This window comes from Phaseolus vulgaris, chromosome 4 (genome assembly GCF_051622355.1).
Source record: "Phaseolus vulgaris cultivar YP4 chromosome 4, ASM5162235v1, whole genome shotgun sequence".
Taxonomy (NCBI): domain Eukaryota; kingdom Viridiplantae; phylum Streptophyta; class Magnoliopsida; order Fabales; family Fabaceae; genus Phaseolus; species Phaseolus vulgaris.
In genome coordinates this window covers 7,997,209-8,061,165 of record NC_143501.1, presented here as the reverse complement: position 1 = coordinate 8,061,165, position 63,957 = coordinate 7,997,209, and the positions used below count along the sequence as shown (strand labels likewise).

Here is a 63,957-nt window from a genome sequence, read left to right as displayed (position 1 = left end):
TTGTATAATATAAGATATAATGGGATATCCAATTTTGTATACACGTCTCATGTTATTATTTTTATCTTTTAATTATATTTTAAAATTTCAATACTTTTAAACTCAAAACTACTGTCATGTTAAATATATAATAATAAAAAAAATTAGTAGAGAAAAACTATTCACTCAGTAAAAATAAAATCATACACCATTACTCAACAATACAATTACACTTTTTTTTCTATTCCTCTTTCATGAAAATATGCAATTTATATTGTTTCTCTAAAATTATTCAAATGAAACACATCAAATATAGAAAATAATAACACAGATATTTATATTTAAATATATATATATAATATATAATAAAAATACTCACATTTTGTTACACATTATGTTATTATTTTCTTCACTAATGGTATTTTAATATTTTTAACCTCTAAATTATTATAATATTATGTATTGTTTTTATAGAAATAATGTTGTATTTTCCATGTGGAAAGAATAATACCTTTAGGGTATCGAATTGATCTTTTAGATGAACGAAGGTCGAGTTTGTTTGAAATATCGAGTAGAAATTTAGATGGAGAAGATGTTATAATGTTCATGTTAATGAGAATTTTATGAAAATATCAATTTATCAATGTATTGAATTAAAAAAAGTTAAGAGAGTATTTTTTTGTGTGTATTATATATTTATAAACTTTTGGATCCCTAAAATAAAAACCTAATGATCAAAAGATATAAATAGTTGGATAAATATTTTATATCAATCCAGTACTCATTTGTTTGTTAATTATGAATAAACAATCACATATAGTTATTAGTTGTTTATTTAAGCTAGTTGGACATAGTTAAATATTTTGTCAACCATATTATGTGAAGATTATATCTCTAAATATCTCGAGTATGAGTACATTAGTCCTTCAAACTCGAAATTCGTAAATGTAATTATGCAGATGAGTCAATTTGTAGAATGAACGAGTTTTATTGTATCTACCAATTATAGGTTGACCTAATGTACTTAATTGCAAGGCTAAATTCTTTTTTATTTTGTCTAACATTTTTGTTCAACCTTTAGTTGACGACTTTTAATCAATTTATTTCTAATCATTTACCTATGCCAAATATCTTTTATCCAATGTTTAATCGATTATTTTGAATAACTTTAGTTTTTCATCGAATATCTTTGATCCAATGTTTAACTATTTACTTTTGAATGACTCAATTAAACTCATTGAATATCTTTGATCCAATGTTTTGGCAATTTAGTTTTGAATGACTTAATTATTCACACCGAATAAATTTGATCAAATATTTTATTCGTTTACTTTAAACTAAATGGCTTAATTATATACACCAAATAATTTTGATTCGATATTTTTAATACTTTGAATGACCTAATTAAATTCATCAAATATCTTTTGATTCAAAGTTAGGACACTTACTTTAAATGATAGGATTGCACTTGTTGGATATCATTCATTCACTCTGATAACTTGAGATTTCTAAAAAATTGTAGTTTATTTCAAGAATGTGTCTCATTAAAACCTTGTTAGGAAAATCTATCTTAGGAATAAAAAGCATGCTGAGAAAAACACAATAGATCATTCCATTACAACAATTTGAATAAACTATAACATATCTTTAAGTTGTATTATATCTTATTGAGTGATAAAAAAAACTTCGGAGTTTGATGTAGAGCACAACATGGTTATGGTGCATATTGGCATCAATATATACCCCTTGGGGTTTGAAGTAGACCAAAACAAGGTAGACTATGTCAATCATGTTACTAACAACCTTGAGTTACTACCTCTCAATCCTTAAAAGTTTGAGACTTTTGATGAATATCGCATCATGGAGAAAAAAGATGTATGTGGAAGAACAATAGAATATTGTGAAAAACAATAAAAACACAAGAAGGAATGGTTGAATTTTATTTTAATTAAATTTGTAAAAAAAATTGTAAATATCGTTTGATGGGAGACATCTAGACAATAGTTTTGTATGTTAAAGTGATCCTATTGTATATCTTGCATCTGATGAAGTTTAACAAATGCAACTATGTAATTCAACCAATCACTTGGCTAATGCATTTTCTAATTTATTTCATCAAGTGATCAGACTATAGTTCTTGTGTCTGTTAGATTACTACAAACTCAGTGTAAGGACTTAATCAAAATAGTTGAATAAAATGTTTTTTATTTTTAACTTCACAATAATTCTCTTTCCTAGGTTAGTGCAGATGATAATACCAAAAATGTAAATGAGATAGGGAAGAAAGAAAATCACACAAAATTTTATATTGGTTCATTTATCACAACAAACTACATCAAGTTCTAAAAAACTTATTAAGTTTCACTAGGCACACTAATGCTACGAAGTACACTTTGAGTATTCTTTTGGCTTGTAGACACTCCTAACTAATTTCTTCAATATTATTTCCACAAGTTATTCCTAACTTAACGGGTATTCCTTCAAATTGCAACCACTCTTGGTTGGCCTCGTTGAATATTCTTTCCAAAGTCACTTTTGGCTCAACGAGTATTCTGCCGGACTACATAAACTCTTTGTTGACCTCAATAAAGAATATTCTTTTCCAAGCCACTTTTTGCTCGACTAAGTATTATTTCTCAAACCACTATTGACTTTAACGAGTATTGTTTGTCAAACAACCACTCTTGGAGAAGGTAGAAAGGTTAAGTGTTTGCATGATCAACAGATAATTAGGTATGCGTATTAGGAAGTGTTGCATCTTATGATGAGTACAAGGTTTGAAGTTTTCTCTCCTAGTTCAGATCATTAAGTAACATTTTTAGGGAGGGATTGCGTCTTTTGACAAAATATAAGGCTTAAACGTTCTCTCTTATCTAGCTAGATAAACACTTATATCGTTCTCTGATGTGATTTGAAAATAGAAATAAATGTGTATTTTCCTTTTGTTTTTCGTGTAGTAAGAATAAACTAGTTATCCCTAGTTTTATATATTTTGTGTTTTGTTTGGACATAAGGCTAGGGAATGAAAGTGTTTTTCTAATCCCCTTCCAACCACACTCTTTTATATAAGGAGATTTATTGTACTCATTTTGATAATTTTGGATCAATAAAAATATATGAGTTTTTATCTTAAGTGTGTCATATCTCAAGTGGCAAACCACTCCCTCCTTTACTTATCCTAGAGTGGTTCTTTCTGGCTTATCTCTTGTGTGACGTATTGGGAGTTCATCCAAGTTTGAGAAGTAAAAAGTATCCGTGAAGTGTCCAATTTAAAAAATATTTGTGAAATTTTTAACACAATTTTAAAAATGAGAAATACATTAATTTTCTAAAAATTCAAATTTATTATATAATTTTTTATTATGATTATAAAAAAAAAGGAACAAATCATTCCGAATCAGTCATGAGAAATAACTTTATGTTACAAAAAAAATTAAAACATATTTATGCACATAAATCTTTATTTTCAATATATAATATATATATTCGTGGTGTCCTATATTTTAGAGATTATACATATCTCCACATCCATATCTATATCATATTAGTGCTCGTTTCAATATACCTGCTACATAGGACATAATACACACATCTTTTCACCTCAAAGGAAAAAGACTTTTTAAAGAAAATATTATTTGAATTTTTGATATTATAACTATACAAATCCTTAAAAAAAAAACTATACAAATCCAAATGAATAATAATAACAAAATAACCAATCTAGTTATAATCTAGATTGTCACCCTCTCAATAAATATGACTATATTAGTTTATTCTAAATGAAACTAAAATTAAATTAATAACTTTAAAGATATTGAGATTAAAATTTAAATAAGAAACCAAAAGTTGTTTACAAGAATGAATTGGAAAATCAACACGTGTATTTATTCCGCCACATGAGATGTGTGCACTGATAAGCTTCCAAAATCCACAGAACGAAACCCAAACGACCAAATTTCACAGTTAGGTGACTTCATTTCCAATTTCACCTACCAACGTGCACTACTCTTCCTTCTCAGAAGCCATTTGAGAGAAGAGTTCAGAAATGGGTTTCTACACGAGCTTGATGGAAGAGATAACGTTCTACACGGGGCTGTCTCCCACCGCGTTTTTCACCGTTTTGGCTATGATGGTCGTCGTTTACAGAACCGTGAGCTCCATGTTTGTGTCCCCCGAAGACTACAACAAACCGCCCGTTGTTTCGGCCAGAGCTCACCCGCAGTTCGACCACCCCGAACCACCTCGCCAACCGGTCCAGTTGGGTCAAGTAACGGACAGGGAATTGCGAGCCTACGATGGTTCCGACCCCAATAAACCCCTTTTGATGGCCATCAAAGGCCAGATCTATGACGTGTCCACCGGCAGGTACAGCTTTATGAGAAAGTCACTTTTGTTTTTTGATTAGAAATAACTTATATTGAAATTAAAAAATGTATTTCCATAAATTTAAGATATTGTTTAAGAGATTTAGGATTAAAAAAGTGAAAAAAATGGAGTTTGAGAATTAAGGGAGGAATAACTTTGACTGCTACTTGGAAAAGGGAATAAGAAAGAAAAGAAATAAAATGGTTTAGAAAGTAGAATGTGAAAAAAAAAATTCTATAATTATGGAAATCTGTTTATGTATTGGTTATTGATTATAGAAATCTCTTAATATACATTTATTATGGATTATAGATGATGTGAATGTTCTATATGGTCATTGCTCGAGAATAACTCGTCATATGCTCATATATCTGAGCAGTGGATTGTTCTTATTCTAGGAATATCTTGTTAAATTTTAGAAAACTGTAAATCCTATCTTGTTAAGTCATGGGATTGATGGCTACTAGTTACCGTATTAAGATCAAAATTTGAGTTCTTATAACTCAAAACTCTATAAAGTTCTCACAAAGAGACAAAATTAATTTTCTTTCAAAATTTTATACACCCCTCATTGCATGTCTATAATTGAAATAATGCCCGTGCTCTCAACTCTTTAACCTGCTGAATCATCTCCTTCCTAATTAACCCCATTCGGTAAAACCAAATCAGTACTTAAGCAGATAAGATAGACAAATTTATTGTGATCAAAGAAACATTACCAATATAAACCTTCAGTCTATAACTTGAAATTCTAGCTTAAGGATAGAGGGATTTCAAATATTATATCCAATCTTTCCAACTTCTCAGAGATTTTGAATTTCGTCTCATCCAAGTACTCAACCTTTTTATACTAGGCTTGTGTTCAAGGATTTTGTGTCCAATACAAGAGAAAGCCTTTTAACAAATTGGGATTATTATACACGGGGGCTTAAATTTTGAGAAACTTCTCTTATTTTCTTTATATTGGTCTCCCTAATAATATCTGGCCTAGCCCAAGAATATAAAGTATAATAGTCCATTCCACAACAGTGGAAAAGAAAGAACAGAAAAATGAAGGGAAGAAAATGGAGAAACTATTTACCTTGAAGGGACGTTGGAAGTGATTGTGAAAAAGCTAGACTCTAAAAATGAGAAGAAAGAGGATGAAGTGAATAAAGTGCGGTAAGGAGTCATAAAGAAAACAAAACAAGCAGTTTTTTTATATGTGTAACCACCAATGTTTGAAACTTGCATATCAGAGAAAGACGTGGCATGTGAGGGTTACAGGGTAGACGATGGCATAAAAGTGGAAAAAAAAGTGAGGACAAACAATTTAATGCTTGAGTTAAACAAAGAGAAACGTCTAGAACAAGCTAACAAGTGGTTACTTGGATTGTGACGAGTTAAAACACTGACCTAGCCTTGAGACTCTATGCTTGCCTTCGAGCCTTACTGAAAAAATGATTTGTTACTTGTCATATGTCATCTTGTGATACATTTCACTCACCTCTTGAAACATTGAGTGTGTGCTTACTTGGTTTGAGTGACGACACTGACAGACTTTACTTGATTATGAACATGCAGGAATTTTTATGGTCCCGGAGGACCTTATGCAATGTTTGCAGGAAAAGAGTGTAGTAGAGCCCTTTCACTTCTGTCTTTTAAACCTGAAGACATTAATGGGGACCTTGAAGGTTTAGGTGAGTCAGAGCTTACAATTTTAGAGGACTGGGAATTTAAATTCATAGAAAAGTATCCAAAGGTTGGTGTGCTCATTCCAGAACAAAGAACACAGCAAAATGAGCTCACAGAACAAGTTCAAGACAATTTGGAGAATCCTAATGAATACAAGGATGAGACAAAATAGAAACCGTTATATTGTATAGGTTGGTTTGTAACCAAGGGATTTCTATAGGACTCCTGAATCACTGATAGTTCCAAAGTACTGCTTGGTAAGTAGTAAGAACACATTGCAATGCATATTTGTCCAGTGGATGGTGGTCATTATTTCAACATAAACCTCTTGCAATGGATCAAATACATGTTGCATTTGGCCATATTTACACATCTCCCAAACTCATAAATGTAACTGGATATCGAAAAGGAAATCTAGTTATATTATGGCTTGTTGTACTCACTATTCTGCCTTTGTAATTACCACTTTTTGGTCGTTTTTGTAAAACTTGGTCCCAAATTTGCGTGTAAGACTGAGTTTGTTTAATAGTTGGCTGCACTCTTCATATTTTGGTGTTTATTGCTGTCCCATCTTCTTAGCAAAGAGTAAGGCACATCCCTTTTCCCCTCTTTACATTATTATTCTATTTTCTAGAATTATTTTCTTTAGAATATTATTTCTGGATAGATTTAAAGTATGTTTAGTTAAAATTTAATATTTGTTTCCAAATTTTAAATGTTTAATAGTGAAAAAATAAGAACAGAAATATAATAAATGAAATATAAAACGACTTAACATATATACTTGTAAAACTAACGGAACCTGATCCTCTCATGCTAGCTTTTTCTCTAACCCTCTTTTGTGTATCTATAAGGTTGGATCAAATCTAAAACACAAGTAACATATTCCCTATGACTATAACAATGGAGAATATGTAGGAATATAACCTTTTAATAATATTTTTTTTATTAATTAATAGGAGAAATGACTAGACATTGTCTTTCACTTTTATTTATGAATTTAATAAATTATAAATATTATGAAAAATATATGTTAATAGTAATTTTCACTTAATATAAAAACATAAGAATGCCACTTTGTTTAGAAGTGAATATTGTGTCATGATATACACGGCAAATATAGAAGTGTTAACTTTTTAAGTTTGGAATATTCCAATTACTTTGCAAGTTTTAACTCAAAGATGTCAATTTTTTTTTCTCCCAATGTGATTTAACATCAAATTAATCCACAAAGATTAGTGTTCTAGATTTTTTAAAATTCGTAATTTTTTTTAATATAAATCCTTTAGTTTTTCTAAAATATTTGATACGTAAATATAAACTTTTTTCTTCTATTTAATATAGATGGACTTATATATAAGGCGTTGAATTTTTCAAACACTAACCGAGATAAAAAAAATGTAATCAAGTACATATGGAACAACACAGTCATATTTTCATTCATTTTGTTTAAAAATATGAATAATAAAACTAATTTGACATTTATTTTCTAAAAAAAACGATTCCAATTTTATTCAAATACTTTTTATTAAAAAAATAATATTCACTCCCAATAATTTGATTATTCTCGTTTATTAATTTTATAATAATTTAAATTTTAAGAAAAGCATTTAAACTTATACCTATAAAAGAAAGCAGCGGGCACAGCACTGCCACGATTGCGATGAATAACCAAATTGTGAATGTGCGGAAGAACTTGTTCCTTTACTTCTTCTTCTTCTTCCTCATTTTGCCGAGAAGATTTTCTGAAGAAAGGGTTGGAAAATTCCACAAAGCGTAGCAATCAACGAAACCAAAACAAATTCAATTCCAATCCGGTCCAGCGAAATGGATCATTACAAGGTTCTCGGCTTGCACCGAACCGCGAGCAAAGAGGAAATCAAAACCGCTTTCAAAACACTAGCGTTTCAGTTCCATCCGGACAAGCATTCCCAATCTCCGAGGGCGATTAGGGAAAACGCCACAATTCGATTCAAACAGGTATCGGAGGCCTACGAGGTCCTCATGGACGACCAAAAGCGCGCCGACTACAATTTCCGGCGGAGCTCGGGCGCCCGCGGCGGAAACAACCACTATTCTCAGTATAGCTACGGATACAGTAGGAGCGGGAGCGGGAACGAGTACAAACCTAGGTCTGGTGGCGGCGGCGGCTTAGCTTCCAATTTCGAAATGGCTCTTCGGATTTTGACGGCGCGGTCTTCACTGCTCTATCTCGGCTTCGCAGCGTAATGCACTTTCCTTTCCTTGTGATTTTGGTTGTGAATTGCTGTTCGTTCGAGTTAAAATTTGATGCTAGGAAGATCTACGAGATGGAGGAGATTGTGCTTGTTAATTGATTCAGAATTTGATTGTTAAATATACTACCGTGGCTTCTTACATGCGTAGGTTTTATGTACTTTTTTGTGTTTATTTTATCTAAAATGGTTATCGGCTGAATAAGTTTAATATGCATGCGTGTCCATGTAAAATCTTTTACATTGCATACCAATTGGACATAATTTTTCTTATGACTTTTAATAGTTTTTTTGAGTCAACAAACTTGTTATAAGCATGGAAGTAAGTAATTGGATATCAGTATAACTTTTACACTTTCGGGGTATTTACTATTTTCTCTTACTGAATTCATGAGGAACAACATTCTCTGCACATTCTAACACTTTATATTATTGATTAAAGTTTATTGAAAACTCTTATGGACAAAAGTACCTCAGTATGATTCCTACGGTTTCTAGCTAGAGCTTTCAGAATCAAGTTTGTTTATTTATAGAGAGATGTATTTTATAAGCCCTAGTTAGTTGTTCTGTTATTTTTTCAAATTTTAACTAATATGTAATCCTGGAAGTTTGTATTTTCATCAACCGATCTCGAGTACCACCAACAAATATTTCCTTGATTTTTACCTAAGATTCTAGGCAGTTTTATTGAATCTCTTACATTCCCTTTTAATAACATTAGACTAATTAACGGTATACAACCCCTCAGGCTCAAGCCTTTTAAGGCAAAGAGCCTAATTATACTCGGGTTTTTAACGAATTAAGGGTTAAAAGTTAAAAGTTTGTTAAGTCAAACAATATCGGGTCATAGCTGACTAGTTTATTTTAAACAAGGAATAGATAGATAACAACCATTCTAAAATGACTTGATGTTTCAAAACAACGTGTTTTAGAAAACTAAACGTCACTCCTTTATGTACATGACACATAAGTTTCTCGAAGAACACCTAGGCTCGTAGTCACATAGGTTTATGGAAGAGTCACCTTTCTCGGAGTATGTTCGAAAAAGTGTATTTGAGGATCTGCTACTTGTATTTTTTTCTTTGGATATAGTTACACCTATTGTATTTTGTGACTTCTTCATGGTTGTTCCAATTCTACCTATTCCGTATTGTTTATAGGCTTATATAAATATGATTTTCGAATTTAATTGTTACTATAATTGAGTGATAGTGGTTTTGAGTGACTCTCTTGCTTATCCAACCTTGTATGATGATTTATAGTCCATTGAGAGTGAGTTGATTTCCTTACAAACTATTTCTTCATCAAACACATGACATCTTGGTTGAAAACAACCTATCTTTTATTTATTTTTATTTTCTTTATGTATGCATTTCATTATTTCTTGGCTTCTCTATTTCATCTCTTCATCAATTACAAATAAAATTTGCTTAGAAAATTCCAAGATTTGCTTGATCACATTCCCTATTTATCTGCAAATTCACGAGTAAGATTCTGCACACACACACACACACACACATATATATATATATATATATAATGGTTGTTTCAAGTTTAGATATTTCATGCATTTCATCTTTAAATAATAAATCAAGGTACATCTTATTGAAAGTAACTTAATCTCTTGATCTACACTCCCTAAAATTTTAATTATTTTGAATATATTATGCTTATCTTTCATTACTTTAACTATTTTTTTTGTGATATATAGTTGCCTATACCTGGATATTGGATATTTGAATGAGATACATGATGACAGAACACCTAAATAATGTTGATGTGATACTTTGGCACCTCATGATACTCAAGTTCCTATTAGTCTGAACATAAATGAGCTGTATCTAGATATATGCATGATTGAGGATAGATAATTCAAAAAGGATATTTTAAGGGATGTGACATAAGTGCTAAATCAAATTTGCTTAAATCTCTACATGTTATCGTCTTTTTTTTATTTGTGAATAACTATCAAGTGTTAAGATTCATTTAGTATAAAAATATCTTTCCAAGAACCTAATGTTAGTTTTTTCCTAGGGCTATATTAGGTGGGATAGTTGTCATTGATTCAAGCGGAGAATCCTTGTGGAGAATGCAAAATTCTGGGGTAAGATTTTAATTTTCTTAGCCATCCAATTTTGCTATACAATATCACAGCTTAACCATGGCCTTTGTTTCATTTTTCTATCCTGGTTTGTTATGTAAGTTCTTATTGAAGCAATCACCTCAAGCTTGGTTTGGTAAATTTAGTCATATTGTACTAACTTTTGGATTGAAACTGAACGAGACAGATCATTCAGTGTTTTATTGTCATTCTTCTTCTAGGAAGTGTGTTTATCTTATGGTCTATATTAATTATATTGTTATTATAGTAAATGATATCCCTATAATTGCTCCGTTAAAAAAACATTTATTTAGCCACTTTCAGACAGAAGATCTGGGTCATCTAAAATATTTTCTTGGTTTTGAAGTCACACAATCAAAAGGTGTCATCATTTCACAAAGAAAATATACTTTTGATATTTTGGAAGAGTCAGACGTGACAAATTGCAAGCCCTTTGATAGTCATACTCATATGGACTCAAACTAGAAGTATATGAGAGACCAAGGTGACTTTTTTCAAACCCACACAGATATAGAAGGTTGGTGATAAGACCTGATCTTTCTTATCTAGAAGGAGTTGAGTCAATTTGTGTAGAACCCTCACATTGATCATTGGAATGTTGTGATTCACATTCTTAGATATGTAAAAGGGAACTTAGGACATGGATGGTTGTATGAGAACAAGGGAGATACTTAAGTCTTTGGGCATTGTGAGGCAGATAGGGCTGGTTGTCCCATTGACAAAAGATCTACCACATTATATTGTGTATTACTTGGAAGGAACCTTGTATCTTGGAAAAACAAGAAACAAAGTGTTGTTGCTTGATTTAGTGCAGAAGTTGAGTATAGATGTATGGCCCTATCTACATGTGAAGTTGTGTGGATTAAACAAGTCCTTCCAAGAGTTGAAATTTTGTAAAAATGAGTAGATGAAGTTGTATTGTGATAACCTGACAGCTCTTCAAATTACCTTCAATCTGGTGTTCCACAAGAGAACTAAACATATAAATATTGATTGTTATTTTGTTAAATAGAAGCTGTTAAAGGATCTTATTAGAGTTTGTAAGCTCTAATGAACAACTCAAACATTCTGGCTAAATCTCTAAGAGGATCTAAGATTCAGTTTATATGTTCCAAGCTTAGTGCGTATGACCTATATGCTCAAGTTTGAGGGCAAGAGTGTTAAATTTATATGTACCCAGCTTTAGGATTAGAGTTTTAGACAAAATGTCTTGCTTCTTTCTGTATCTTATATATTTACATTAATAAGAAATACAGCAGCGTAAGAATATACACTGTTTTTCTATACATCTTATTTGTTCAAGTGGTCCTTTGCACTAAAATTTATTTTGTACTCAGAAATCTTTTGAAGATGCCATGAAGTCCGTTGAGAAAGCGAAAGCGTATAGAGAAGATAACATGAAGGAACGTCCTTGATTGAATCTGTTTCTCATTTCATTTGTCACCTGAAAGCTTCTTCATGTTTAATGAATGATTGTTGCAAAGAGTATTTTAGTGCTATTTTTAATGTGACTGTTCCATTTGTTGACTCCAGCTACATTTCATATTTATTGCTCAGGAATTTACTATGTAATTACTTGTTTAGCATATGCCTGATACTTTGTAACGTACGAAATTCTTGTAAATAGAGCATTACACCAGTATATACATAGGGCTTGATAGTGACTGGGAGATCATTGGCACTTTAGCATGTTTATCATTTTTTTTAATCTAAAATACGTCATTTTTTTCTATTGTTTACAAAATATTTATGCATTTTACATATTTTTGTTAGGTAAATTGTCATTTTATATTATATTATAATCAAAAAAGTAAATGCTCAATTATGACGTTGTAAGTGTTGGTTAGTTATGGGTATGTTTAGAAAATAGTAGTAGTAAACTGAACAGTATATAAAATAGACTAAAAGTCACTTATTTAGAAATTAAAAATGGGATGGGACTGGGACATTTTTCATTATTGATGTAATATAAAAAGAAATCGAAATTTCATTACTGTCAATTAAATTTCATTATAGATCATTAAATTTTAAACCTTTCAATCACCATTTTGATTTTAAAGTCACTGCTAACTACTTGTGCTTATAATTTTAATGATTAAAACGAAAAGCTTTTCTACGTTACAAAATCTACCGTTCAATATAATGAATTTTTTACAGAGCAATATAACACATAATATCCCTAATAGCTCAGAGTAGAAACGATTTATAAAACGGAAAAATATGTTTGATAGAAAATTGTTCTAAACACTCTACCGAGTTAGCATGTATCTTATTCAATTTACCCTGCCCTTAGATATACTTAAGTGACTTAAGATCTGTATGATAAACACTTTAGTTAGTAAGTAATGTTCTTAAGTGGGACACAAATGAGAGAGCATAATGTCCTTTATCATAAATGGAATATTTTAAGGTGGTTTTGAGCTTTTAACTAAAATATGAAATAAGATTACCATCTTGAACCAATCCTAAAGGCATCACACACTAGTTTGGAAGATTTCGAAAAATTTGAAAGAACTAAAATAGAGACATATGTTAACTTATCTTTTAGGGTTTAAAAATATTTTTCTTGTTATAAAAATTACTTAGCCTATGGAAGCTATGGAGTTCTCCTACATTTTTGATGGTGAACCATTCTTGATTGTCTCTATGTTTTTATTTTCTCAAGGTCTACATGGACACTATCTTTATCTAAAATAGTACGAGTTGTTTTAACAAGATATTTATTTCCGTGCTCAACTACCATTTTTTGTTGAGGTGTATAAGCACATGAAGTTTGATGAAGAATATCATGAGAAGACATAATTTTTTAAGAAAATGAGAAAGATGCTCATGTCCATTATCACTGCGCAAAATTCAAAGAGAAATTCCAAATTGATCCTTAATTTCATTCTAAAAGATTTGAAATATAGAAAATAATACACTGCTAGGAAAAGAAATATGAACGTGTTTCTCTAACTCACATTACTCACACGATAAACTTGATAAACTAGACAAACATAAAATAAATTGTTGCATTTTGGTAAGACTAGGATGATCCAACCGAGCATGAATGAGAGATGGAGAATTCATAATCGAGCCAACATGTGCAGAGATCTATAGGTGATAAAGACCATGAGACTTACATCCAGTGCTAATTATCTATCCCAGACTCTGGTCATGTAAACAAACAAAATCTTTGGTGAAGAAATAACACAACCAAGGGAACAAGTTAGACGACTAACAGATAATAACTTGAAGGAAGACCCAAAAACATAAAGAACATTATCAATAGATAAAGAATGAAGGAGATGAAAAATACCAACACCTTGGATGAGAGACCCTTGAGCCATTGACCATGACAACAGATAGTAAATAACTGGAGGTAGACAGAGAAGAGAACAAAATTTATTACCAACAATGTGATTTGTGGCACGAGTTGAGAATCCAATGACCAATAGAATAAGAGTGAGTGAGGTTGGAAAAAGATGTACTTGAATGTGAGAGTTCTGACAATCATATCATTTAAGAAATTCATGAAAAATAGCAGGTTGGGTTAGGGTATCTGATGAAGTAGGATCCACAGTAAAAGGTTGCACAGGAACTGTTTGGGTAACCACAACAAATCTAGGAGGACAACTGATGGAGGATCATCCAAGGCACCATACACAAGAATAAAGACAGAAGAATTGTTTGTATAAATAGTACAACACTCATATATATGACTTTTATTTTGAATTACTTTTAAAAATATTTTGTAGATGAATCAAAGACACTATAGAAATCATCACTTGTCACACAAACAAGGGTCTCTAGAATATATTTAGAGGATATACACGACCCTCCTTAAGTCACCAAACCTCACCATATTTAAGCTTGCTTAACTAGGGTTATGGTAGCTTAAAGAGCAAGCTACCTTCACTCTCTTCATCTATAAATAGCTCAAATAAACCTCATGTATTCAATTGCATTAATTGAATGAAGTATTTAGAATTGAAACTCATTCTCTCCCAAATCTTCTTTCTTAGAGAGCCTTCCAGGCCTAGTGAAACCTTAAGAAAGTTGGCCACACCTCTTTCTTCTTCATAGCACCTCAAACGCTCTCAAAACCTCACCATTTCCTCTCCTTTTCGATGCAAACTTCCAACCAATTTTGTTGCCACTCCATGACTTCATCCAACCACAAGCTTGTATTGTATCAATAACCATGTAAGGCATGCCACGTTACACCTGTCAATTTTATGGTCATGTTTGTCACAATGGTCACACTTCTGACGCCCTTTGCATTGATGATAATTGACATAATTAATATAAATAGATAGATCATGCATAATGGTACTGGAAGAAGCCATAGATGACAATGACAAATCTAGTCACCGGCCAATTGGCGACAATAATGACGATTACTCCAACGAGGCTCCGACAACGACTTCGACGAGGCTCAAACAAGGTGGTGGGGCGACGACTAAAAAACACCAATAAACAATGAGTTCACAACATATTGAACCCTAACACTATATTAAAATATAAAAAAAATATATAGAATAAATCGCCTTATGTACAGTAAATAATTATATTTATATATAAAAAACATAGAGAAAATATAAACTAGGCTAGATAGATACACAGGTAAAAATATCTAATAAATTTGAACATTAAATTTGAATTTTTTTAATTGGATCTTTCCATTTAATAATTTCTAAAAGTAATTGTTGCTTATTCATACATCATCTCATTTTCTCATGGAACCACACATAGCTTTTGTGACACTCTCTCCAACCGGTCTTCTTCCACAACTCGTCCTCTCTCTCTACCACCAATATTTCAGAATTCAGAATACAAACACCTCCTGCAACACAAAATACTATTACTACAATGCAGGTTAGTTACTTTCTACTGAATTTCAATCGCCTTCAAGTTCTTACTTTTTTTTTTTTTTTTTTTTCATTTTTGCTATTCACATTTTGATCCTTATTCTGTTTTCCTCTTCCGGGTCTCTCTCATTTGGGACTTTTCTTCCTTATTCCAGACAAGAACGGTAAAAGTGAAGCAACTTTCAGATCTCGCCGGTGAAAGGGAAATTCACGAGTTCTTCTCCTTTTCTGGAGAAATCGAGCACATTGAGATTCGAAGGTGGTTTTCTTTTTTACATGTCCAAATTTCTTAATTTCTAATTTTTATTTTTCAATTTATGAAACTCAATATATGTTAGTTCTAATGTAATTATTGGTAGCTAAAAGAGGGCAAATTAAGGGGTCCTCTTGGTTTTGATTCTCTGTGTGGCAGTGTGAGAAATGTAATTTTTTTATTTATACACACACTATGCACTAAAGTAAAAAAAAAAAGTAGAAAAGGATAGGTTTAACTATTATTGTACTGTAATGTATGTGCTTTGCTACAGTTCAGTCATCGAAATTGCTTTTTATATCTTATCGTTCTTGGTGATTCTAGCTTAGCAAATGTGACTACAGATGAAGTGAATGCTTGCGGTAGGAAACGGCTATGTTTCATTGCTTTGGATTTAGATGTCGCAAGTCTTTAACTTCATTTCTTGATGCTTGCTGTTAGCAATCAAGTTTCTTATGGTTGGATGCTTGTGTCTGTTTGTTGCAGTGTATTGGGGAAATCAAAGACAGCTTTTGTCACATTTAAAGACCCAAAAGCGCTTGAAATAGCATTACTGTTATCGGTATGTCTCTTATCTTTGTTGGTGTGTTAAATTTGATTTGTAATAATTTCATCTTGACTGAGAGAAAGGAGGGAAATTGGTTTTCTCAGCTTCTGTTGGTGTTTAATTCATTTGTGTGTCAAGTTTTGAAAGATGTTTTTTACAATTTTGGGAAGGATAATTAGACACTGAACTGAGTTCTTTGAACTTTTAACTTTTGAGTTTGGATTTAAGTTATAGGTACAACAACAACATTTTTTCCACTAGATGGGGTTGGCTATCTGGATCAAATAATGACATAATGTTCTATTGTAATTCATGTCTGCATAGTTAAATTGAATCTTACTGTAAATAATGTCCGTAGTGGCTTTTCCTATTTTTTTATTTGTGCCCTTTGCCTGTAAATATTGGACTACCCTTTATCTGAACTACTCCCCTTATTGGGTGCTTTCCTGCAGGTCTTCTAAACACATGTCCAAACCACCCAATGCTGTATTTTATCATCTTTTCCTCAATAGGTGCTGTGCTACCCAATTCTCCATCCAAACTTTACATTTTACGATGTCTTGCATGTCCACTTGTTCATAGTAATGTTCTCATCTTTTCGAGATCATTCTTAAGTTGTTGCTGGCTGTATGTCACCCAATCAGTCCCATATGACATCACAGTTCTTATGGTTATACCTCCCTTTACTTTCTTGACATCTTGTATGATGGATCTAAGTGACTGAAATCATGTTAGTTTCAGTATGGCATGGCATCAATTTTCACCTCTAAGCTAGAATTAACATACCTCTTGCTAATCTGACCTTTCGTATATACTCCATTTTACTTGTGCTAAATGAATGGTGGTTGTATTTGTCAAGTGAAATTGTTAAGGATTTCTTGTAAATGGCATGTGCTTAATTGAGGTTCCAGTTGGATGAGATTGAAATCCTCAAGATGTCATTTTATGGCTTCTGTTACGTAGAGAGTAAGCATAAAATTTGTCTGATTTTGTACATAAAACTGGATCAAAATAAAAGTTATATGATGTTTATAGAACCGTAAGCTTTGTGCTCGTTTTATCATTTGCAGTGCAGTGACAAATTTCTTGCAACTGCCATTCAGGAAGTATGATGTCACTTTAGAAGAGCAGGGCTTATTTTCTTAATACTTAACAATGTATATTTTATTGCATTTTTTATTTAATATTTTGGTTTCAATGCCTTTCCTCTGTGGGTATTTTTTTTGTCTTTTTGTCGCGATCATATTTTAGTTTGTGTTGAGTTGGGAACTTACTTTACTTAGATAAACTTTTGCGCTTGGTGATGTGTAAGAGTAAAATTTCTGTTGTCTGTCAGGGAGCAACAATAGTGGACCAGATTGTGAGTATAACTCCAGTTGAGAACTACATACCAATACATGAGAATGAGATGCAGGTCAATATGTGAAGAACTCCTGTATCATGTATCAGTATTGCTAAGAAATTCAGAACTGATTGATTGCAATTTATGCAGGAAGTAAGGATGCTAGAAAATACTATAAATGTAGCTCCTGACAATGTTTCCCCAAATATTGAGGTAAAATTAAGATCTAATGTTTTGCATGATGTATTTTTCCCGATGTGATGTTCTTCATGGAATTTAAGGTTAGATAAAAAGGTGTGGAAACATATTATTAGTGTTATAATCTAAGGGCTTTCCATATGCATCTTCCTGTACTTTAATATACCATAATACTTTGACATTGCCATTATTAATTTTAAAGTAATTTATATTTATACCAGTATCAAAAATATTTTGGGTTTCTCATATTGTGTTAGGGAAATATTACAGGCACCCTGTTTACTTAATGCTAATAATTTTTTCTTTTATAAATTGATCTTATGATTTGATGTACTACATCTCTCAGGAGGACAAAGCTAGCCCCACCAATGGAAGAATATACATTAATAGAGCACAAGATGTAGTTTCTAGTATGCTGGCAAAAGGTTCAGCAATAAGACAAGATGCTTTGAACAAAGCTAAAGCATTTGATGAAAAGCATCAGTTAACTGCAAACGCATCTGCAAAGGTCATTTCTTTTGACAAAAGAGTTGGACTGACTGATAAATTAACAGTTGGCATCTCTGTCATGAATGAGAAAGTGAGATCTGTTGATGAGAGGCTTCATGTTTCAGATAAAACTATGGCAGCAATATTTGCTGCTGAGAGAAAACTGAATGATACTGGATCAGCTGTCAAAACAAGCAGGTTAGTCAGGTCTTTTATAATAAATACAATGTCATGTAATTTATACATATAGGGTGGTGGATGTTTACTTTTTACGATGAGTCTTATCTACTCCTATAAAATAATTTTCTTATGAAAGTTGAGATCCATTAACACAGGTGCATGCTCGGTTCAAAGAAAATAATCTCGTGTTTTTACCAATTTTTATGTGAGAGCTTTTGAAAAATAAGCCATTATTTCTCTTGAAAAAAGCTTTACATGGCACATGAAAGTTTTCAATAAGATCAAGTTCATAAAATATAAAACTTAGGTGATTCTTAATGAAACTACTTTACTTACCTATGACATGAGTTGAAAAGAGTTTAGATATATGAGAAAAAATATTTGTTTCTATTAATTTGATTGTAAGCCAGCGTAAGAGGGTTTATATAGAGCTCTACATCCCTAGAATAATGATTACAATATCCCTTTTAGTATCCTACACTATCTTAGATGTAGTGATCACAAAGATTGATAATATCTCCTTGTAACTCAACAATAAGTTTTCAAAATTCAACACTCTCCTTCAAGCTGGTGAAGGAATATCTATCATTCCTAACATGCATGTAAGATCATGAAACCGTTATGTGGGAAGACCCTATCACGATGTGTTTTCTTATCATATTGAACTCGAATACTAATACCTAATTTATTATCACAATAAAGGGTCATTCATTTTTCACACTTCACTTTAAGATCATTCAAAATAATGTTTAACCATAACAATTCACACAGACCTTGTTCTATATCACAAAATTCAGTCGCCTAGACCTTGAAACTACATTTTTTTTACTTCTCCTAGTCACCAACTTTCCACCCAAGAACATGCAATATTTTGAGGTGGACCTCCTATTAGTAATAGAACCTGTATAATTTGCATCAGTATATATTTCCATATTTAATTTTCCATCTTTCTTGAACAACAATATCTTTTTTGGACTTGTCTTCATATATTTAAGGATTCTATTCATAGTCTATAAGTGGTGCTTTCTAAGCTCGTGCATGAACTGATTGATCACACTAACAACATAAGCTATGTTTGGTATGGTGTAGGCTAAGTATACAAGCTTCCTTACAAGCTTCTAATATTGGCCATTATTTACTGCAAAGTTATCTTCATCGCTTCCAATTCTATGGTTGTGTTCTATAGGAACTCTAGTGTCCTTACAATCAATTTTCCATGTTTCTTTGAGAAGATCTATAACATATTTTCTTTGAGAGATAAAGATGCCTTTTCACGAGTAGGAAACTTCCATTCCAAGGAAGTACTTTAATCTTTCGATCCTTCATCTCGACTAAGAAGGAAGCTTCCCTTTCAAGATCAGTTTTTCATGTTCATCATATCTTGCAACAATCATGTCATCTACATAGACTAAGAGAAGAGTAAGTTTCCCTTCTAAGGAATGCTTGATGAATAGGGTATTACCTTGACTCTGTCAATACCCTAAGGAAATCATAGCTTGAATTAGTATCCCAAACCAAGCATGGGGCACTGTTTGAGTCCATACAAGGCTTTCCTCAACCTATATAGTGTATTCTTTTCCTCAATAGACCCAAAACCATGAAGAATCTCCATGTAGACTCCTCTCTAGATGCCCATGCAAAACGACATTTTTCACATCGAACTGTTGTGACTCCCAACCAAAAGGTGTTGCTAATGAGAGAATGATTTTGATAGTATTCATCTTTGCTACTAGAGTGAATTTCTCCTCATGATCAACACCGTCAAACCAATATTTCATTGTGTAATTCCACTTGCATCTCACTACCTTTTTATCTTCTGGCTTGCTGACAACCTCCCAAGTATGATTTTGTCCTATTAGAATAGGTATTAAATAAGGGTATAAAGTAGTTGTATTGGAAAACTACTATATGCTATACGTATGAGCTGTATTTAGGACTATAGTTTTGATCTTTGATCTTCCATGTAATTGTATCAGACGTCTACCAATATAAATATGAGCACAATATAAATATGAGCACATATGAGAGGAGTGATCAAGCTCTCTAAAATATAGTCTCTTTTATTTATCCCACTCTATTGGTCTTAGTCTTAAGAGAAATATTCACTGTCCTCCATCACCACCACCGTCCGCCGACACAAATCTATCGGAAACCACCAAATCTGAAGCACCTCTCTAGGCGATGGCCAACCTTGTCGGTCCCCGAAGCTGAAATAACTCCACGCTCCGCCACACACTCACTTTTCTCCACTGTTGCTAGGTGCGTGACATCCACACACCGTCTTCCTCTCATCGGAGTGACGTTACACCTCCTTGTCTTTGTCTTGATCGTTGGTTGAGGTTGAAGGTCTAATCCAGGGTCCTCCTTTTGTCTCTTATTGGTTGTTTTCTCCTCTGCCAACAAAAATGGCTTCTGAACCTGCTGTCTCCTTCTTCGGAGCTCCTATCACTACCTTTTAAAAAACTAAATGGAAAAAGTTATCTCTCTTGGTTGGCCTCAATCGAACTTTGGTTCCTTGGCCAAGGTTTCCACAATCACCTTGAACAAGATGGGAGTAATGTAAGGTTTGATCAAGTTGAATATTGGAAGAGAACTGATTTTCAGTTGTTATTGTGGCAATTCGTGGAACCTAACTTATTGGGTACTCTTAGGTCGTTTAAAACGTGCCATTCCTTTTGAAAAAAGGCTCAAAATATATTTGTAAATGATATACAACGCCTTTACAATTCTGCCAATAGGCTTGCTTCCCTTAAACAAAGAGACCATGACATGATGTCTTTTGTGAGTGAAGCCCAATCTGCTGTTGAAGAATAAAAAATGTTCCTAGAGGTTGAGTCATTGGACGAGATCAAGAAGAAGCTAGATAAATTCTATATGTTGATGATTTTCCGTGCCATGCATCCAAACTTTGAACATGTTAAAGATCAAGTTTTAACGGGTCATGAAGTCTCATCCAAGGAAGACTTGACGACACGACTCCATCGGGTTCCAACTCTTCAAAGTAGGAATGTTCAAGAACCTGTAGAATCTTTTGTCATGGTTTCTGCACATGGAAGGGAAGGATGTAATGCTAGACACGAATGTAGTGGTAGGGGACGTCCTCAATGATCTTACTATAAGAGAATGGGTCTTGTTCAAGAGAATTGCTTCTCTCCGCATGACTTTTCTTACAAGACATCCAATATCTATAAAACCGAAGTTGCTGAACCCAGATTCTCTGATGAAGAATATCAAAAGTATGAGGTTGAAATCTAATAACTTGGCACAATCATCTACAAATCCTAACTTGTCAACAACTTACATCTCACAATCCATGGAAAGTCAAAGCCCATGGATAATTGACTCTTGTGCTTCTGATTACACTTTTGGTAATACCTCTTTGTTCTCTTCCCTTTCTTTTCTAGAAAACCTTATTCATAACCTTAACTAATGGATATAAAATTTCCTCCTAGGGAGTTGGTTAAAATTCCCTTTCTTCTTTCTTAAATCTAAAATTTGTTCTTTTGTTCCTGCTTGCCCTTTCAATCTTATCTCTTTAAGTCAATTAACCAAGTCTTTAAATTGTTTAGTAACCTTTGATGTCAATTCCTTTGTTATACAAGAATGTGGTACTAGGTGGTTAAGTTTCCCTTCTTCTTAAATCTAAAATTTGTTCCTTTGTTTCTGCTTTTCCCTTTCAATCTTATCCCTTTAAGTCAATTAACCAAGTATTTAAATTGTTTAGTAACCTTTGATGTAAATTCCTTTGTTATACAAGAACGTTGTACTAGGTGCCTGATTGGAGAAGGACATGAATCTAGAGGTTTATACTATTTTGGAACTAATCCACATGTGTCTTGTTTTGCATCTTCATTTGCTAAACTTTTACATGATCGTCTGGGCCATCCTCGCATGTGAAGATTTTTAAAAAAATGGTCCCTGGTCTAAGTAATTTTTAAACGTTAGAATATGAGGCATGTCAACTAGGAAGACATGCTAGATCTTTTTTTTTTTTCTAAAAAGTTTGAATCAAGATGCAATTCTGTTTTTTCTATCATCCATTTCGATATTTGGGGACCAAGTTGTGTCTCAACTTTTGGTATTTTGTTACTTTCATTGATGAATATTCCAGATGTACTTGGGTTTACATTATGAAAGATCGTTTTGAACTTTTGTCTATCTTTACATCCTTTTTTAATGAAATAAAACATCAATTTGGCCAAGTAATTAAAACTTTATGGAGTGATGATGCCAAAGAGTACTTTTCCTCTAATTTCTATGCAATTTTAAGTTCACATGGCATTTTACACCTATCTACTTATCCTAAGACACCTTAATAAAATGGTATTATAGAGAGGAAAAATAGATACTTGGTTAAGACTACTCGTATCTTATTGCTTGGTGCCAATATACCAATCCATCATTGGGACGATGCTATCTTAACTGCTTGTTTTCTTATTAATAGAATGTCGTCCTCATCTCTCAACAATAATGTTCCTTATCCCATTATTTTTCCAAATGATCATCTCTTTCATGTTTCCCCCCAATGTTTGGTTGTGTATGTTTTGTTCATGATTTATCTCCAAGGTTGAATAAACTCTACGCCCGTGCTGTTAAATGTGTCTTCTTGGGTTATTCTCGGCTTCAAAAATGGTATCGTTGTTACTCTCCCGAACCAAGTACTACATGTTTGCTAATGTCACCTTTAAACAGATTCCCTTCTCTTCGTATGTCCAAGGTGTTTCTTCCATTAGTTGAATCTAGTGTTTCTCGTACTCCTGACAATCTTGAACCTATTCAAAATCCTCCCGAACCATCGTCACCTCCTCTTATCACCTATTGATGAAGGAACCAAATGGCTAGTCCAATGCTTCAAGGTGAATCCTCTTCATCAAGTTCTCCATCGTCACTCAATACCACGACTCCTAGTAATTATGATTCAACATGACCTATTGCCCTCTTGAAAGGTACTCGTTCTACTCATAATCAATATCCAATTTATAATTTTCTTAGCTATCACAGGTTGTCTCCTTCCTATTGTTCTTTTATATCATCTGTGTCTTCTATTACTATTCCCAAAAATATGAATGAAGCAGTTGATCATACTAGATGGAGACAAATGATTGCAGAGATGTAGGCTCTTGACTAGAATAGCACATGGGAGTTGGTTCCTCTTCCACCTGGGGAGAAGACAATTGGATGTCGATGGTGAACTTGATTGTCTCAAAACACACTTACTTGCCAAAGGATACACTCAAATGTATGGCCTTAATTATAGTAATACTTTTTCTCTAGTGGCCAAAATGACTACTGTTCTTCTTTTCTTTGCCATGGCAGCTATTCTTCATTGGCCATTTCATCAATTGGATATTAAAAAAGCTTTTCTCCATGGAGATCTAGAAGAGGAGATTTATGTGGGAACAGCCCCCTGGGTTTGTTGCTCAAGGGGAGCCTAGATTAGTTTATAAGTTGTGTTGCTCCCTCTATGGTCTCAAGCAATCACAACGTGCTTGGTTTGGAATATTTAGCCACATTGTTCAAACCTTTGGGCTAAAACGAAGTGAAGCAGATCATTCAATTTTTTACTGTCATTCCTCCTTTTGCAAATGTGTCTACTTAATAATGTATGTTGATTATATGGTCATTACAGGAAATGATGTTGCTAGAATATCTCAGTGAAAAGGAACACGTGTAAAATTTTTCAAACCAAGGGTCTTGGAAGCCAAAAGTATTTCTTAGGTATTGAAGTAGCTCAATCAAAAGAGTGTGTTGTAATCTCTCAAAGAATAAAGCTCTAGATATCCTAAAAGAGACAAGTATGTAGACTAGTGGGTAGTCCAATGGAACCAAATAAGAAATTAATGTGAGCTCAAGCTGAATCTTTCTCTCAGCCGGAAAGATATAGAAGAATGGTTGGAAAACTTATTTATCTTACTATTACTAGACCTGATTTGTCTTTTGTAGTTGGTTTGTTAGTGAGTTCATGTAGGCTCCTTGTACTCCTATATGAAGATAAAGGGAACACCCAAATCTCTGGGTATTGTGATGCTGACTAGGCAGGATCCCCTACTAGGATATTGTGTTTTCCTTGGAGGAAATATTTTTCTTGGAAAACTAAAGCAAAATGTAGTTACCCGATTAACTGCTGAAGCTGAATATAGGACAATGAAATTTCTTACTTATGAACTTATATGGGTAAAAAATTCCTTCAAGAACTTAACTTTTGTGAGATTAAAAAAGGCTAGGAAGTAGTTGTATTGGAAAATTACTATATGTTGGACGTATGAGTTGTACCTAGGACTCTAGTTTTGATCTTTGATCTTCCTTGTAATTGTGTCATAATTATACCAATATAAATATGAGAACATATTAGAGGAGTGATTTAGTTCTCTTAAATAAAGTCTCTTTTACTTATCTTAACTTTTTCTAAGGCACTCATGCCTTCTTTCATGACTTGAACCCAATTTTTAACCTTTAATGCATCTTGAACTAATGTAGAGATTCTAACAGCATCAGTAGCAGAGAGAATACTTTGGTGTTGCATAGAAAGGTGTCTAGTGAACTCAAATTGAGAAATGAGATACTAGGTATAAGATTAGTTTCCTTTTCTTAAGGCAATAAGTAGGTCATCAAGGTTAGGTTCACAATTATTATTGAAGGGATTTTTTAAAGGTTCAAAAGTATTAAGAATTACCTCTAGCTCAGAAGATTGGAATTGTTTTGGACTAGGTTAGGTTTATGCGTTCTCTTTGATATTGTATACGAAGAGACTTTTGGTGTTGATCCTCACTTAGGACTAGATTTGCCCTTATTAGAAGTAGCCTAAAAAATATCCTTGCAAGTCAGGGGTAGTATCAGTGTAAGAAGATTCCTTCAACAAAGTGACAAAGGTTTACTCAGATGACACAAAGAACTTAGCTTCTACAGAAGGATTAAGTTTCACGAAAAGTGACATCCATAGAGGTATAAATTCTTCAACTTAGAAGATGGTAACAAAAGTATCCCTTTTTATCATAGGCATAAGCAATGAATATGCACTTATTAGCTCTGGGATCTAATTTCCCATGAAATTGACTAAGAACATGGACAAACACAACACACCCAAAAACATGACTTTGGGGGATAGAAAAAGACACAACAAATGGAAAAGAAAGATGATAGAGACTCAACAACACTAAGACCATCCAGAACACAAGAGGGTAATCGATTTATAAGGTAGGCAGCAGTAAGGACAACCTATGTAAGGACCCATAATTTTTAAATATTAAATTAAGTTTATGTAAATATATCTAGATAAGTTAAAATATGCTCTTGTTAGAAGTTTTCAAAATTAACCTATGCAAATTTTAATTTTAACTTATAGAGAAACATTTCAATTTTGTCTTCTTTTTCTTTCCCTATAGGTGTGTATACAAGTTTATTTGAAAGTGCCATTAATTTGACTTGGGCTGTATGTTATTAGTTGCTAATGGCCTTCCTGTCCTTGGTTCTCAGCAGATATTTGACAGCTGGAACAGCGTGGTTTAATGGTGCTTTCAGTAAGGTGGCAAAAGTTGGCCAAGTTGCTGGCACTAAAACTAGAGAAAAGTTCCATTTGGCTGTATCAAACTTGACAGCAAAGGTGGGTTGGGTGCTTGTTATGTCACCAGATCAAATAATAACAATAATAGTAAATTACAAATTTTGAGATTGCACATGACATTTCTTGGCTTTTCTAAGTCCTGAAGTAATCTCCCTTAATTTGTCTGGAATAATTTAACTTGACACCCTTGTTACCCATAAAACATGTTACATCGTGTACTCATGTAAGGGAAGTTCTAAGTGGAATTATTGTAAACATTGAAAAAAACAAAAGTATCATGTGTAATTTAAGAACATGAGGTATCAGCGTAATTTAGCCTACTAATAGTTATTTGTATTGTTCTTTTATTTCAGCATGTTTGAGTGAAACTAGTTATTCTATCAAAAGAGGAATTGGATTTGTGCTCCAGTTTTTAATCTTTAACTTCTCTTGCCAATTCTTCTTAGTTGCATCTTGTGATCCACTCATGCAGGAACCAGCAGTTGCTGCATAAACCAGAATTTTGTCATTTGTGGTCAACCTTTGATGAAGCTTTCAGCATAAATGGTTTTGAATTTGATTGTAGAAATTTGAGTTATTGAGAGACTCTTGATTTGGACAAGAGCTGCTTTCTCTGTCCTTTAACAGTGGCTTGTAGCAAATATTGTGATTCAATTTATTCATATTTTTTATATTCTTTGTTTATCCTTGTTTGACTGTGATGTATCAAGTTCTTTTATTTTCTTCTCCCCATCTGTTGAAGTATTTAGCTGTGATCAAGCTTCAAAGAATTACAGAACGAGTTATTATCTTGAAGGTTACAGTATATTATTTAAATTATTGCTTATTAGTTACTTTAAATCTAGAAGATTAGCTTCACAACTCATTCCTTCATTTTCTTGATTCCCTTGTATGCTGTTTAATGTCTCATCATCTATGACCCTTTATCCATTTTTTTAAGTCTTCATAACATTTGTCAGCATTGAAATTGGTACAAAAATAGATAATAATAATAGTAATAATAATAATAATAATAATTGTTATTATTATATTTAACTGTAAAAAAAATCATATTAACTGACTAATAATTGATATAATATAATTCTATATACTAGTTCTTTATTTTTAATTTCAAATTTTATTTAGAATTTCGTATTATTCTCAATTCTTTTGTAAATGTGGTTATACATATGTTAATTATTTAACATGATAATGAACGGATAACAAAATGATTTCAGAATCGATAATAAGAAAAGTCAATCATAAAATACTTTTGAAAAGCAAAGCAAAGCAATTTATATATACTTTTAAATAACGACAAGAAATCTTAATAATATAAAGCCACAAGCCAATTATACAGGATTTTTGCAATCAATTTTCCTAAAAAGAATTATTTGTCTTTTATGTGAATTGCTAAGTCATTATATCTAATTATTTTCTATTATTAAAGGAAAAAGAAAGAATAGGATAAATCCCTTGTGTATATTAAACATATAGGATTATGTTTATATATAAAAAAAACATATAGACTAAGTCCATTACATAAATAGAAATATCTAACAATATATCATAATATCTAATAATATCTAAGACTCCCCTCAAGCTGGTGCATATAGATCATATGCGCCCAGCTTGTTACAAATGTAATCAATCTTAGACTCTCGTAAGGGTTTAGTAAAAATATCTGCTAATTGATTATTTGAATTAACAAACTCAGTCTTGATATTTCTCGATATAATCTTTTCTCGATGAAATGACAATCAATCTCAATATGTTTGGTCCTTTCATGAAAAACTTGATTTGAGCTAATATGAAGAGCAACCTGATTATCACATATAAGTGTCATTTGAGTGACCTCTCCAAATTACAATTCTTTAAGTAACTGTTTAAGCCAAATAAGCTTACAAGTAGTCGAGACCATAACTTTATATTATGCTTATGCACTAGATCTCGCCACAACACTTTGTTTCTTGCTCTTCCAAGAGATCAAATTATCACCAATGGAGACACAATAACCAGAAGTTGATCTTCTATCAAATGGACATCCTGCCCAATCAACATCGGAATAACAAATGAATTTAGTATGGTTATTATGACCATATAACAAACCTTTTCCAGGAGAGCCTTTAATGTACTTCAGTATATGAATGATTGCATTCCAATGATCTTCACATGGAGAATTAAGAAATTGACTCACCACACTAATTGCAAAGGAAATATCAGGACGAGTAACAGTGAGATAGTTCAATTTTCCAACTAATCTCCTGTACTTCTCAGGATCTGAAAGAGGCTCCCCCTGATTGGGTAGAAGTTTGACATTGGGATCCATGGGAGTATCAACAAATTTTGAATTCATCAACCAAATTTCCTCAAAAATATCCAATGCATATTTTCTTTGATAGATAACAATACCAGTATTGGATTGTGCTACCTCAATCCCTTAGAAATATATGAGTTTGCCAAGATCTTTGGTCTGAAAGTGTTGACAAAGGTGTTGTTTCACTTGTGATATGTCATGGTGATCACGACCTGTAAGAACAATGTCATCAACATATACTACAAGATAAATACACCCAACACTTAAGTGACGATAAAAAAACTGAATGATCTGCTTCACTGCGAGTCACACTAAACTGTTGAAAAACATTGCCAAAATTTCCAAACCAGACCCTAGGAGACTGCTTGAGGCCATATAAGGATTTGCAAAGACGATATGCCAATCCAGAAGACTCCCCCTGAGCAAAAAAAGCGGGAGGTTGCTCCATATAAATTTCTTCCTGCAAATCCCCATTAAGAAAGACATTTTTGACATCCAATTGATAAAGAGGCCATTTTTGAAGAGCACCCATGGCTATGAATAAGCGAACAGAAGCCATCTTTGCCACTAGAGAAAAAGTATCATCATAGTCTAAACAAAAAATTTGGGTATATCCCTTAGCTACAAGACGAGCTTTGAGACGATCAATAGTAGCATCAGGACCAACTTTGATAGCAAAACTTGCAACCAACAACAGATTTCCTAGATGGTAAAGGAACAAGTTCCCAAGTTCTATTATTATGAAGCGCATTCATTTCATCAACCACGGCCTGACGCCAACCAGGATGAGCTAAGGCATCATCTACAGATTTTGGAATGGATATAGAAGAAATAGATGAAAGGCAGGTATAAAAGGGTTGAGATAGTCTATGATAACTCAAAGCAGTATAATGTGGAGAGGGATTACATGTAGAATGTATAACTTTACAGATAGCAATAGGAACATTAGGTTCAACTATCAGAGAGGGGGATAAGGTGTTGGCACTAGAAGAGTGAAAAAAAATAACGGTTTAGAGAAGGTGACAAACATTTATATCCTTTTTGTGATCTAGTGAACCCTAAAAAGACACATTTGGGTGACTTAGGAGATAATTTATCAAGACTAGGACTAAAATTATGAACAAAGCATGTGCACCCAAAAACTTTGGGAGGTAAAGAATGGAGAGGGTCATGTGGAAATAAAATAGAATGAAGAATTTTGTCATCTAAAATTGAAGATGACATGCAATTAATGAGATAACATGCACTAAGAACAACATGACCCCAAAAACGTTGAGGAACATCACCATAGATTAAAATAGTATGAGATGTTTTAATAAGATGTCTATTCTTGCAGCTACCACATTTTGTTGAGGTGTATAAGCACATGAAGTTTGATGAAGAATACCACGATAAACGATAAATTTTTAAAAGAATGAGAAAGATATTTACGTCCATTATCACTGCACAAAATTCGAATGGAAATTCCATAATTTTTAATTACATTGTAAAATATTTGAAATATAGAAAACAACTCAAAACGATTTTTTCATTAAAAACACTCAAGTACAGCTAGAATAATCATCAATAAAAGTAACAAAATACTGAAATCCTAAATTAGACTTAATATGATTTGGTCCCCAAATGTTAGAGTGAACTAAGGCAAAAGGAGATGAAGCACATTGTGAGACAATACTAGGAAAAGAACTACGAATGTGCTTCCCTAACTGACACGAATCACACGATAAACTAAATACATTAGACAAACTTGGAACAAGCTGTTGCATCTTGGCAAGACTAGGATGACCCAAACGAGAATGAATGAGAGATGGAGAATCCATAATCGTGCCAACATGTACAAATATTTGTAGTTGATAAAGTCCATGAGACTCACATCCGGTGCCAATCATTCGTCTCAAACTTCGGTCCTATAAAGAAACAAAATCTTTGGTAAAAGAAATAACACAATCAAGAGAATGAGTGAGACGACTAATGGATAATAAGTTAAATGGAGACCGAGGGACATAAAGAATATTATCAATAGATAAAAAAGGAAGAAAATTAATAGTACCAACACCATGTGATGGTACCTTAAATCCATTGGCCGTGGTAATCGAAGGTAAAGAACCCGTAGTAGATAGGGAAGAGAAAAAAGATTGATTACCGGTAATGTGATATGTGGCACCTAAATCTAGAACCCGGGGGCCAAGGGAAGTAAAGTGAGTGAGGCCAACAAAAGATGTACCTAAATGTGCAACATAAGTAGTGGAAGTAGGGTTCTGACGATCCTCATACCATTTAAGAAATTCATTGAAAATAGCAGGCTGGCCTGGGGTATCAAATGAAGATGAAGTATAGTCCACAATAGAAGGTTGCACAAGAGCAATGTGTGATGGCATTTTCATGAAGGTCTTCTTGAATCATGTAAGAAAATGGTGCGGAAGCTATGAAGGTGTGTGTGCAAGATCCTCCTAAGAGTGATGTTGATCTTGAAGGTGCATGATAGGTATGAACATAGGGAGGTTCGGCCAGCCCAAGGAAAGGTGAAGGATGTGAAGTTTAGAGCCTAGAGTTCTAGGGAGAAGCAAAGCTTGGCACAAAATGGCAGCATAACTTTACTCACAATAAACTTGCAAATACAAGGTGTAGGCCTTCCTATTTATAAGCTAAATGGCCGTAAGTTTTAAGCTAATGTCTAATGAAATGAAAGCCAAATTAAATGCAATTCACAAAGCACATGTGCCATGTGCTCATGACCGGCCAAACCTAGAGAGTTTCTAGAATGTTTCACTCAAATATGCTTTCTACACTACTCTAATTACTAAGCATCCCTAATGGGCCTTTATGCAACATGTACAAAGCTTTCTCTCTTCCATCCGTGGCTTCTTTCAATTGGGCTTGAATATGCTTAGCCATTGACCTTGTGATAGGCCATAGACGGTCTAGGTCTCCTCCTAGACGCTCCATGGGTAGCCTTTCCTCTTCACGTCCTAGACACTCCTTCCTTCTAGCTAGACGCTCATCATGGTCTAGACGCTCTTCATGATCTAGTGTTGGGCTTTGGCTTTCATGGCTAGATGTGCTTGGCCCTCCTCCATCAATGTGGGCAACCACAATAGATTTAGGAGGACAACCATGTAAGGCATAACATCTGTCAATTTTGTGACCAAGTTTGCCACAATGGCCACACTTGTGTTGCCCTTTGCCCGACTTGTGAGGACGAGTACGATCATTATGCTGAGAGACTAAAGCAGAAGAGTCATCAACATGAGGCGTTATATCAATGGTGTGTTTACTTGGCACACACAAAAGGGTAGAACAAGTGAAAGTAAAATTGGACACGATAGGAGATTCCAAAATTTGATCACTGAGAATAATCATCAGGAAGGTCATGTAAACCCAATAACATGAAGAACTTGGACCTTTGTTCTAGTTCTTGAGAAAGATTGTGGGCAGGAGGTAATAACTCATTAAAATCATGAAGAAGAGCATGAAGTTTACCCAGATATTCCGACATTGTACCTTCAAGACGTTTGGGAGCAACAACTATAAGGAGATTTTGGCACACACCATAATGGCGTTGAGTATCATTGGTGTATAATAATTTTGCTTGTTCCCAAACTTCTGAACATGTCTCATAGGTACGAAAAATTTGTTTTAAAGATGATTGAATGGTAAATTTGATAACAATGCATAATTGAGCATCAATTTTCAACCAATGGGAAACCTCATTTTCAACAACATTGGGACGAGTAAGATGATCAACATAACCTTGAATCTTAAGCCATAATTTAATATATGAGGTCCAAGTATCATAATTGGTTCCATTCAATTTGTTAATGGAGAGATGAACATTGTCATAATTAGTATAAAAAGGCGGATCCGACATAATGGCAGCAGAAGAAGCCACAATGGCAGTGAAAGCGGAAGAGGGAACGGAAGAAGCCATAGATGATAAGGACAAATCCAGTCACCGGTCAATTGACGGCAACAACAATGATGAAGGCTCCAATAACGATTCTAGCGAAGACTCTGGCGAGATTCTGGCGGCGGCTCCGTGCGAGGCGGTGGCTGGAAAATTCTAGTGAACAGTGGGTTCACCAATAAAAATTGAATCATAAACCTATGCTCTGACCATATTAAAGGAAAAGAAAGAATAAAGCAAATTCCCTGTGTATATTGAACACATAGGGTTATGTTTATATAGAAAAAGAAACATATGGACTAAGCCCATTATATAAATAGAAATATCTAACAATATCTATAATATCTCATAGTATCTAATAATATTGAAATATATCTAATAATATCTAACATCTATATATAAGTATTATGCTTAATTCATTGTAGAATTATATTAGGAACTAATTCTCTTATATTTTAATTGAGACACTGAAACTTTAGAGTTAATACAAGTCTCTTTCTATTTTTCCTTTTATTTTATTTGTTTTATATTTTTAACCTAAAAAGAATATAAAATTTAAGGTAATTTTTTAAATTGTAATATATATATATATATAATTTCATTGTAATTTTTTATAATTTTTCTCTAGATTTTTCAATTGTCTATTATTGATGAACCCATTTCTATTTCTTTTTGCACTTCCATATTTTTTCTTTTGTACTTTCATAAATATATATTTTTTTTACTTTGCCCTTGTAGTTTATGAAAAATAACTTTTAGAGTGCAACAAGTCATTTTTTGGTTAAAAAATGTTTTTAAATTGTACAATCTAAAAGTCATATTTTTTTTTGAATAAAATTACTTTTACTTTCGGATTGTTTAATCTAGAAGTTATTTTTTTCTTGAAAAAAATATTCTAGTTTGCACAATCTGAAACACATTTTTTTTCCTAAAAAAGCTTCTGATTTGGAGTGTTTTCCGGATTGCACAATTCGAAAGTTATTTTTTGCACAAAAAAAAGCTTATAGATTGTGGAGTTCGAAAGTCATTTCCAAATTGTACACTCCAAAAGTCATTGTTGAGGAATGAAAGAGCTTCCATCGGAATGTAGTGTAAAATGTTGACCTCTTCTAAGTGGAAAAAGTGTGAGATGTAGGAAATGTAGGACCAAAAGAAGACACAACCGAAAGGGGCAACAATGGAAGGAGACGAAGAAGGACCAATGATGACGTAGAAGAAAAAGACAAAGAGTAAAGAACCATCAAGGTGTAGGAAGAAATACCCAAATTTATGTAGATAAAGTCTACATCTTTCATTACTTTTTATTCTTTTTGCAATAAAAGTATGCACATTCCTTATTGATGATATCTATGGATATCTTCACTGCACTATTCCACATACAATCACTCCTCCACAATACACCAACCTCATCATGATGTACTAAGAGTTAGACCGAACAACATTTCCAAAATGGACCAATCTATGGCAACATAGTGCATGTTGATGGTTCAATTACCCATGTTGTTGCCTAAGATCATTATAGACCATCTCTTACCTCTATGAAAATTGTTCACATTGGCACAATTTACACAATTTTTGTAGGGATCGCACAATTTCACCAATATATAAATCAACTTGAAACATTTTGACCATGATAAATCCAAATGCAACAGTCAAGCTTGAAACCATGTTTGTAAAAAGGAACCTTCACAATTCTATCCTCCAAAATCCTTGTACAATCTTACTTGATGTATGGACATCTAATTCCTATCACTATGATAGAAGTCTCGTTGACAAGTTTTCATTATAACTCTTCAACCTCATTATAAAGAACTCTTTCAAAGCACTTTTTCCTCTATGACGCCTAACACAAATTCATCCATAATTTGATGAAAATTGATATATGTTTGTATATACAAAAAGAAGATGATTAATAATCCAATTATTAACACAAGGCTTTTAGGTGAAAAATGAAATGTGTCTACATTAACATACTATATTGTGTGATATATATATATATATATATATATATATATATATATATATATATATATAGGTGATGCAACGATGAAGTCACCCACAAATACAAAGACAAAACTGTTATGAAAGAGGGCGAAGGATACGAATCAATGCACCACTGCAAGTAGTTTTCGTGGGTTTGAATGTAGATGGTTCTGACATTGTTGTCGTAGTCATGAGTTGATTTTCAACCTATGTACAAAAACACAATGCATGTATGTAAGATGGAAGAATTGAAACAAAAACAAAAAACAAATTGAATTTGAAATCACCAAACTTAAGGAATAGTTTTTGGAGAGATTAATCAAAACATAAGAAAAGAAAGAGAAATGAGAATGAAAGAGTGTGTTTGTAGAAAAGAAAAAGTAAAAGAGTGGGAATGAGAGTCAGTGTCTTCCAAAAAGACAAAAGAATATAAAAAAAGAAAGTAAAGATTGAGATAAATTATTTAAAAAATGCATGTAACTTATAATTTTAAGGGAAGAGAAGTTATTAAAATTGGAAAAGAGAAGTTATTAATCACTAACTATTATTTTTTCTAGAATAAAATTAGAAATCAAATGTGTAAAAAAAAAAGGAAATCCCTTTATATTGTTATAGATTATAGTTAATATAATATGAAATTAAAATATATATAATTTTATAATTTTATGAATAATGAATTAAAAATAATACAATTTAAATATATATAATTTTGTAAAAATAATATTAAAAATATATAATCGTTATTTTGTAAACAAAATTATTTAGTTATTAGTTTTATTAATTAAATAAATATATATTTTTTAATTTACTAAAAGATAATTTTTTTATAAAAAAAATCACATAAAAAATTACAAAATAATATATATTCTTGGGTATAGATGAGATATGAGAAGAGAACTTTATCGTAAATAAATTGAAAATCGAGTCTCACAGGGAAATATTTTATTGAATTGAGACTATTCGACAAAAAAATTTCCTAGAAGCTGCAGATGAAATAACCGGAAAAGGAAAAACAGAATAAAAGAGGAGGTACGTGTGTAACAGACGCATTCAAGACCTAAAACTACTTACGATTTGAATAACAAAGTTGGGTGGGGAAACACCAAACAGAGATGGCTCAACCGTCGTCACCGTCGCCTCCACCACAGCAAACTCCTCGTCCAACGCCTGTACTATCTCGTTCTCTCTAATTATCTTAACGTCGCTAGTGATTCAATTTGATTCTGATTTGTGGAAACGAACAGCAGTACGTGGAGGTTAATTGCGCAAGTTCCGGAAAGAAACGGCGGTTCGCGGCGGGGACCGACGCGGGATTTGCGGTGGCGTTGATCAATCGGAAGTTGAAGGGAACGGTGGTGCCTGCGTCGCACATAGAAGCAGTGAAGGATGGAGAAGTACCCATCGCATTTGGCCCCACATCGTTTCTTTCTGACTTCGGTGATGGTTGGAAACTCCAAACGGTAACCCTCACTGATCTTTCTTCAGGCAAGTATATTAAGCTCTTTGTTTTTTAGAACCTCGCTTACCCAACTTGTCTATAAACATTGCAATATCAATATGTTAATTTTAGTTTATGAGAAATCATTTTTATTCTTATTTTTTTCTTCTAAAGTATTTTTGGGATAGTTTTTCCTCCATGTTTTATGTAGATTTTCATTAACATATTCATTATTTTTCTCCAAACTCCAGAAAATGAAAAAGGGAGATATCAAGTATCTTATGTTATTGAAATCGCTAGTGTGTAGCTTAAACTCTCGGGAAGACAAAAATATTGAGCTAATATCGAGTATTTCTCAAATATGAATGCTTTATTTATACTGAAAAAAAGAATTAATATAATAAATAACGAAGATTTGATATCTCTAGCAATAAAGATATCACATGAGAATAAATAAGAATGTTTCTAATAGTATATATAATCTAGATATTCGTGATTATACAAGATGTGTTCCTTATTTCTATAATTATAATAATACTCAAGATTATATAAGATCATTTCATTATTTCTATAGTTATAATACTCTCCTTTAAGTTGAAGTATATATAAGTTGTATGTGTCTAGCTTGTTGCAAATATAACAATAATTGGTTCTCTTAGTTGGTGAATATGTTTGATCTTTCATGAATAATAGAATTGCAGACAACATGTAATGTTTCTTCGTTGTCACATACAAGGTACCTCGTCACATACAAGGTGTATTTGGGAACTTTTTTCCAATCTAAGTTGTTTGAGAAGTTGTTTTAACCATATGAGCTCACAAGTGACTAATGTCGTTGCCTAGTTTTCTATTTACTTTGCCACAACATTTTGTTTGAATGGAGCTTTAGACTCTCTTCTCGCAGTGGATAAATTAATTAGACTGTCTAGTTAGACCGTCTAATGGATCAACTAATAAAAACATGTAGTTAGATCGTCCAATAGTAAGAATTAACACAAAACAACAAGAGTAAAGAGATATCAATACTAAATAGACACTGATACGACACATACATGGACACGAAGATATGTATAATCTTTAAAATGTAGGACACGGGGACACGAATCTATATATTATATAGTTATAATTATATAAATTGACAATAAAGATTTATGTGCACAAGTATGTTTCAAATTTTTTTTGGAATAGAAAGATGTTTTTCATGACTGGTTCAAAAGGATTTGTTCCTTATTTTTACAGTCATAATAAAAATTTATACAATAATTGAGTTTTTAGAAAATTAATGTATTTTTTATTTTTAAAATCGTGTTAGAACCGTGCTAGAATTGTCAAAATTCCAACAAATATGTTTTTAATTGGACATTTCACCGATATGTGTCATACAAGTGTCGTACAAGTGTCGGTGTCCGATATGTGTGTTCGACATAGACACGCCATTTAAGAGGAGTGTCCGAGCCTCATATATAATAAGTATTCTTACCTTTTTTGGTTACAATGAGTATCCTTACCTCTCCAGGTTACAACACTTTTTTAACCTCCCCTTTAGATGAAAAACTATCAAAAGAAACAAAGAAAACATTCTAAAAAAGAGTACATAGAAAGCTCATGGCTATAACTTCACAAAGTGAAGAATTACAATGATTTTGCACTGCACTCAAAAGACTACACGCGTTAATAGTAGGATTATACACTCACCGCAACTCTTTGTCTTTTCAGCAACATCACTGATATGTCTTTTGTTGCTCGACTTTCCTTACTTCGTTGTGCACCTTCAGTCTCTTTGTATATATTTTTGAATCTATCCTTTGTTCCTTGAATTGATTAATGTTGAATTTTGTAGTATCTTCTATCCTCATGTTTCTACTGTGATCCCTAAAAAATAACAAAAAGCTTGGATTTACAATCTTCCAATTTGTTTGAGCTTCGAATATGTTTGAAAAATATGATTCAAAAGTAATCACAATATGGGTTAGTAAAAACAAATCAATAATATTTTCATGACATTAAAATAGAGCATTAAAGATTTCAGTTTTTCAAAATATTTATGTTTAGAAAAGATTAAGATATTTTGCAAACATGATAAAAGATAATTGAAAAAGTTAATTTGATCAAATTCGTTTAAAAAAAGTTATACCTTAAAGATAGCCCAAAAACAGGGGCGAATAGCACATTGCGTGATCTCAAATCTTTTCATTTTTGGGTACAAGATCTCTTTGATTGAATGCGTGTATAAGAGATATGTATATTTAAAAGATTCTGTTGAACTGTTTGATAAAAAAACTATTACACATTCAATTTATTCATTAGACCGTCTAACATGAACAATTTCTTAGACTGTCTATCATGAACAAAGATTGTAAATGCTCAAGAGATCTTTTACATATCACAATTGTATAAAATATTGTTAGATCACTATTAACACATTCAGACCGTTTGATGAATATATGTTATAGATGCTCAAATCGTCTAATAGACTGTCTATCATGCTGTAGACGCTCAGGTCGTCTATTAGACCGTCTAATGAATAATGCAACAGTAGAAACACTACTTAGATCTTCCAATATTCAAGCAAATCATTCAAATGATTTTTGTTATCATCAAAACATAAAAGTATAAATCAGGGATCGTCTAGCGTCTCATCAAACTGTTTAGGGACAAACCATCTAAACATATCGTCTAGATAGTCCAAGTTCTCAACAAGGAGAAGTGGAGGAAAAGGTTTTTTAAGAGAGAGATTATTCCAACTCTGAAGGAAGAGGATTAGGAAAGTCAAATTTGGAGAAGACTATTCTTGAGAGACTCAAGAACAAGTTGAGGAGCTATTTGTGCATCATAACTCTACTCATTCAAAAGAGAATTTTACAATGCATCAAGGGTCCTATTTATAAGTTACATGGGCTGGTCATTGGGAGTAAGAAGAGGGAAATCCAAATTTGAATCCTGTAGAAGAGTGCTGCATGAAGTGGATCAAGTGCCACTTGTCCACCCATGCTTTCCACATTTGAGCATGTTCTGACAATGTGGTAAACATGCACCTCTCCTATACCATGACCGATCTAAGGTTTCTCTTAGGCTTGAACAAGCCCAAATATTCTAGACTACTTGGCCAAATTACAAGCTTGTTTATTCCTACTTGTTACATTTGATTACACACTAGGGTTGGCCCATGTTGAGAGTAGCTTGCGCCTACTAAGATCAAAGGAGGCCCAATCTTCTTGGATCCTTCGACCCATAGCCCTAGTTGTTGGTCCTTGGCCTGAGGTCTTCCATCACTTCTTAATACACTTTAGGATCCATACAATTGCATCCCAATGATCTGGACAAGGATAACATTTATCATTTTTATTTCTTCTAGATTGTCTAAAGCATATTTTCTTTGAGATATCACCAAACCATTATTGGATTGTGCTACTTCTAGACCAAGGAAATACCTCAAGTGTCCAATATCTTTGTTTGGAACTTTTGAGCAAGATATTGTTTTAGTTATGCAATACCCTCCTTATTGCTACCTATGATGACAATGTCATCCACATATACAATGAGATAAATAGATCATTGGGAAGAATGACAATAGAACAGAGAATGATTAGCCTCACTTCGTATCATTCCAAACAACTAGATGAGAATCTGAAAATGCTCAAACCATGCACGGGATGATTGCTTCAGTCCATATAGGGACCTGCATAGGCAACATACTATATTAGATGACTCCCCATGAACAAGAAATCCAGGATGTTGCTCCATGTAGGCTTCCCCATCAAGGTTACCATGTAGAAATTCATTTTTGATATGAAGTTTAAATAGAGTCTAGTGGTGAATAGCTGCAAAGGAAAAGAGAAGTCGAATAAATATTTTGCAATAGGAGAGAAAGTGTCAGTATAATCTTAACCATAGATTTGTGTATATCCTTTGGCAACCAGTTGAGTTTTATAGCATCAATGTTACCATTAGGTACGGTTTTAAATATACAACCATGGACAGTCAACAATTGATTTGGCAGTGTTACCATTAGGTCCGGTTTTAAATATACAACCATCGACAGTCAACAATTGATTTGGCAGCTAGAAGCAGAACCAAATCCTAAGTACCATTACTTTGAAGGGCACACATGTCATCAATCATTGATTGTCGCCACTCTAGGTGAGATGAAGCTTCAACTATAGACTTAGGAAAAGGAATAAAAGATAACAAGGACAAACAAGTATATTTTGTTAGGGGAAAACCTATGATAACTTAGGTTCGTATAGTGGTTAGAAGGCTTATGGGTATAACGTGTACTTTATGAATAACAATCGGCCAATCATTCTTTGATGAGAACGGATTCAGGACGAGAGATGATGTCGGGGAAGGCTCTAGCATGACCTCTGTTATATAATTATATGTTGAAGATGGATCCCGTACTAGAATATCAATAGGTCATGAATGATATTGATATACCTGAAGTGATGCAAGAGAAGCATCCGAAGTTATGGCAGAGTCATCTGGTAGTGATGAAAGAAGATTGATGATGGTGGGAAAGTGACTACATATGTCATTATTAGAATGACGAGTCATATAATCTAGATATTCTTGGTTATATAATATCTACTCTTGATTTTTATAATTATAACAATATTTCTAATTATATTGGATTGTTTTCTTATTTCCATAATTATAATCGAGTATTTGAGTGAGTTATTTTGAATGAAATCGATTTTGGTTTAAGTGAAGCTATTCTTGTTTGGGTCTAAAAGCAGTTAGTAGTATTTCTGATTAGTAGACATGTTAGTGTAATTTCATACAAACGAGATAAAAGATTTTGCATGTAAAACAAAATTTAACATGTTGAATGCAATTTATCATATCAGTATGTTTTACTTGGTATGATAGTAAAAAGAATGTACTATTACTTAATCTTTCTGTTTTATTGTTTGCAGAAGTGAGGAACGAACAATTTCAACAGATGAGAATGCAGGCACCAGGGCTAGTAAGTTTATTTTTAAACTAAAGGAAGAAGTATTTTGTAAATTTTGTCCATATACATATTACACAATGCTCTTAATACAACAACAATTCAATATTTCCATATTGTAATAAGTAGAAGTAACAGAATAATAAAGTGTTATAATACATTATAACTAAATGGGATTAAACAACATAAATAACTAAATCATTTATAAATTCATAAAGCATAAGTTCTTAATGTGAATACAATTCAAAAAGGAGCTTATTTCTTCAAATAATTTTAGTGTAATAAATTAATGTTATTAAAAGTTGGGCAACTATTACATTTGATTTTAAACTCATTAATAAGTTGTTTTTTACTTGAGAATGTATGTGTATTCAGCACGAGTTTAAAGAGTTTACCTATGTTTACTTAGAAAAGAGTTGATAGCGAGTTAACTCGTTTTCTCTATCTATGATCGTATACTTATAAGAGTTGAGAATTAATTTGAGAGTTTGATAACCTTAGTTGAGAAAATGTTGAGAAAACAAAACTAAGAGTTTAAAAGTGGAAATGTGAATTTTCATTAATCATAAAATTAGTACAGAGAGGCTTATGTATGAAGAGAAAACGAGTGATTCATCACAACCCTATTATAATAGAAAAACCTAAGAAGCAACTGCTATAACGTAAAACTAATACTAATAGACTAATATCAACTAGCAATCAATTGCTTGCTGTAATAGTTGGGCTGTTCCATACAGACCACTATACACTAATAATCCTCTCTCATGCTCAGGGAGGATGAGATAATTTTTATTTTTAGCTCTAGAAATCGAGGTTGACTTATAATTCCATAAAATTGGTAGGAGATAGTGTGGCAGAAACTTAAAGCATAGGAGGTAGTGTTTCAATAGATGAGATTTTTGTTGGGGCTATTGTAAGGTAAACTATTCAACTGAAGTAGGTGGTCACAACCGTTTTTTTTGTACCACCCGGTGATTAGATTAGGCCAAAGAAAAAATGACACTGTAGGTTGACCTGTGATCATCGAAATTGGAAGCCCAATCAATGTCTCAGTAACATTGAATTTGGAGAATAGTGAGACAGTAGTTTGACAAGCTTAAAACTACTCTTTTATAGCTTGGCTTTCATTCCGGCAAGGTTGGATTTATTGTATCCGGCGAAGGAAATACCACTGAGTTTTCCAGAGTTGACATGAGAGAAAGTGATAGAGTGGAGCTGGACCAATTCGCCAGGGGTAGAAAATTATGAGGTATCAAGATCAATCTCTTGATAGAGCATTTTGGAAATAACGAAACTTAGTGTTTAAGACTGAATGAGCAATTTCATTAATGATAAGGCAGTACAGAGAGGTCTATGTAGGAAGAGAATGAGTGGCTCCCAACCATTCTGCTACAATACCAATGCTACCATTCTAACTTCTGCTAATCATGCAGACCAGTATACACTGATAGGAAAAGAACAAAATACTAAACATTTAACTAAATCTAATGAAAATTTTATCTGAATCAAATTATTTGAACCCTTAAGCAAACTTTTAGTTTTATGTAGTAACTTTTTGTTACCATTCAAGTGCTGCTGTCGGCTGAGCATGTTTTCCTTTTATTTAACTCATCCCAGGTTTCAGGTGTCCCGGGTACTGCAAGGAGCGTATCCAATCCAATCACCTTTGTGTATATTGTTAAAATAATTTTTGCTTTTATTTTGATATTTGTACTTGGTGCAATTTTTACTTTGTTTCTCGATAACCTTCCTGCATTCATATTGTCTCTTAAGTCAATCTAGTGCCCTTTTATGATTATGTATATATGAATTAAAATAAAGGGCTCAATCAGCCTTTTTGTCGAGTACTTGAATTCAAACTATTTAATATTTCATATTTGTTGAGCTAATAATTTTGAAATGCAGAGTACTTAAATATTAATTTTCTAGGGGCCTTGTTTTAGTGTTGATTATAGCAAATATGTCTATTTGTGGGAACATTCATGCATGGATTCCAGAACTTGAGGCTTTTCCATCATCGTGCAATCTTGGGCATTATCATTCCAAAGGTAGAAGTGGAACTATTTCCTGATGGGATTTTTGTAAACCGGGTAGAAAAGATTTACATCCTATCTTTGGAGGATTTTGGACGGCAACTGTTAAATCAGCATATCTGTGTGATCATAGTTTATGATATTGTTCGTCATCTCACACTTCTTGCAGGTGGTGGAGAAAACTTTGAATGACCAATCTGCATGAAATTCACAATTCTTTGTTGAGATTGGAATGGCTTCCTAATTTGCTATTTTGAATTTGAGGGGGTTTAGTACAGACAAAACCGTCTGTCCTGTTTTCATACTTTGGAAAAAGTGGAATATCCTCAGCCGTAGTCTCAGGCAGATGTTTTGAAAAGATTTTTCCTACAAATCCACAAACTTGATTCCTTAATCAGCTTAAAAGCTTGGTTGTGGGGAATTTCTGATTCTTGGTTCAAATTTATTATTCTTCAAATTTGGATTAATTTTTTTCCTCCAGATTTAAAAAACGTTTCTTTACTTTTTGAACATTTGTAAAATGTTAATTTTACTCCTTTCCCGTTTTTATGAATTTTGTAATTTTATATTGACTTAATAAGATTAAGGTTTCAATATGACTTATTACAAGTATTCCGTATATTTTTAAAATTGGATACAAAATAAATTTTATGTTTCTTCTGTCATAAATTTTATGTTGAGGAATTTATTAAGTTAAAATGTGTCATACAGTATGAAGCGTTAAATAATTTGTGATAAATCCTTTTTATTATTTGTACTGTTAGGATACGTCAATATTCGTAAAAAGAATATATCGATTATAAAAAGGATAGTACGATAAAATACAAAGTAACAACTTTTTTTTATTGACTTAAAACAAAGTTTATAAATTATTAGATATCTAATTTTTTTTAAAAAAAGTTATTGTATATTTTAAAACAAATATTAGTTATATGTAATAAATTCAAAACTTGTTTAAGTTTTTTTGTCTCCCGTACGAGTCTGGGCCGTGTCTCAGTCCAGCAACACATGATGAAATTTGACAAGATTAAACAAAATTGGGACATGACAATGGACATGCAACTATTAGAAGCAAAAGAAAACACCTAAGTTGGCACAAAAACAGATTAAAACACAATAATTAAACACAACCAGAACTGAAGAAAATGTTAGGTGGTCTACGGCTGAACCACTGGCCAAAGGAAATTAAGAAAAAAACAAAGGAAATTAAGAAGAAAAAAATGAAGGAGAAAAAACAAGAGAGATTGAGGCAATTTTCTCATATATCTTTCTGAAAGCAAACATTACAATTTAAAGGGAAAACGTAAACTACTTTTAATAACTGTAAATGAAAACGTGACCTAATAACTTAAATGAAAACGTGGGCATCCCATTATCTCCTTTACTTCAGCACAACTAATTCTAAGACTATTTCAAAGAAAGAAATCCACCACTCATTAGTTAGCATCGTAACAATCCACCCCACTTGAAATCACCTTGTCCTCAAGGTGAAACTGAGGGTAAGTACGAAAAAAACGCCATTTATCTTCCCATGTCGCATCTTCCCTTGATTGACCAACCCATTTAACCAAAATCTCTGTTTTTGGCCGATATTTCCCTTTTTGCACGACTCGTTCTTCCAAGATCCCCTCTGGTTGAGGCGCCACCTGTAACTGGACAGGTTCGTTGACAGGAGGTGGTATCGGTTCCAGAACAGGGCCTTCCCTTTTCCGTAACAAACTCACATGAAACACATCGTGAATTAAGGAACCAGGAGGTAATTCAATCCGATATGCAACCTTTCCTACCTTAGCAAGAATTTTGTAAGGGCCAAAAAAACGCGGACTTAACTTAGCTGATGCTCGAGAGACCACACTTGACTGTCTATATGGCTGTAGTTTAACATAAACATGATCCCCTACCTCAAATTCCAATTCACGACGGCCGCAAAATGCTTCATACGACCTTGAGCTTTGAAGAGGTTGGCTCGTAAGGTTTTCAGGATCAGATCACGGTCTTGAAGGTAGTCTTCGACAGCTTGAACCTTAGTCGTTCCTGGAACATACGACAAGATTTTTGGAGGCAGCCGTCCATAAACAACCTGAAAAGGAATCAGCTTGGTGGAAGTGTGAACTGAAGTATTATAGCTATATTCCGCCCATGGTAGCCAATCCACCCATTTTTTAGGCTTGTCACTAACAAAACAACGCAAGTATTGTTCCAGAATTCGATTAACAACTTCTGTTTGTCCATCCGTCTGCGGATGATAGCTAGAACTCATGCATAAAACCGAACCTTGCAGCTTGAATAGAGCTTGCCAAAAGGAACTTATGAAAATTTTATCACGATCACTTACAATGGTTGAAGGGATACCATGCAAGCGGACAACGTTGGCTACAAAATCCCGAGCTACACTTGAAGCAGTAAATGGATGCCGCATAGGTACAAAGTGAGCATATTTTGAGAGTCGATCTACAATCACCATTACCACTGTAAACCCGTTAGACGCAGGTAATCCTTCCACGAAATCCATGCTAATGTCTTCCCAAATTCTGTCTGGAACCGGAAGTGGCTGTAACAAACCAGCAGGTTGCATGGTGTCCGTCTTGGCTCGTTGACACTCATGACATTCCCGGATATATCTTTTCACAAAATCTTTCATGCCCAACCACCAAAAATTGTGCTTCACCTTAGCAAGAGTTTTATGAAAACCAAAATGCCCTCCTTCGGGAGAGGAGTGACACATAACCAGCACAGTGGATAAAAGAGGAGAATTGGAGCTCAACAATATAACATCATTTCTAAACCAAACTCCATCATGTTTCACAAGGTTACCCTTAACTTTAATAGGCAAGGATGAAGGTAAATTCAAATAAAACGGGTCTGTGTGTACCTCCTTTTGAATGGTAGTCCAAATGGTGGAACAAGGATGTGAAACATTTAAATAATGAAACTCGGGCGTACGAGAGAGTGCATCTGCGCCTTGGTTCAAACTTCCCTTCTTATATTCAATTTTGTAGTCGAATCCCAAAAGCTTGGGTAGCCATCTGGACTGAGCTGGGGTAGTGATTCGCTGCTCCATTAGATACTTAAGACTGACATGGTCTGTTTTCACCACAAAAGGTCGACCCAGTAAATAGTGCCGCCATTTCCGAACTGCCTTTACAATAGCTAACATCTCCTTCTCATATGTAGACCAAGATAACATGGTCCCCTTTAAGGGAGCACTGAAATAAGCCAAGGGTCTTCCACGTTGAGTGAGAATAGCTCCTATACCCACCCCACTCGCATCACACTCCACCGTAAATGGGTGAGACCAATCGGGCAAAGCCAAAGTAGGAGGGGTTGTCAGGGTAATTTTCAACTCCTGGAAAGCCACTTCTATCTTTTCATCCCAAATAAAAGGGCCTTTGCCAACTAGTTTATGCAAGGGGGCAACAATACTTCCAAATCCCTTGACAAACTTTCGATAATAACCCGCCAACCCCAAGAAACCGCGTACCCCAATTCCATGAAAGTACAGCCTTAACTTTATTTGCTTCAACCGCCACACCTCCCGATGAAATAACATGCCCCAAATAGTTAACTTGAGAAACTCCAAAACAACATTTGGAGAGCTTGGCAAAAAGTTGATTAGTATTTAATAATCCCAAAACAATATGTAAGTGTTCAAGATGATCATTCAAGGTCTTTGAATAAATAAGAATATCGTCAAAGAATACCAATATAAACTTACGTAGGTATGGCCTGAAAATGTCATTCATTAAGCATTGAAAAGTGGCTGGAGCATTGGTGAGGCCAAAAGGCATAACAACGAACTCATAATGTCCGTCATGCGTTCGGAACGCTGTCTTTGGAATGTCAGTTTCCCTAACCCGTATTTGGTGATATCCAGCACAAAGGTCAAGCTTAGAAAATATCGTAGCACCATATAGTTCATCTAGTAGCTCGTCTATTACTGGAATTGGGTACTTGTCCTTCATAGTGATGTCATTGAGAGCCCTATAGTCCACGCAAAAACGCCAAGTGCGGTCAGATTTCTTCACTAACAAGACCGGCGATGAGAACGGGCTATGGCTGGGGCGAATTAACCCATCACGCAGTAACTCTATAACTTGTTTTTCAATTTCCGTCTTCTACAAATAAGGTTGGCGATATGGCCGAGAGCTCACTGGTTTGGCTCCTGGAATTAAAGGTATGCCATGGTCATGGAAACGCCTTGGGGGCAATTCTTTTGGCTCTTGAAAGACCTGCTCATATTCAGTTAAAACATGTTGGACGGCTGGACAAGGACTTGAGATAGAAGAAAGCTCAACTTCGACCTGATTAACCTGGAGAAGTAAGGCAATACCCTGTATTCCCATCAACTCGTTAGCCTTTAAAGCAGTCAAATCCGACCCCTGCAACCCTTGTAACTTATGTGCTGAACCAGCATGATGGAATCCGAGAGTGAGATTCTGGAAATCGATTTCAATAGGCCCCAAAGTCTTCAACCACTGAACGCCTAAGACAATCGGACAAGCTGCGATTGGCAGAACAAAAAAATCAGTGGTTATAGTGAAACCTTGAATAATGATTGTAAGTCCTCTCACTCGTCCCACACAAGCTAACTTGTCACGGTTTGCGACGACCACTTCCAATTTGACCCCATTATCCACCGTTAATCCGAACCGCTCCACTAATGATTGCTCCATGAAATTGTGGGTACTACCACCATCAATTAAGACCACCACATCTTTGTTATGAATTTTTCCCGGCAACCTTAAGGTTTGGGGAAGGATGGTGCCGGAAATTGCGTGGAAAGAAATCTCAGCGGAAACCTCATCAGGAGGGTTCTCATTGGCTTCATCCTCATGGCTGCTGCTCTCTTCAACATCATCGACTTCACTGATCATGAATAGTTGGGGCTTGGTGCACTTATGACCCGGAATGTAGCGATCATCGCAGTAGTAACACAACCCCTTTTCCTGACGTTCTTTAGCCTCTACTCCTAATAAACGGCGAACTGGGCTTGAGGTAGGTAAAGCTAGGTGTTGAGATGGTGCTGGGCCTAAAATTCCAGCAGAGTGTGGGCCTTTAGGCAGGGAATTAAAACTGGTAACCCGAGTAGACAAAGTAACCCGTCGTTGCAAGTTCAATTTCTCCTTAACCAACCTGGACAACCCCATTGCATCTGTCATGGTGCGTGGCTTCTTGAGTTTCACCTCCAACCGTATCTCTTCCTTCAGCCCACCTACAAAACAGCCAAGTAAGAAAGACTCCGGTAGGTTATCAATACGGTGTGACAATCGTTCGAAGGCTTCAATATAAGCTGCAACTGTGGTGATATGTTTGAGTCGATGAAGGGATTCTGAAGGGTCATCATAATCAGTCGGGCCAAAACGGCTCAGCAAAGCCGTGGTAAACCACCGGTGCCACTGTAAGGCAATACCGTCAAGATAAAAAGAGGCAAGATTGACACGATCTGTATCAGCGACGTTCTGAAATTCAAAATATTGTTCAGCTTGAAATATCCACCCCGTAGGATCATCACCACTAAACCGAGGAAAATGGAGTTTCAGGTAGGGTTTCCCTTCATTACTGATTGTGATTCCCTTGCCAGAACCAGAAGGTTTGTCAGAATCCTTCTCCTTAATGTCCTGAACGTCTGTCACTAACTTGTGGAACATGGCAGTGAGCTTTTCGAGAGTCTCATTAGTGTTTTGCTGGAATTGTTCGAGAGATTGTTTACGTGTTTCCATTGGATCAACACCGCTCTGATACCACTGTTAGGTGGTCTACGGCTGAACCACTGGCCAAAGGAAATTAAGAAAAAAAAAATGAAGGAGAAGAAACAAGAGAGATTGAGGCAATTTTCTCATATATCTTTCTGAAAGCAAACATTACAATTTAAAGGGAAAACGTAAACTACTTCTAATAACTGTAAATGAAAACGTGGCCTAATAACTGTAAATGGAAACGTGGGCATCCCATTATCTCCTGTACTTCAGCACAACTAATTCTAAGACTATTTCAAAGAAAGAAATCAACCACTCATTAGTTAGCATCGTAACAGAAAACAACAAGAATACCCGTGCTTTGGACAGGTTGAGGTGCGGACGGCGTGTGGAGGATGTGGCACAAAATACACCAAACAAACAACTAAACCAAATTAAAGGCACACAAGACCAAAATAAATGGTGAAAACTCAAAGATATAACAACAAGAACCGATTAAAGCAATCAAAATAGCAAGAAAATGAAGAACACCGAACAACAAAAGAGGTTGTGCAGTGGAAATGCAAGGGAACCGTTTGATGAATGGTTCAATGAATTTAGACGGTGAAAAAATGTTTTTTATCGGTGGAAACAGAAGATGGAAAAAGAAGAATGAAAGACAAACAATCAAGAACAATGAGAGAAACTGTGAAGAACAAGGTGACAATTTTTTTTTTGTGTGAAAATGAACAAAGCTTGGCTGGAGGACCTTTGGGTGCTCTGATCCATTTGATGCAATCCAAGTTCTTGATTGTGGAGTTGAATAGAGCAAGGCAACAAAAGGAATTGGAGAGAGGAGCAGCGAATGATAATGAAGATGTTAGGTTCAATAGGCAAAAGAGGCTTACTGGCAAAAAGAGATGGGAGAGATTGAACTTTTAATTCAAAATACTTCATTCAGTGAGAAATTTGAGTACATGAGGTTTATTTAACGTATTTATAGATGAAAAGGGTGAAGGTAGCTTGCTCCTTAGGCTACCAAAATCTCAGTTAAGCAAGTTTAACTATGGAGGGACGTATATGTCCTCTTAAGATGCTCTAGAGATCCTTGTTTGTGTGACAAGTGAGGGTTTCTAGAGTGTATTTGATTCATCTACAAAATACTCTTGAAAGTAAATGACATGAGTATTATACTATTTATATAGACAGTTCTTCTGTCTTTATTCTTGTGTATGGTGGCTTGGATGGTCCTTCATCACACGCCCTTACATAACGCTTTTTCCAACCCTTTTTAGAACCTTTCAAGCTCGAATCACTTTTATGAACGTTATGATCCAAACACGATCCTCTTTCTCCTTCTCATTCGTCGACACCTTCCCCAACCAGGCCGACAACCTTATCTTCCTCACTTCCTCGCCCTCTGATGGAAAACTATATGAAAATACTCATATTGGACCTTTGACAAGGATTATAACTGGAAGAAGGAGAAAGAAGAAGAGACTTAGAAGACTATATATTTATAAAGAATTAATTGTTGATTGTTCCTCCAATTTGTCTAGTTTAGTAAAAATTGTACAAGGTAGTGTATGTTTTATTTGGGCTAATTTTTCATGGACTATGTATTGGGCCAATTAGTGTAGGATATAAATAAAAAAAAGAGTCTAGCTAGAGTTACAACTGGGCTTCTTTGGACCCAAAACAACTCTAGACCATCTAGTGTGCACAAATAAAAGTCTAGAGTGCAAATAGAAAGCATGAGTGACAAGAAAGACACGAAGGTCCACATGCCATCCCCTCAACGGAGAAGATTTCTATCAATTCCAAAACGCCAATTGTCAACATACTATTGATGAGAATGGATATCCATGTTACAGACGTAGACACAATGACTTATTCATTGAAAAAAATGGAATTAAGTTAGACAATAGAAATGTTGTTTCGTACAACCCACTGCTTCAGTTGAGGTACTAGGCCCATGTTATCATTAAATATTGCAATAAATCCAATTCAATCAAGTATTTGTTTAAATATGTCAACAAAATTCTAGATAGAGCAAATTTAAAAATTACTAATACTGCTAAAGACTCCAACGAGACCCCAACTATAGATGAAGTTAAACATTACTATGATTGTATATATACATCTTCATGTGAAGCAGTTTGGAGAATATGTGCCTTTTGATATTCATCACAAATGGCCTTCAGTTCAAATGTTGACATTTCATCTATTATATGAACAACCTTTTCTGTTTAAAGAAAATGATGAAATTGATGAAATTTTTAATAAAAATGAACATAAAAGAACAATGTCTTTAGCTTGGTTTGAGGAAAATAAAACTTATTAAGAGGGCCAACATTTAACCTATGTTGAATTTCCTAGCAAGTTTGTTTGGATGGAACAACAAAGGAAATGGAAGCTGAGGAAAATGTGTTTTGAGTATCGGAAGGCTTACATAATTTATTGATGTCATTATATAGTCCAACTACCTTGCTTATGGAAATCAATTGAGAATATTGTTTGTTACCCTCTTACTCATGAATACTATGTCCAAGCCTGATGAAGTGTGGAACAATACTTGGAAGTTGCTATCAGATGATGTTGTATACAAAAGGAAGAAATGAGTTGAAGCTACCAGGTATAAACTTATTTATTTATTTCAAAGTTAATTAATAATAAATCTGTTATGTGACTTGTGCCTATTTTGGTAGGTCATCAAATTGAAGATCTTGAATTACAAAATCTTTGTCTTCTACAAGAAGAACAATTATTACTTTCAAATGGTAAGTCTTTAAAAGACTTCAATTGTCTACCATAACCCATTCATTTAGATTCTTTTAATCTTTAGAATAGATTTATTATTGATGAAGGAGTTCAATAAGGAACAAAAAGACTTTCAAAGCAAAGGCATGAAGGCAGGATAAATACCTTGACTAGTGTGCATCAGTTAGGTAATACATTGAGTTCAATTTCCTGTGCTAGCCACAAGTAGCAATGCGGAAGAGAAAGACTAAATGAATTCTATTGCGCTCTAGAGGAGATAGAGAATTTTATTAGTTAACTTTCCCCACAGAAAGTAAGAAAGGAAAGAAGTATTGGTAAATAAATTATGATAACATAAGCATGTTTGAAATGCATGAATCTTTATTTCAGTGTCTTACTATTGAGCAAGTGAATTTCTACGAGAATATCATGACAACAGTACTTTATGAAGTTGGCGAACTTTTTTCTTATACAGATACGGTGCAACAGGAAAAACTTTTATGTGGAGAACATTGTCCACTTCCATTAGATCTAAAGAGATCTATATCGAAGGAAGGAAACCCTAAAGGAGGTAGTCATCAAGGAGAAATGCATTTGATCTTCTTTTCTTCTTGTCCATGCTTGTAATAACCATCACGAGTGACTAATTCTTTTCTTTGGATTGAAAGAATCTATTCAAACTCTTATGTATTGATGTGATACTTATCTATAATATTCAGTTCTTGATTGATGATTGGTATTATCATTTTATCTCAAAGCTTGAAACTATTCGTGGTTTTGATCTTTAGATTTGACAGGAAAGTACTTCTAAGCATCTGACCTAAATTTAATGCTTAACATATTTGAATGCTAGAAATAGATTTGAAATATTATTTTTTTATAACATCTGTTCATAATGATAATGAGTTTTTATAAATATGCGAGAAATCAATATTAACGAGACTCTCTTAATAATTTTGTATGCGAGGAATCAATATGAATGATTTTTATATGTGCATCAATCTCAATCAAGATGAAATTTTATATGTTTATAGACGAGTGAGAAGGATTAACACCATTCCCAATTTTCTTAACTAGAATCTTTTACTCATTTATTTATTTTATTTAATTTTCATGCAAACTTATGTCAATATCTTTCAAATCAAATTATTGTACATATTCTTATACTTAGTGAATGCTACTATTAGGATTTAAATAGTTGTTCCTCGTGGGTTCGATATCCGTCCTTAGGAACAAATTATTACTTCCAACCTGATACACTTGTCGTAAAAAGAGTCATCAAGTACTTAGCTCAATTTTTTTCCTCAATGCTCGACGAATTGTCTTCCCAACTCAGGTGATTTGAGGGGGAAAGGAATTGAGTGGCATCGATTCATCAAAGTTAGGATGATTTTCTTCAAATTCAGCTCTAGAATCTAGATTGACCTCTTCTTTAACTTGCTTATAAGAAGGAGGATCTCCTCAACATTGTGGATTTTTCGAGGTACGTCTTGTTATTCAGGAGGTTAAATAATGGGCCTTGTTTGCGTTGTGCTGTTTGAAGTTGAGCCTTCATTAAGTACTTTGTCACTCTTAAACTCTGTTTGTAACACTATCGAGTTGTCTTGGGGTCAACTTTTATAGTAATTATTGAGCCATTTTCTATTGGAAACTTTATGGTCGTATGTGGTGTAGGCACTACGACATCGAGTTGGTTGAGAGTTCATTGTGGTGGTTATGGGAAATTTTTACTAGGGTCCAACGGTGGGCGCCAAATGTTCTTACTGGGTTTAGCGTTGAGTCGTTTGCGGTGGTGAATCCGAGTTATCAATGATGACCTTCAGTTTGAAAGATTTTCAAACTTTACTGAAAAAATCAAAGTGAAAGTCTGACGTTCAAGTTAATAAGAATATAATAATATTAAGTAGTAAGTAAATATCAAAATATATGTGAGTGAGAAATACTCTCTGATTGTATTTATTGGCTTAAGAAACCATAACCTATAGTAATAATTGTTTCAATATGATATCGAATTTCACAGACATGAGTTTCATGATCACATAATGGTTATAACTAGTTAAAAGTAATTATCAACATAATTTATAAATAACTATAGGAGGTGGATGGATGTTAATGGATATTAACAGTCTCGAATTTCGTGAATTGAGTAATACGAGAATATGTAAATTTTAGCACGAGAAAAAAAAGAATAATATAACATTTATATATAAGAGAAAGATGATGTTTTGAAAATAATGGTTTATAATTTTTTTTAAAATAATAAGTAATTAGTATCATATGTTTGAGTGAGATAGAAGGTTTCTCTCCTCACAAAAACAAACATAATTTTACCTTTTTAATAAATGTAGTATTTGACTGATATAAAAAAATTAATTAATTTAAGCGACAATTTTAATGGGGAAGTAAAAAAATTAATGCTGGATGCACTTGAAGTTTTCTTTTGAAAGACTAAATGGGAGATAGGGAATTCAATTTCTAAAGCTAACAACAATAATATGCACATATCTCAAGACAGAGAGTATAATTTACTCAAATATTTCATTATAATATTTAAATTAAAATAAATGTTTACAGTTTCAAGTATTTTAAAAATTAAAACTCAACCAACAATGGTTACTTTCAATGAATTAAATCATTGAATAATATTAATCAGTGTCATTATTAAAAAAGTTTAGAAATAGAAAGTTTAATGTGTTATTAATACATTCTATAATATAAGCCAAAAAGATGCATCATTTTGAATTCCTTATAAGAAATATTCTTTTGCTTAAACTTTTTCTCTTTCTGCCCTAGCCAAATCCCGTATCAGTCAAAAGCATATTAACATAATAGTTATAAAAATAATTAATAAAAGAAAATTGAAATTTAAAAAATAAAAAAAACACTGTAATAATATCTTATTTGTTAACCAAAATTTAAGTTTAAAATAGAAAAAAAAATCTGTAATATCATTATCTTATCTTGATAAACGTAACAGTAATATCCTCTCTCTCTCTCTCTCTATATATATATATATATATTCATACGTAGCACATTAAGAAGTATGTTTTCTCTCTTTCTCTTCTCTGTCAGTGTGCCATTGTGTTGGAGACTTGAACCTCCTTCTTGTCTGTGCATCTTCTTCTATTGATTTTCTGTTGCAGGTAGATTGTTTTTTGTTTATTGCTTTTGTGTTGTTTGTGTTCTTCATGTTTTGTATGCAACTTTTCACTGGGATTGATTTCTTTTCTGTTGGTGTTTTCACGATTGCAACAATAACCCGAACCTTGTTCTGATCTCTCTGGATGTGAAGCTGCACTGAGGAGAAGAAAAAAATGGCGAAACTCAGCATCTCTGTGGTGGGGATTATGCTCCTGCATTGTTGGGTAGCCATAAACGAGGCAAAGTACTTGAAATATAAAGATCCAAAGCAGCCTCTGAATGTTCGAATCAAGGATCTCATGAAGAGAATGACTTTAGAGGAGAAAATCGGTCAAATGACACAGATTGAACGTAAAGTTGCTTCTGCAGAAATCATGAAGAACTATTATATTGGTAAGGTCAATTTCTTGTGTGTCCTTTTTGAATGAAAAACAAACAGATAATGGTGGATGGGAATATATATGCACATATTTTGGTATATTTATTCATTGTTTTACTGTTGTTTTGTCTTGTATGGTTTGTGTTTTTGGTAGGGAGTGTGCTAAGTGGGGGTGGCAGTGTTCCAAAGGCTCAAGCTTCTGCAGAGGATTGGATTAACATGGTGAATGATTTTCAAAAGGGTTCTTTATCAACTAGATTGGGAATTCCTATGATATATGGGATCGATGCTGTTCATGGCAATAATAATGTATATAATGCAACAATTTTTCCTCACAATGTTGGGCTAGGTGCTACCAGGTAAATTTCTCTCTATCATTATATGCATTATTTCATAGTTTTTATCACATTCACAGTTTCTTTCAGTTTAAGACAGAAAAAAAAAACAACTTTCTCAATAAAAAATAAAGAGATTTCTGTTTGTTCCGAGTATTTTAATCTACTTATTTAAAAAAAAGTAAAAAAAAAGTAAAAAAAAAATAAAAAAAGAGATTTTTGTTTGTTCTACTTATTTTCAAAAAAGTAAATCTTTTCTATGCTTTCAAGGAACAAATTTCAGCTTCCTAAATAAATTATTTGAAAAAATATTTATTTAAAACACTCATTTTAGTTTTTAACAAACTAGCCTCTATTGTTGGAGATCCTACGTCGACTAGAGATTAGAGCCTTTCATTGTATATAAGTGGGTGCAAACCTCAACCCTATGAGCCGGTTTTATGGGGTTGAGTTAGGCTTAAAGTCCACTTTCGTAATATGGTATCAGAGCCATTTCGAGCCTATCCTAACGAGTATTTGTGTTGGGCCTATCGTGCCACCCGCTATCGGGCCGTTATCGGATCACCCATAATATATAGTCCCACGCACGAGCTTCTATCTATCACTCTCAGCGTGAGGGGTGTGTTGGAGAGCCGGTTTTATGAGGTTGAGTTTTAATATATTTTTTTTAAAATTCGTTATTAGATATTGGAATCAAAGATTATGCGTAATATGGATGGAGCTCAAACAAAATAAACAATGCTTAACAAAAGTAACAATTGGTTAAAACATATTAAGAATGGGACTCCAAAACGTTATAATACATTGCCATAATTGAATATCTAATTTATTAATAACTAGCGTATGCAATTTGATGTATGTGTCCACTTTTCTATTAAACAATACAATTTTCAAAATATAATAAATGAATATATTTTTAATATTCTTATTAATTGGTAAAGCAGTTCGAATTATAAATAAAACTGTATATCAGATAAAATCACACGGCTTTTTTAGAAGTCATAAAATTTTGTGGACCTCTTTTTATGACTATTTTCCAATTTTATAGTTTTTCATGAATTCAGGATGCGTGATACTTTCACATTTTAAAAGACAAAATACATTCATTTAACACTACTAAAAATAATAATAATATTTATTTATTTTTTAATTTAAAATTTTAATATATACTATTATTCTTTATATCAATATTTGATTGTATTTCATTATCATCGATATTGCATATTTTTTATTTTTTTTAAAACATTTAATATAAGTAGGGTGGTTTTGTATTGAATGAAAGGTGGATGAGTGATTTTTTTTCATATTTCAGTATTTTTTATTTTTTTAATATTTACTAAATAACTAATTATTTTTATAATTAATTGAAAATTATTTATTTTTAAAATTAATATACTGTCATTTCGCAGTTAATTTTAAATTTTAAATGTGGAGTGAACGAAACAGTTGATTAAACGTGAAACAGTTTGTTAGACGTGCATTCTTAGGACTTGAAGCAATTTTATTTTCATATCTTCATTTTTTTTAAAAATTATAACTTTTATCTCTTTTTATTATTTAATTCAATTGACATCTTTTATTTAATTTTTTTAATATTAAACATAATTATATATAAATGATAAAAATAAAAAAAGGATAAGGCATGTGTTATCGTAGAGTTGATTATTAGGTGAGAGTATTTTTTAGGAGTTTCAAAGTGTATATTTTTTTCATCTACTAATTATGAACATGTATTATAACATTCAAATTGACTTCAATATTAAGATATTAATGACAACATAATTTAATATTGTAAATTTATAATTTTTGTCAATCTTATATTATAATTAATTCACATGTTAATATTTAAAATATTTTTATAATAATTTCTCTTATCCAAAGCATATTTTTTTATTCAAAGTTGTTTGTATAAATATTGATACCTACTTACTCTCGTTTAAAGCAAAACTTTCAATCGCAATTGTCTTTACAAATTCTCACAACTTTTCTTAGAGTGTGTTATAGAAAATTACCTTACTAAAAGTGTGTTAGAGAAAATTACTGATGTTTTTCAAAATTTTGCGTCTTGAAGAAGTTTATCTTTGATCAAGCAGGGACCCTGGACTTGTGAGGAGAATTGGAGCAGCAACTGCTCTTGAAGTTAGAGCTACTGGAATTCAATATGCCTTTGCACCTTGCATAGCAGTAACTATGAACATCCTACTCAATAATTTTTTATCAGCATCTAATTATCTCATATCTATTTGGCCTCATATATAGTCTTATTATATATAATATGTGGTATAGGTTTGTAGAGATCCTAGGTGGGGAAGATGTTATGAAAGTTATAGTGAAGACCACAAAGTAGTTCAGGCTATGACTGAGATTATTCCAGGTCTGCAAGGTGAAATTCCAACAAACTCAACAAAAGGTGTTCCATTTGTTGCTGGAAAGTAAGAACTTCACTGTTCCTTATCTTCTGTTACTTGCAAGAGTTGATTATATAAATTATCGACTTTCAAAACTCTTTGGTTTTTATTCTTTATTTTGGATATTCCTTACTCAAACCCATTTCTCTTTTCTTTTCCTTTTATATTATTCAAAAACAAATTTGTCTTGACGTTGGTGTTAACACGGTGTCATTAGGCGAAAAGTTATAGCCTCTGCAAAGCACTATGTTGGGGATGGAGGAACCAAAAATGGAATCAATGAGAACAACACAGTGATAAGCAGACATGGATTGCTTAGCATTCACATGCCAGCCTATTATGACGCAATCATCAAGGGTGTTTCGACTGTCATGGTCTCTTATTCAAGCTGGAACGGAGAAAAAATGCATGCCAATCATAATCTAATCACAGACTTTCTCAAGAACTCTCTACGCTTTAGGGTAACACTCAATTTATGAGGGTTTCATTTAGTTTAAAATTTGTGACGTGAGTCCTAAAATTGGTTGGTTTTTTCTAGGGTTTTGTCATATCTGATTGGGAGGGAATTGATAGAATCACCACACCTCCTCATGCTAACTACACGTATTCCATTTATGCTGCAATCACTGCTGGAATTGACATGGTAAACTATGGATTGAAAGTCGTTTTTCCATTGACCATGTATCATCTTCTAATATTTCCTCTATTAATGGTTCAGGTAATGGTTCCCCTTAACTACACAGAATTCATAGATGGCCTAACCTCATTGGTGAAAGTTAATGCCATACCAATGAGCAGAATTAATGATGCAGTAAGGAGAATTTTGAGGGTAAAGTTCATTATGGGCCTTTTTGAGAACCCATTGGCTGATCATAGCCTAGTTCACGAGCTCGGGAGGAAGGTTTGTTAGTCATGAAACATGTGTATATTGTTTACCTAGCCATTAATTTTATGCATGCTGATAAAATTGTTTTGGCAGAAACATCGAAAATTGGCTCGGGAAGCTGTGAGGAAATCCTTGGTTCTATTGAAGAATGGTGAAAATCCTAACCAACCACTTCTCCCTCTTCCTAAAAGAGCTTCAAAGATATTGGTGGCTGGAAGCCATGCTGATAATCTAGGATATCAATGTGGTGGTTGGACAATTGAATGGCAAGGAGTTACTGGAAACAATGTCACCAAAGGTATTTTATAAATTTCTTAATAACTTGTTAACCTTTTGTATAAGTAGAATATTGATAAGGCCTATGTGATCTACAGGTACAACAATCCTTAGTGCTATAAAAAATACAGTCCATAAAGATACCGAGGTAGTTTACAAGGAGAATCCTGATTTGGACTTCATTAAGTCTAATAATTTTTCATATGGGATTGTGGTAGTCGGAGAGAAACCATATGCTGAAACAAATGGTGATAGCTTGAATTTGACAATATCTGCACCTGGGCCAGAAACCATAAAGAATGTATGTGGAGGAGTCAAATGTGTTACTGTAATAATCTCTGGTCGTCCTGTGGTTATACAACCATATGTTGACAAAATTGAAGCATTGGTTGCTGCTTGGCTTCCTGGTACCGAGGGAAAAGGTGTGACTGATGTTTTGTTTGGTGACTATGGCTTTAGAGGCAAGCTTCCAAGGACATGGTTCAAGACTGTTGATCAGTTGCCAATGAATGTAGGAGATAGTCATTATGACCCCCTTTTCCCCTTTGGATTTGGCCTTAAAACTAAACCCCACAAAGCCAATTAGGAATTGAAAATTATGCGCCCTATCAGTTTAGTCCATTTACCATTTTTGCATCAAGTTCCTTGTTTCGTTTGCTATTTAATTTAGTATAATACATTGCTGTTGTTCTATTTGAGGAGAAATTATGTGCTTGGATGCTTACACATTTTTTAACTAGTTAAATGCTTCCATATTCAATTAAATATAATATCATCTTTTGTTTTGTTTCTCTTGGTTGGAATTTGGTAACTATATCTCTTTGAAAGAGAGAGATGAATATTGAAACTTCTTAATATTAATCGGTTTTCTTATATCTGGTAGCTCTTTTCCAAAATCTTGTATCAAAACTAAACTTTAATTAGATAAATAGAAAATAAAATGTTAGTTTTTGTTAGCCTTAGAGACATTAAGACGATAGATGTTGTTTGACACGGATGATTACGTGTTTATGTATGTCTTTGCTTGGCACGATGCAGGTTGGCTTATATGTTGTCAAACTCGTAACTAGGAGGCGGATCGGAGGTGGTCCAAAAACTCACTCGTAACTCGAGAATTGTAACTCGATTCAGAAGAGTTACTATTCGAGTTACTACGGTACATAACATAATTTAACATAAATTCATAATTCATAAAATGGTCTAAATACATAAGATAACTAAATGATCCAAATACATAACATAATTAAAAGTAGGTTCAAGATAATGTTTAATACATATAACTATCCCACAAAATCATTCATATTAATCATGGGATAATCATCTCCCTCCTCCAAAAGATCTTCATTTTCATTATCATTAAGGGAAGGAACCTCCAAGTCATTATCATCATCAATTGGAGAAACCTCCAAATCATTAATGGATGGAGTTGTTGCTCCTCTACTAGCATCATCTTGTCCAACTTCAGGTAATATGTCTTCATCTAAACCATCTAATGTTTCATTTTCCTCCAGAGTCCATTCATCATTAAAAGAAAGATCATCAATAGTATAATCTTTTGTTTTTCTAACATCTTTCTTCTTCATCAATCTTGAATTAGTCATCATAAACACCACATCATTCATGGTCATTTGGTGTAACCGATTTCTTTTCTTAGTGTGGATCTAAATAATTATAAAACTAGTTAACACATATGATCATCTAAAAAGTAATTATAAAATCACTTTCAATAATTTAAATTCTTACTCTTTCAACTAGTTAACACATATGATAATCTAAAAAGTAATTATAAAATCACTTTCAATAATTTAAATTCTTACTCTTTCAAAAGCACTCCAATTACTCTCATAGCCAGATGAACTACAAATTAGTACTCTAATTGCAAATCTTTGTAGTTTTGGATGTTCATCACCATATGATTCCCACCATTGTGATGGAGTTTTGGTCTTGAGAGCACTTTTAGCTATGTCAGTACCATACAATCTAGACTTTCTCTTGAAACTCTCAAGTTGAACATCAATTTTACTCATCACATGAATGTCTCTCACCAACCTCTCCAAACAGTCATAAAATCCACGTTTCACTTCATAATCAACTTTAAAGTCAGGATGATAGTATAACATGTCTACCAATTAATTCAACCACATCCTCTTAAATTCATCACTCTTTGCTACATTAAAAGAAATAACATTATTCTCTCTTGCATTGCATTGTTACCTGTTTCTGGTTCCCTTTTCTTCTAGCTTACATGCTATCATGAGCCAATTTTTTTTCTCATGACCACATCCTCTGAGTCAATCATGACTGATACAGGCTCATGTCTGCTCAAATCTTCATTTTTTCCTCATCATTTCACTACTTCTATTACTCTTAAACTCAATGGCGATAATTTTCTGTTACGAAAATAACAATTTCTTGCAATGATCCATGCACTATATTGCTTTCATTTTATTGAAGGCACGAATGTTCCTCCTCGCCTTCTTACAACGTCCGATGCTTCTTCTGCTACTGTAAATCCAACCAATAAGTTTTATCTTCAACAAGATGATCTCATAGTTGTGTGGATGTTTTCTTCCATGTCATTGTCGAGTTTAACAAAAATGGTTGGTCTCATTACCTCTTTCCAAATTTGGAACATTCTCAAAAACTATTTTGGTTCCACCCTCAGGCTCAAATCAAGAAACTCAAGGTTCAACTCAAGATCCCAAAGAAAAATCGCAACATTCGCGCATATCTTCTTGCTATCAAGAAGACCGTTGATTCGCTTACCGCTATAGGAGCACTCACTTATGCTGATGAACATATTGAAGTTATGCTCGACGTTCTATCAGAGAACTACAATCCCTTTGTTACTGCTGTCATGACCAGGTTAGACCCCTACATTGTGGAAGACATCGAAGCATTTCTTCGTGTCCAAGAAGATCGTCTTGAACGACAAACCAAATTCGGTCATCATCTTTTGCAAGCAAACACTATTGTAGGTTTATGGGTTCCTTTGCCACTGTCTTTTGTTTGCTCAAGGTTTAAAAATCAATATAGACGTGGTCCAAGATTGTTTTCTAGAGCTCTCATTGGACCATCAAGATTTCTGCGTTCTTCCCACTCTCGTTTCAATTCTCGTGATTCTCGGAACTCTGCCTCATCTTCTGCTTCACAATATAACAAACTTGTGTGCCAAATCTGCACAAAACCTGGACACATTGCTTTCCAGTGTTGGAGAAGGTTTTATCAACATTATGCTCCATCTTTTCAAGTTAACGTTTCTCAATTTTCTTCACAAAAAAATGACACTTGTGAGTCCACCATTCTGGAAGTTCCTTAAACTCTTGACGATCCCTTGTGGTATCTAGACAGCGATGCTACTCACCATATCACAAATGATCCATCTATGTTTTTTGTCCAAGATGAATATGAAGGCACTGAAACAGTGAAAATAACTAAAGGCTCAGATCTCTATTTCTCACATTGGTTATGCTTCCTTGCGTTTATTATCCACTCTAACTTTGTTTTGAATGCTCTCTTACATGTTCCAACCATTAAAAAAATTTGCTAAGTGTATCTCATTTTGCTAAAGATAATGGTGTATATTTTAAGTTTATTGTTAACTCTTGTTTTGTCAAAAATAAGGAAAAAAATACAAGTTCTTCTTCACGAAATTCTTAAAGAAGGATTATATGTTTTTTCTTCTCTTGATTCCCTTAGTAATTTTACTGCAAATAACACTTCTTTTTGTTTATGTAAAACCTATTACTCAAACTTGGCATGCTTGTTTTCGTCATTGTAACTCTCATATTCTTAAACAAAATTTTCGAACATGCAATATTTCTTGCACAAACAATATTCATTTTTGTGAAGCTTGTGTTCGTGGTAAATCCCATCAACTGCCTTTTCAAAATTCTCTCACTGTGCACACACAAACTCTGCAATTGGTTCACATTGATTTCTGGGGCCATGTTCCAATCATGTGTGTTAGAATGTATGGCCTTAAACGAGAGGGGGTCCTCTTTGAGCCCGGCGATTGGGTTTGGCTTCATTTGAGAAAGGATAGATTTCCTTCTCTAAGGAAGTCCAAACTTATGCCTCGTGGTGATGGCCCTTTCCAAGTCATCAAGAGGATTAATGATAATGCCTATGAGTTAGATATGCCTACTACTTATCTTGGTAGTAATTCTTTCAATGTTACTGATCTCACTCCTTTTGCTGCAGGTTTCCCAAATTCGTGGACGAATTCTCTCCAACCCGGGGAGTATGATGGAAACCAAGTAGAGGATGCTCAAGCCCATGAAGCCCAAGCTCAACAAGGGGCCCAAGCCCAACGAATCACTAGGAGCATGGCAAGAGCTTTGGGACAAGAGTATCAAAAGATGGCTCTTCTTATTTCTTTTATGGAGTAGGGGTGCGGATGTAATAAATAAGTGTGTAAGTAGTAAGGGATGCTAGGGTGAGTGTAGATAGGAGTTAGGAGGTGCCAAACTAGGAAGGAAAGTCACACTTCCTTCATGCACTAGTTGGCGCCGAATTTGAGTGTCATTTGGGGCACATTTGGCTTTGCATTTCAGCACCTTATAGGCTATAAATAAAGGTGCTGCCCTTGTACAAATAAGATTGGAATTAAGAGTAAAGAAACTATACTCAATTTTTGAGTGAGCATTGGAGAGCTTTTGAGCCTTCTTCTCTAGTCTTATCTTGATGGATCCATGGTGTCCTCAAGTGGCGGCAGCACACCAATCTTGGAGCAGCCATCCTCCAAGTGGCGTGATCAATCACCTACTCTTCCATCTCCATAAGTGTTCTTTTCTCTAGCTTTGTGTCTTCTTCATTTTCATGTCTAGCGTAATTGTTCTTGCCTTTTTTGGTTCGACTATTTCCATTTTCCAGCAAGCTATTCTTCCTTTGTTTGATTTGGTTCGGTGTGTTTAATTTCCAGCACTTCTAATTCAGTTTGCTTATCTTTTGTTCCATTCTTTTCGGTTCAATTTGATCATAATTGGAACTTCCATATGAGTTTTGGATTTGGTGCTAGTTTTGGTGAGTTCTTGACTTAGAACATTGATCCAATTCTAAGAAAAGTGCCTAACTATTGTCCAACTCAAGTTGATTCCTAAGAAGGTCAAGAATCTTTCTCTTATATGCTATTGGAATCATATCATGGGGGTGAATTGTTTAAAGGGGATTTTCGAAATTTTTTTAAGTTAGAATGAAATTCTTTGCAAGAAACCAGATTAGGAATTCCGTTAGCCAAGAAACAAAGCACAAAACAGCAAAGCACCAGAAAAACAATCGGTTGTTTATACCAGCAAAACAACAACAACTGAATTTAAATGAGTATAAGGGAAGAAAGAGATACACAAACAGTTTATACTGGTTCACTCTTAAACCAAGATTCATCATGCTTAGAAAGAAGACAACCTATAGAACAAGGAGAAGAAATATCCAAGAGATAAACATAGTTGATTCTCTTACCAATCAACATTACCTCTTTTGAGTTAGGAAGGCAGATTTCACAAGAGTTTTTTTGAAGATTACTCGATAGCCTTTGTCACATAGTTGGCTAATGCTGAACAAGTTGTGCTTTAGTCCCTCTACATACAAGACATCATGAATGATCAAGATACTCTTATCTCCTATAGAGCCTCTTCCAAGAATTCTTCCTTTGTTATTATCTCCATATGTTACATGACTTCTTGTTTGAAGGTGATGC

The 63,957-nt window shown here is 33.6% G+C and overlaps 6 protein-coding genes and 2 pseudogenes across 13 annotated transcripts; 6 read left to right on the top strand and 2 right to left on the bottom strand.

Annotated features, from left to right (window-relative positions):
* The first annotated feature begins 3,839 nt into the window (after positions 1 to 3,839).
* On the top strand, positions 3,840 to 6,563 carry LOC137837096 (membrane steroid-binding protein 2). The gene is made up of 2 exons (XM_068645953.2): positions 3,840 to 4,344; positions 5,908 to 6,563. The coding sequence occupies exons 1-2, from the start codon at positions 4,025 to 4,027 to the stop codon at positions 6,188 to 6,190; spliced, it is 603 nt and encodes a 200-aa protein (XP_068502054.1). The 5' UTR covers positions 3,840 to 4,024; the 3' UTR covers positions 6,191 to 6,563.
* Positions 6,564 to 7,659: 1,096 nt separating this feature from the next.
* On the top strand, positions 7,660 to 12,044 carry LOC137837095 (Chaperone DnaJ-domain superfamily protein). Its single transcript, XM_068645952.2, has 3 exons — positions 7,660 to 8,243; positions 10,287 to 10,356; positions 11,712 to 12,044. The coding sequence occupies exons 1-3, from the start codon at positions 7,846 to 7,848 to the stop codon at positions 11,787 to 11,789; spliced, it is 546 nt and encodes a 181-aa protein (XP_068502053.1). The 5' UTR covers positions 7,660 to 7,845; the 3' UTR covers positions 11,790 to 12,044.
* A 3,024-nt stretch (positions 12,045 to 15,068) lies between these two features.
* LOC137837094 (binding partner of ACD11 1) lies at positions 15,069 to 26,465 on the top strand. 6 transcript variants are annotated; one of them, XM_090301324.1, is made up of 9 exons: positions 15,069 to 15,231; positions 15,380 to 15,483; positions 15,964 to 16,039; positions 16,477 to 16,536; positions 17,361 to 17,438; positions 17,517 to 17,579; positions 17,911 to 18,251; positions 25,710 to 25,833; positions 26,267 to 26,465. In XM_090301324.1, the coding sequence occupies exons 5-9, from the start codon at positions 17,433 to 17,435 to the stop codon at positions 26,285 to 26,287; spliced, it is 555 nt and encodes a 184-aa protein (XP_090157450.1). In that variant the 5' UTR covers positions 15,069 to 15,231; positions 15,380 to 15,483; positions 15,964 to 16,039; positions 16,477 to 16,536; positions 17,361 to 17,432; the 3' UTR covers positions 26,288 to 26,465. The 6 variants fall into 6 exon arrangements, 5 of the variants coding, with proteins under 5 accessions (XP_090157450.1, XP_068502052.1, XP_068502051.1 ...); XR_016520413.1 differs by lacking the exon at positions 16,477 to 16,536 and having other exon boundaries at positions 15,092 to 15,231; positions 17,911 to 18,072; positions 18,179 to 18,251; XM_090301323.1 differs by having other exon boundaries at positions 15,095 to 15,231; positions 25,707 to 25,833.
* LOC150027867 (uncharacterized) lies at positions 20,498 to 21,468 on the top strand (annotated as a pseudogene).
* A 1,931-nt stretch (positions 26,466 to 28,396) lies between the features above and the next one.
* Positions 28,397 to 32,018, bottom strand: LOC150027866 (uncharacterized; annotated as a pseudogene).
* A 2,850-nt stretch (positions 32,019 to 34,868) lies between these two features.
* LOC137837093 (maltase-glucoamylase, intestinal protein) lies at positions 34,869 to 42,287 on the top strand. Of its 3 annotated transcripts, none has more exons than XM_090301348.1 (4): positions 34,869 to 35,146; positions 35,222 to 35,437; positions 40,332 to 40,381; positions 41,984 to 42,287. In XM_090301348.1, the coding sequence occupies exons 1-3, from the start codon at positions 35,090 to 35,092 to the stop codon at positions 40,335 to 40,337; spliced, it is 279 nt and encodes a 92-aa protein (XP_090157474.1). In that variant the 5' UTR covers positions 34,869 to 35,089; the 3' UTR covers positions 40,338 to 40,381; positions 41,984 to 42,287. The 3 variants fall into 3 exon arrangements, with proteins under 3 accessions (XP_090157474.1, XP_068502049.1, XP_068502050.1); XM_068645948.2 differs by having other exon boundaries at positions 34,879 to 35,146; positions 35,222 to 35,462; XM_068645949.2 differs by having other exon boundaries at positions 34,950 to 35,146; positions 35,225 to 35,462.
* A 4,227-nt stretch (positions 42,288 to 46,514) lies between these two features.
* Positions 46,515 to 48,119, bottom strand: LOC137838222 (uncharacterized). The gene has a single exon (XM_068647477.2). The coding sequence runs from the start codon at positions 48,117 to 48,119 to the stop codon at positions 46,515 to 46,517; it is 1,605 nt and encodes a 534-aa protein (XP_068503578.2).
* Positions 48,120 to 54,133: 6,014 nt separating this feature from the next.
* On the top strand, positions 54,134 to 58,959 carry LOC137836401 (uncharacterized). Its single transcript, XM_068645126.2, has 9 exons — positions 54,134 to 54,368; positions 54,509 to 54,713; positions 56,783 to 56,873; positions 56,976 to 57,121; positions 57,315 to 57,558; positions 57,636 to 57,740; positions 57,816 to 57,998; positions 58,077 to 58,281; positions 58,358 to 58,959. Exons 1-9 carry the CDS (start codon positions 54,149 to 54,151, stop codon positions 58,843 to 58,845), a joined length of 1,887 nt encoding a protein of 628 aa, XP_068501227.1. The 5' UTR covers positions 54,134 to 54,148; the 3' UTR covers positions 58,846 to 58,959.
* Positions 58,960 to 63,957: the final 4,998 nt, after the last annotated feature.

Excerpts from the sequence above, each read along its gene's own strand:
- LOC137837096 (XM_068645953.2), top strand. The coding sequence starts at position 4,025 with ATGGGTTTCTACACGAGCTTGATGGAAGAGATAACGTTCTACACGGGG. Across the intron at positions 4,345-5,907 it reads TATGACGTGTCCACCGGCAG|GAATTTTTATGGTCCCGGAG; the intron begins GTACAGCTTTAT and ends ATGAACATGCAG.
- LOC137836401 (XM_068645126.2), top strand. The coding sequence starts at position 54,149 with ATGGCGAAACTCAGCATCTCTGTGGTGGGGATTATGCTCCTGCATTGT. Across the intron at positions 54,369-54,508 it reads CATGAAGAACTATTATATTG|GGAGTGTGCTAAGTGGGGGT; the intron begins GTAAGGTCAATT and ends TGTTTTTGGTAG. Across the intron at positions 54,714-56,782 it reads GTTGGGCTAGGTGCTACCAG|GGACCCTGGACTTGTGAGGA; the intron begins GTAAATTTCTCT and ends TTGATCAAGCAG.
- LOC137838222 (XM_068647477.2), bottom strand. The coding sequence starts at position 48,119 with ATGGAAACACGTAAACAATCTCTCGAACAATTCCAGCAAAACACTAAT.
- LOC137837093 (XM_068645948.2), top strand. The coding sequence starts at position 35,090 with ATGGCTCAACCGTCGTCACCGTCGCCTCCACCACAGCAAACTCCTCGT. Across the intron at positions 35,463-40,331 it reads CCTCACTGATCTTTCTTCAG|AAGTGAGGAACGAACAATTT; the intron begins GCAAGTATATTA and ends TATTGTTTGCAG. Across the intron at positions 40,382-41,983 it reads GAATGCAGGCACCAGGGCTA|GTTTCAGGTGTCCCGGGTAC; the intron begins GTAAGTTTATTT and ends AACTCATCCCAG.
- LOC137837095 (XM_068645952.2), top strand. The coding sequence starts at position 7,846 with ATGGATCATTACAAGGTTCTCGGCTTGCACCGAACCGCGAGCAAAGAG. Across the intron at positions 8,244-10,286 it reads CTCTATCTCGGCTTCGCAGC|GGCTATATTAGGTGGGATAG; the intron begins GTAATGCACTTT and ends GTTTTTTCCTAG. Across the intron at positions 10,357-11,711 it reads GGAGAATGCAAAATTCTGGG|AAATCTTTTGAAGATGCCAT; the intron begins GTAAGATTTTAA and ends TTTTGTACTCAG.
- LOC137837094 (XM_068645950.2), top strand. Across the intron at positions 17,580-17,910 it reads ATGTTTCCCCAAATATTGAG|GAGGACAAAGCTAGCCCCAC; the intron begins GTAAAATTAAGA and ends TACATCTCTCAG. Across the intron at positions 18,252-25,706 it reads TCAGCTGTCAAAACAAGCAG|CAGATATTTGACAGCTGGAA; the intron begins GTTAGTCAGGTC and ends CTTGGTTCTCAG.